The sequence below is a fragment of the Petromyzon marinus genome, chromosome 37 (genome assembly GCF_048934315.1).
Source record: "Petromyzon marinus isolate PM22_M1 ecotype Great Lakes invasive population chromosome 37, UKy_Petmar_22M1.pri1.0, whole genome shotgun sequence".
Classification (NCBI taxonomy): Eukaryota; Metazoa; Chordata; class Hyperoartia; order Petromyzontiformes; family Petromyzontidae; genus Petromyzon; species Petromyzon marinus.
Window position 1 is genome coordinate 18,556,741 of NC_133703.1, and position 72,089 is coordinate 18,628,829.

Sequence of the window (72,089 nt, forward strand, 5' to 3'; positions counted from 1 at the left end):
TTATATTCATACCGTTGGACATCTGTAAACAAACAAACAAACAAAAAAAGAGCTTTAAAGTTCAACGGATTCCTCAGTATAAATACTCAAGACGATCTCCAACTACAATCGCGTCGTTGTGTTTGACCACGGGAACTCCAACACCTCCCACCCTCCACGCCTCCCCCACGCCTCCCCCGCACTCACCTGGACCCCTCCCCCGTGCCACCTCACCTGCTATCCACCCGTCGCCGTCTGAGCCGCCGAGAGCGGAGAGTTCCAGATAGAATCTGCGATTGCGACGTCTCCCGCAGCAACGGGAAATATGGGGCCGCGACAGACTCGACTCGCGGTGCGTAATTCGCTCAAACAAAGGCAAAGCTGCTCCCCCCCCCCACCGCCCACCCTCGCGTAGCCTCTCGCCACCGATTGTTTGGGGGGGGGGCAAGGGCAGTCAGCGAGCGCCTATTAAGGCCGCAACGGACGGAGCAGGGACGGCACGGGTAGTGGCCAAGCGCGAGCGCTCTACGTGGGCAGCGGTGGCGCTGGTGGCTTTAGAGCCGCGCTGCGTTTCCAATCTCGGCGCGCTGGGATTTCGATTTTCCGCGGCGCGGGGAACATTCAGTGGCGAGGCGACGCCGACGTCAAGCGCGGTCCTAGGCCTCGCCTTAGGTCGACTCGGCCTTAAGTGAGTAGCAACGCTTGCTGCTCGGGGACGGTTGCCCTGGGTTGATGTTTGCCGTGGTGGGGTTTACAAAATGTCATGATGATGGTTGCTAGCGCAATCGTCGCTGGGATAATGTGATAACGTCAGCGCGGGGCGTATCTAAAGGGTGGGGGCATGGGACATGAGGGGGGGGTGGAGGAGGGGCGGGGCTGTGGGGGTCAGGTGCGTCTTGTGGAGTTATGCGGGCGTGGGGGGGGGGTAGAGGGGGAGGGGGGCTGAGCTGAGAGTGGGAGCGGAGGAGAGAAGCAGGTGTTTGGGTCACGTGAACATTCTTTGAGTGTGCGTGTGTGTATGTGTGTGTGTGTCTCTGTGTGTGTCTGTGTGTGCGCGTGTATCTGTGTGCGCGTGTGTCTGTGTGTGCGCGTGTGTCTGTGTGTGCGCGCGTGTGTTATGCCCTCCCTTCTCTGTACTTGCGAAACGTGGAGCCCTCTAAAGCGACATTTTGCTTCGCTGTGACACCTTCAGGCTGGCCTGCCTACGGTACATCCTGGGTTTAACCAGCAGGCTGGATTGTGTGAGGAGCTCACAGATCCTTCAAAGGTCTGGACACAGTCCCATCAGTGAGCTCCTCCGACAAGCGAAACTGTGTTTGCTGGGTCATGTAGCCCGCATGCCCAAACAGCTCGTGTTTGGCCGGATAGATTGTGCTAAACGGGCACGGCACGGACTATAGCAGAGATGGACTGATTTGGTGCAGAAGAATGTGGAGCTGATTGGACCTGCCAATGGCCGGTACCAGCGGTGCCAAGATCGGCTTCTGTGGAGGAGTCTCGTGAAAGGTTATGGTTCGAGCTCGGGTTGGTGTTAGGGTTAAGGGATGGGTTGATGTAAAGTTCAGAGCTATGCTATTACTTAACTTTTTTATTTTACCAGGTAAGAACTGCTGAGCTTTAGAACTCTTTTATCAGAAGCGACCTGGCCACAAATGATAGCTCAACGAAGTTGCTCATTATCACGTGGCAATTATAGCAGCCAAATAGTCTAAACCCATGTTGCTAAAACGTGGAGGGAAACAATCCGGAGGTCCAGGAGAAAAATCCACAAGGCCACGGGGAGATCATGCACACATTCCAAATATACAGCAGCAGGCGTCAGGGTCGGGATCGTACCTACGACCACCTGTACACCAGGCGAAGTAGTTAACGTCTCGCCACCGCGGGCCAGAGGTTACGGTTGATGTTCGGGTTGAGGTTGATGTTCGGGTTGAGGTTGATGTTCGGGTTGAGGTTGATGTTCGGGTTAAGGTTGATGTTAAGGTGAGGGTTGACGCAAGGTTTAGAGCGAGGTTTGATGCGAGCGCCAGGGATGGTGTTGCCATGAGCGGTGGGGTTGGAGTCCGGGATCGCGCGAGTGGCGCTGTGGGTAGGCTGGGCTTCTGTCTGGGGCTCCTCATGTTCATAATGTCGGGGTAGGAGACACCGCTTGTGCTGTTCTGCGCCACCATCTCCATTACGAAACCTCCTCCTCCGTGCCGCGTGACCCCCATCATTAGGGATAAGCCCCCCCACCACCCCTCCCTCCCCATCCCTTCTCTCTCCTCTCCCGCTCGCTCGCTCTGCCGCAGAAGAACAAATCTCTCGCAATTTGGCAAGGCCATTATGTGCTTGAGCTGTTCACTCCCCTTCCATACCCCCCCCCCCTTCCCGCTGTCTCAACGTCGCCACGACCCCATCCCCATTACCCCCCCCCCCCCCCACTCACACCCTCCCCCCCCTCCTTCCCTATCACCCCCTACCTATAATTATTTGCATCCATAACGGTAAGCCGCTTCCTCCCACTCTACCATACTTCACGCCCTCATCTGCTAGCGCCACGGTGGCTAGATGTTAACTACCTCGCCTGGTATACAGGAAGGCAGGAGTACGATCCTGACCCCTGCTGTATTTTTTAAGTTTGCGTGTCTCTCTCATCATCATCACGGTGGCTAGGAGATGTTAACTACCTCGCCTTGTATACAGGAAGTCGTGGGTTAGATCCTAACCCTGACGCCTGCTGCATAATTGGAGTTTGCGTCTCTCTCTCTCTCTCCGTGATCACAAATATAATAAATGGCGTTGTCTTTGAAACGGATTGGTCTACACAAGAGACAGCCTTTATTAGGGCCACAGTCTCACCACCAGTGTCAGGCCAGAGAATGCCAAAAGGCGAACAGTACAAGGACAGTGCACTATGAGGACATGGATAGCTCGGGGTGAGCAGCTCCAACATATGCTCTGATATTATCATTATTATCAGAGCATGTTTTGCTTGCATGTTCGCCACAAGTACAGCGCGTGGTTAATGCAGTAAACTTGATTCCTTGCTAAATGTTTCTATGCGGCGTTCGAACATCTTAACACCCCTCCCTGATTTATTGCCAGAAAGGGTACATTTTGATTTAAAGCTTTCGTGACTGCAGGGATTCATATTCTTGGTTCTTTCTGTAAAGTCACCACGTAGAAGGGAAACAATCAAATAATAAAAATATAAAACAATACAATTATCACGACGTTTCGACTGCAACACAAGCAATCATCATCAGGTGTGAAAACCACAACAATATATATATATTTTTTAAGTGGCGGTTAAATAAAAAGTGGCGGTCGAAACGTCGTGAGAATTTTATTGTTTTATATTTATATTATTTTATTGTTTCCCTTCTACGTGGTGACTTTACCGAAAGATCCAGGAATAATAAAGGGTAAACCCTATTCTCATTGTTTCATAATGTCAGTGCCGGATTATCCTCGTAACACAAGTAGCTACACATGTAGCTACGGGCCCCGCACTTTCAAGGGCTCCGCGCTAAATGCATTCAAGCTATCAATTCCGGTTCAGTGATTCTGCACTTGCTCTATTACTATAGTACTATACCGCCTTCAACTTTTATGAACGACTGGGTGTTTGAGGTTAGCGATTTGTCGTATCATCTGGTTGTATAGAAAATAAATAAAAAATACAATTACGTTACTGTGCAAGTTAAAAATGTGTGTTTTAATATTTACGGGGTGTTTTTTTTGTATTTAGGACCCCTTTATAACATCATGCTACAGGCCAAGGCTGTAGTCATGGAGTCAACATTGGGGGGGACCACATCTTCCAGGGGGTCTGGGCCCCCCCCCCCCAGAAATATATCTAAATTTGAAAACGAATTTCCCGCCTTTTCCTGCCTAAAATCTTTTTAAAAATCACTAACACATAGGATGGACTAAGTATTTTTTTTTTTACAATAATGTCTAATAGTGTATTGTATTACATTACTCTGTTTTTTTACCTTTTCCTGTCTCATTGTATGTAAGGGCAGAGATTAGTGATTTATAAAGTACAACCATAACCACAATCATATAAACATAAATTTATTTTATAGCAATATATTGGGGGGGGGGGGACATTCTGAGCATATTTGAATATTGTGGGGAGGGGGGGAGATGTGTCCCCCCCCCCCAATATATTATAATTAAGGCCTTACTACAGGCCCCGCTCTCGCTTCATCCGGCACCCAGAGGTGGTGGTGATTCATTGGGTGGCGTGCTCCGGCAATGTCCCCGTTCTGCAACAAACAACAAAACTCGCCGCTGTTTCCATGAAGAACCAACAACGAGGTCATTTTACATCCTTCCCCCGCAACCTACGCTTCGCAATGCTGGCTGCGTACGGAGCGAAAAAAAATTCAACACGCACGTACGCACGCACACGGGCTTGCGATCTTACGTATAGCGCATTGTTTTTTTTAAATGGAACGAGATAGTCGACGTCAATGCCGCTGTGCGTGGTATTAAGTGAAAACATAAAACGCGACTTTTCCGGCAACTGCGCCTTATTTCACAGCACGCCGGAGCAAAAACAGGCATTGTCAAAGAAAGTTGTTTAAAAACAAAAATTACATAACGCCCACCGGTGAAGCTACTGAAAACCACAAGAAATTAATGTGGCGTGCTATTCGTTCGCTATATTGATACGTTTTGATTTTCGGCAATGTATTTACAAAAACTGTTGCCGATGTTGAAGCTGCTTGTGCCTGCCGAATCAGACAACGTCGTACGCGCGGCTATACGTGAGCGATAATTCGAGGTTTTTGGGTTAGATCGCGTAGATATAAATGTGTCGTTAAACCCGCCACCACCCGACACACAGCCAATTCGTGAGGTTTGTCACGTAAACAAAAACAAAATGCCAATTCGTTACGAGTACAGCACCACCGGCGTGCTGAAGAGTAAACGCACTACGATATGTACAATTTTTACTCTCCAACACTCTCCAACACACCGGGTGTGTGCTGTACGAGTAACTCATTGGCACGTTTCGTCTACGTGCCAACCTTACTAAGGGGCCGTCCATAAATGACGTCACGCACCTAGGGGAGGGGGGGGGTCAGACATTTGTGACGATGTGTGACGAGGGGGGGGGGGGGTTTGAGAAATGTGACGTCACATAAAAATGCGCAATTTTAAATGAATATAGACAACACGTTCTACTTAATTAAATACTTTTTTTTATAAATGTTTTCTCCTACAACGTCAGAGTGCAGCGCCACATTAAATACGCACTACAATGACAATAGTTTAAAGCGATTTGAAGCATGTTTTATTTTTGGGGGGGAGGGGCAGAGCTTTGTGACGTCATATTTTTTGGGGGGGTATCTGACTTTTTGTGATGCCGAGTGACGAAGGGGAGGAGGGGGTCAAAAATCGTGTGACGTCATTTATGGACGGCCCCAAATTGGCTGTGTCGGGTGGTGGCGGGTTTAATATTTACCCGATCTAAACCAAAAAAAACAACCTACCTTTATTATGGATAATATCGGTTGCCAAGGCTCTACTACTACTACTGCAAGGTGTTAAATGGATGTGAGAGGTTGTCTCCAATCCGGCTGGTTGGATGGCGCGTGCGTGAGATCGATCGATCCATTGCTCCGGTCTGGTGAGCCCGGGACCACGTGCAGTTTACAAACCTCGCACCGCTATTGGTTGCCGTGTTCGATTCGTTAATACGTCACAACGTTTCATTGTCAGAAGGTAAATAAATAATGTACAGGTTGTTTTACAAACGTACTCAATCACGGAATATCTTCAATGATCGACACATTAAATGCGTAAATTGTGTATACGTTAGTCCGATACGATTGACGACATGCTGAGCACGTTTATGCAAACCTATCTTGTTGAAAATTAAACACCTGAATAAGACTATATTTATCAAATGTCATCGCACGATCCATCCATCGCCGGTAGAACTCGAGACTGCGGAGCTGGGCGCTAGACCGGGGGATGCCCGGCCCGGCACGGCACGGCACGGCTCAGCACGGCCCGGCACGGCATGGCATGGCTCGGTACGGCACGGCATGGCACGGCTCGGCACGGCACGGCATGGCATGGCACGGCTCGGCACGGCTCGGCACGGCTAGGCACGGCACGGCACGGCCCGGCATGGCGAGCCTCCGTGAGGACGCGGCAGCTGTAGTGAGGGAGGCAGCTGTAGTGAGGGAGGCAGCTGTAGTGAGGGAGGCAGCTGTAGTGAGGGAGGCAGCTGTAGTGAGGGAGGCAGCTGTTCAGCGGTTGAGTTTTGGCAATGCGATTGCAAATATTATAAATATATAAAGTGTGTGTTGTTTATATCCAGGGTAGCATAAACCGTACATCCGTCCAAGTTATTTTGAGCACATGCTAACATCAAGCACAATACTACCACGAACACTTGATCTACGCCTACCCCTAACAGTAACACCAACCCGAAATTGTCCCCTTCCTCCTCCTTAGTGTCTCTCTCTCTCCTCACCTCCACCCCACCCCCCGCCATGTCTCTCTCCTCCTCGCCTTCTCCCTACGTCTATCTCCTCCGCATGTCTCTCTCCTGCCCCCCTCCTTCTTCCCATGTCTCTCTCCTCCTCTCCCCATGTCTCTCTCCTCCTCTCCCCATGTCTCTCTCCTCCCCATGTCTCTCTCCTCATCCCCATGTCTCTCTCCTCCCCATGTCTCTCTCCTCCCCATGTCTCTCTCCTCCCCATGTCTCTCTCCTCATCCCCATGTCTCTCTCCTCCCCATGTCTCTCTCCTCCCCATGTCTCTCTCCTCATCCCCATGTCTCTCTCCTCCCCACGTCTCTCTCCTCCCCATGTCTCTCTCCTCCCCTCCCCATGTCTCTCTCCTCATCCCCATGTCTCTCTCCTCCCCACGTCTCTCTCCTCCCCATGTCTTTCTCCTCCCCTCCCCATGTCTCTCTCCTCCCCATGTCTCTCTCCTCCCCATGTCTCTCTCCTCCCCATGTCTCTCTCCTCCCCATGTCTCTCTCCTCCCCATGTCTCTCTCCTCCACATGTCTCTCTCCTCCCCATGTCTCTCTCCTCCCCATGTCTCTCTCCTCCACATGTCTCTCTCCTCCACATGTCTCTCTCCTCATCCCCATGTCTCTCTCCTCAACCCCATGTCTCTCTCCTCCCCATGTCTCTCTCCTCCCCATGTCTCTCTCCTCAACCCCATGTCTCTCTCCTCCCCATGTCTCTCTCCTCAACCCCATGTCTCTCTCCTCCCCATGTCTCTCTCCTCCCCATGTCTCTCTCCTCCCCATGTCTTTCTCCTCCCCTCCCCACGTTTCTCTCCTTCCCACGTCTCTCTCCTCCCCACGTCTCTCTCCTCAACCCCATGTCTTTCTCCTCCCCTCCCCATGTCTCTCTCCTCCCCATGTCTCTCTCCTCCCCATGTCTTTCTCCTCCCCTCCCCATGTCTCTCTCCTCCCCATGTCTCTCTCCTCCCCATGTCTCTCTCCTCCCCATGTCTCTCTCCTCCACATGTCTCTCTCCTCATCCCCATGTCTCTCTCCTCAACCCCATGTCTCTCTCCTCCCCATGTCTCTCTCCTCCCCATGTCTCTCTCCTCAACCCCATGTCTCTCTCCTCCCCATGTCTCTCTCCTCAACCCCATGTCTCTCTCCTCCCCATGTCTCTCTCCTCCCCATGTCTCTCTCCTCCCCATGTCTCTCTCCTCAACCCCATGTCTCTCTCCTCCCCATGTCTCTCTCCTCCCCATGTCTCTCTCCTCCCCATGTCTTTCTCCTCCCCTCCCCACGTTTCTCTCCTTCCCACGTCTCTCTCCTCCCCACGTCTCTCTCCTCCCCATGTCTTTCTCCTCCCCTCCCCATGTCTCTCTCCTCCCCATGTCTCTCTCCTCCCCATGTCTCTCTCTTCCCCATGTCTCTCTCCTCCCCATGTCTCTCTCCTCCACATGTCTCTCTCCTCATCCCCATGTCTCTCTCCTCCCCATGTCTCTCTCCTCAACCCCATGTCTCTCTCCTCCCCATGTCTCTCTCCTCCCCACGTTTCTCTCTCTCACCCCACCCTCCTCCTCCCTCCCCACGTCTCTCTCCTCCTCCCCGTGTCATCAATACCCCTGGGACTCTACCGCAGCCTTCACGCTAAATCTCACCTCTAAAGACTCGGGAGCCAGATAAATAATTAATAAATCGCCCTACAAACGCGCCGAGCCCAAAGCGTTCATTTCCTGCTCCCAAAAGCAAATAAACACGAGCGGGACGCAAATAAACGCCCGCGACAATACAGCGGCCCTCCTTTCTAGATCTTCTGGCACCCGCCATACGAACGTGGAATTGCCATCGACCCACTTCAGCGCCCCCCGTGTAAGTGAGCGCCGTTCCCCCCAATGCACCGCGTGAGCGGATGATGATAATGATGATGCAAAACTGATGATGATGATATCATGATGGTAATGAAATAGTGACACGACTGATAATGATGTTGCAGTCCTGATGATGATTGTGTTACACTGAGAAAGAAGATAATAGTGATCCTGCTGGTGATGATGATGATAATGCTGCTGCAATGTTGACGATGTTGATGTTGCTAATGCAATGATGATGATGCTACGGTACTGATGATGACGGTGCTGCTGATAATAACGTTGCTACTAATCATGAGAATGATGCTGATGACACTGATGATCGTAACGATCATGTTGCTACTCCTATTGATTATAACTATGCTGCTGCTGATGATGATATATGATAAAGCTGATGATTATGTTGTTACTGCTGATGATATTATTGATGATGATGACGATGGTGATGATGAAGATGGTGATGATGACGACGGTGATGATGAAGATGGTGATGATGACGATGGTGATGATGAAGATGGTGATGATGAAGATGCTGATGATGAAGATGCTGATGATGACGATGGTGATGATGAAGATGGTGATGATGACGATGGTGATGATGATGGTAATGATGACGATAGCTATTCCTCCACTCGTCTGTGCAACCCAACGCCACGCCCATCAATCAGTGCCCATTAACTACCAGCCGGTCAGAGCCAATTAGAGATGAACCACTCTCGCCTGAGTAAGTGACGCGGTCGCCGATAATTGGTTCGTTTCATACCGAGGGGGGAGGGGATTAATCCCCCCCTCCCTCCATCATCCCGCCCCCCTCCCTGGGCGCAATTATTGATTTAATTAGCGGGGACGGGAGAAGAGTCACGAGAACAGGGTCCGGAGAGAAACCAGTCACTCTCTACGTCCGGAGCTGCCGATGGGGCAATGGAGCGGTGAGCAGTGGATAGAGCAACGACTCACAAACTAACGCTGGAATCGAACTCGGTTCGCCGAATTTGTTCGGTTAAGCGTAGTGCGCTAACCGATGCCCCACCGCTCCCTCACCCCCCCACCCCTCTCCCTTCCGTTCCCCTCCCCTCTGGGCCCCCGCCCCTGGCGCCCTCGGACACTGGAGCAGGCCCCCCCCCACCCCCGCCCCCCCCCACCCCCGCGTCTTCGCCTCAGGCGCCACTAATTGCAGAGCTTCGCTCTGAGTGTGGCCGACGCCGCCGCTTCGACTGCCGAGATCCTGCGGCGACGACGCGGGATCATGGCCTGGGGCAGCGAGTGGGGGGGGGGGGGGTGAGGGATGAGGGGCGGGGGGGAGACGAATAGACAGGGGAATAAGCGTGGAGAGGGAGGAGAATGATGAGGAGAGATATGGAACGCGTCGTTTGGAGAGGGATGTGAGAGGGAGGGAGGAGGAGGCAGAAGATAAAAGAGAGGGAGGGAGGAGTGGGGAGCATGGACGGGTCGAGGGGTAGAAAAGGGATTGAAGGGGATGATCGTGGAGGGGGGCGGGTAGAGGGAGGGAAGGGGCAGGGACGAGGAATGGAGGGGATGGGAAAGAGAGGAAGGAGATGGGGATCGGATGGAGGAAGTGGAGAGGAACCCAAGGTGGCTGAGCGGGAATGAGGAGGGAGGCGGGGGTGGGATAGCGGTGGGCGGGAGGTCGGAGGGGCCCGAATGGAGGCGAATGTGAGCTCGAGTGGACGGGGGGGGAGGGGGTAGAGATGGGAGACGTGGGGACGGGGGGGGGGGGGGAGCTGGGGATGTAAAGGCAGCGAGGTGAGCTGAGAATGATTTCACTCCGTCCGCACGACGGGCTGGAGCTGCTCCTCTCTGTGCCAGGCGCCGCACGCGCTTGCCCTCTGGTGGATGCTTTGGCGGCTGATTTCTCTGGGCGTTTGTGTTTGTTGTTGCTTGTTTGTTGTTGTTTTGTTTGTTGTTGTTTTATTTGTTGTGTTTTTGTTTGTTGTTTCGTTGTTTTTTTGTTTGTTGTTGGTTTTTTTGTTTGTCAGTTCGCAGACCCAGGGTCACTCTTGCAGGTGACGAGGCTCCTCTTCTTCCGAGGAAACAAAACACGCTCGACTCGCGTGATAATACATCGCAATTCGCCCCCTTCATTTCGCCGCGGTGGCTATGAGATGTTAACTACCTCGCTTGGTATACAGGAGGTCGTGGGCTCGATCCCGACCACTGACGCCTGCTGCTGTATATTTGGAGTTTGCGTGTCTCTCTCTCTCTCCCAGTGGTCGCGTCCTCCGGTTTTCCCCCTCCACATTTAGAATGGACATCACGCGTTTAGAGTATTTGGCTGCTAAACATTTCCACGTGATAGGCCACTTCGTTGAGCTATCATTTGCGATAACCAGGTGGCTTCTGAAAAAGAGCTACATAGCTCAGTGGGCCTTACCTGGTGTAAAAAATATAAAAGTTTAGTTTCACGTGTACCGAGCCGGCCTTTCAAAAGATGCTCGCTATAACAGCACTTGCCACAACGGCCGGCTCAAGGCTATACGGGGATCATTTGTCATTGTCTTTGTCTTCGAGGGTCGCTGCTATACCCCCAGCTGCAGAAGAAACAGTATCGCTTTAAGAGCCGCGTTAGATTGCTTAACCACATTAAGGCGGCGCGCTGATGCGGGTATTGATGACAGAGATTTCCCGCAGACTGAACGAGGCTTAGAGGCGTATACGGCGCGTCTCGTGTGGCACAGAGACACGCAGAGATACCACTAGACGCCCTTGCATACCCCTGCGTGTGTGTGACACAGAGAGACACCCAGACTCGCATACCTCTCTCTGTGTGTGACACAAAGAGACGAACATACCTGTGTGTGTGTGTCATTGTGCTTGAGTACGTGGCACAGAGAGACACCGAGACTCGCAAACCTCCGTGTGTGTGTGACGCAGGGATACACACACACTCTGCGAGTTTGTGTCAAACGCACGCTCACATATACCTGGGTAGGTGTGTGTGAGATTGAACACATGCACATATGCCTATTTAGGTGTGTGTGAGATTGAATACATACACACATGCCTGTTTAGGTGTGTGTGGGATTGAACACATACACACATGCCTATTTAGGTGTGTGTGAGATTGAACACATACACACATGCCTATTTAAGTGTGTGTGAGATTGAACACATACACACATACCTATTTAGGTATGTGTGTGTGAGATTGAACACATACACACATGCCTGTTTAGGTGTGTGTGGGATTGAGCACATACACACATGCCTATTTAGGTGTGTGTGAGACAGCTCACAGGCATGTGAGTATAGGTATGTGTTTATATGTAGGGCGTACATGTGTGCGAATGTATGTACACGTGTGTGTGTAGACGTGTGTGTGTGTGTGTGGGGAGCGGTAGTGTACTGTTAGCGCTACGCTGCGCTATGAACCCGGCGATCCGGGTTCAATTCCCTTTCACGGCCAACACCGGTGACGATTATCTGAACCGGTCCTGGGCCTCCCCTAGGTCGACTCAGCCTCAAATGAGTACCTGGTGCGATGTGCAAACATCGCCACTGCGGAGACAAAGGCGGTTGAGCGTGGTGCTGGCCACCCACCCCCTCGTGTGCCGTGCCGGCCTTCATAGGTGCTCGCTAACAGCACTTGCCCCTCCAGTCTGTTAAGGCTATACGGGAGATTTTTGCCTTTGTGTAGGTGCGGTGGTGCAGCGGTTAGTGCGCTGCGCTATGAACGCTGCGACCAGAGTTCGATTCCCGCTCACGGTCACCAACACCCAGTGACGATTATCCGAACCAGTCCTGGCCCTCCCCTAGGTCGACTCAGCCTCAAATGAGTACCTGGTGCGACGTCTAAACATCGCCACTGGGGAGACACAAAGGCGGCCGGGCGTGGTGCTGACCACCCAGCACCTCGTGTGCCGTGCCGGCCTTCACAGGTTGCTCGCTAGCAGCACTTGCCCCAACAGTCTTTTAAGGCGAAGGTGGAGGGGCCTTTAGCTTTGTGTGTGAACCCAGCGAGCCGAGATCAATCCCCACTAAAGCCCCACGTCATTGGCGATATCTAGACCGGTCCTGGGCCTAGCCTAGGTCGACTCAGCCTTAACTTAGTGCCTGAGGACACCTGCAGAGAGCTCCACCAGAGGATGCTTGGCCTGCTCTTCCCACCTGCCGATCGACTCTTACATTTCAAAGTGCTAAGCAGAAGGGCCATTGCATGAAACGTCGCCATTGGTTTGTGTTATAGACCACACAATTGTTATTATTGGACGTCTGCGTTGACTTTAATTGTCGTCTAACCCATTCATGAAATAATTATACTCACTGCTGAGAGTTTTTATTTTACAGAGACGCGCGCCGTTCAACACGCAGGAGCCTTTCCCGATCAATATTATTCACAATAATAAAGGTTTTTGGGTTAGATCGAGTACGTATAAATGTTGTGTCGTAACCCTCCACCACCCGAAACAACCAAATTAGCAAGGGATTTGCCACGTAAAGAAAACGCCAATGAGTTTACTACTTCAGCCTACCGGTGTGCTGGAGAGTAAATCCACGACGTTTCCAAATTGAGTTGTACGACGTTTCGCTGGTAGTTTCATCAACCAGCGTCATCGGGCGATTTGCACAGAAATAGTGAAGGCATCCGCCCGACGTTTTTTCGCAACTTCTCCCTGCCGCGCCGGGAGATCGAGCAGAGATGTCGCTGGGCGTGTACAGTGGTCGATGTCGAACGAAAATATATCAATAATTATTGGTAAAGTATAAGTAATATAATTATTGGACGTTATTGATAAAATATCAATAATTACTGATATATTTTCGTGCGACACCGACCACTTTACATATCAGTAATAATTTTTTGACTTAAAGCTTTCGTGACTGCAGGAATTCATATTCTTGGTTCTTTTGGTAAAGTCACGTAGATAGAAAAAAAAATACAAAATCAATTAAATAAAAAATAATAAATTGAACATAGTAAAAGCAAAAACCCCCACGACGTTTCGATCGCAACACAAGCGGCCTTCATCAGGCGGAAGACCGCTTGTGTTGCGATCGAAACGTCGTGGGGTTTTTTTAACTTTATTTTCAATTTATTGTTTTAATTTTTTCATTTTAAAAAGTTTTTATCTACGCGACTTTACCGAAAGAACCAAGAATATCAATAACTATTTATATTTCAGTATCATCATACACCCTGGGCGTCTGCGCTAGCTGCTGGGACGAGCGCTAGCGATGGGGGGGGGGGGGGTGTTGTTTTTCCACCCCCCCCCCCCCCCGCGAGAATTGTAATTTATCCGCGAGCCACCTGCAGAGAGGAATTCGAGAAACTCAAACCCGGGACCGCCTGGGTGCCGTGGTGGATGCGGTGGAAATAAGCGGGGCCCCCAGAACAACCCCAGAGAAGTTCCAATTCCCCGCCGCACTTAACAATCGCACAGCTCACAAACAACGCCCGTGACGATCACTTGAACCGGTTCGGTCCTGGGCGCCCTCGCTCCCTCCCCCTCCCCCCTAGGATCGACGCAGCCTCAAATGAGTAACCGCGCACCTCCGATGAGCACGGTTGGCTTACTACGTACGGTGCGAAAGAAGCGCAGCGTGCGTGCAATGCAGCACGATGTGTAAACGTCGCCGCGAGGGATACAAAGGCGGCCGGGCGTGGTTCGGGCCGCACTACCCGCTCGTGCGCTGCACCGGCCTTAATAGGAGCTCGCTAACGACTTAATGTTCGCCCCTTTTTTTTGTCAGTCTCAGTCCACTGCTGGATGAACCCCCGACCCCGCCCCCACTTCTGCAGTGTCTATCGTGGGGGTGCTTTGAACTTACTTCATCACGATGCTCAGTGCTGCGGGTTGGTGAAATGGGGGGGGGGGGGGGGTGGGAGACCGCTTCAGATGCCACTCGCCACTCACGTTCTAAAACGCCGCGGTGGGGAATGGGGTGGCGCGGTGAGCTAACCACTGCGCCACCGCTCCCCGCGCTGTCTCTCTCCCGGACCGCGGGAGCCGCCTGGCGGTCTGGCGGAGAGGCCGCAACGTGAGCGGAGCGAGACGCGGGGGGACACGGCGCAAGACGGGGGGAGAGACGGGGGGGGGGGGGAGACGGGGAGACAGGGGGGTACACAGGGAGAGACAGGGGGAGACACGGGGAGGCAGAGGGTGACACAGGGAGAGACAGGGGGAGACACAGGGAGACACGGGGAGGCAGAGGGTGACACAGGGAGAGGCTCAGGGGGAAACACAGGGAGAGACAGGGAGACACAGGGAGACATGGGGAGACAGAGGGTCATACGGGTTAGAGACACAGGGAGATACAGGGAGAGACTGCGAGACATGGGAAAACACACAGGGAGATACGCGGGGAGACACAGGGAGACAGAAGGAGACAGGGACGCACAGGGAGAGACAGAGGGAGAGACTGGGGGAGACACAGGGAGAGACAGGGAAAGACGGGGAGAGACTTGGGGAGACACAGGGAGAGACAGAAGGAGACACGGGGAGACACTGGGGGACACACAGGGAGAGACAGAGGGAGAGACGGGAAGAGACTGGGGGAGACACAGGGACAGACAGGGAGAGACGGGAAGAGACTGGGGGAGACACAGGGACAGACAGGGAGAGACGGGGAGAGACAGAGGGAGAGACGGGGAGAGACTTGGGGAGACACAGGGAGAGACAGAAGGAGACACGGGGACACACAGGGAGAGACAGAGGGAGAGACGGGGAGAGACTTGGGGAGACACAGGGAGAGACAGAGGGAGAGACGGGGAGAGACTTGGGGAGACACAGGGAGAGACAGAGGGAGAGACGGGAAGAGACTGGGGGAGACACAGGGAGAGACAGAGGGAGAGACGGGAAGAGACTGGGGGAGACACAGGGAGAGACAGAGGGAGAGACGGGGAGAGACTTGGGGAGACACAGGGAGAGACAGAGGGAGAGACGGGAAGAGACTGGGGGAGACACAGGGACAGACAGGGAGAGACAGAGGGAGAGACGGGGAGAGACACGGGGAGACTGGACGGACACAAGGCGACAGGGGGGAGACATAGAGACACGTGAACTCGGGTAGACAAGGGGAGAGAGGAACCATCAGTGACGTCTCCATCGTCTCGCCCCGCCCCCTCTCTACCGCCCCCCCCCCCGGTCTCAATGAGCTAACGCGGCCTTCGCATCGACTCCGCTCCGAGCCACCCATCGATTCACTATACATCGATTTCGCCTCCAATCGATTCCAGGGAGAGAAAATTGTTCCAGCGCAGGGTGGCGTGTTTGATGATGATCACGATGATGATGGTGATGATGATGGTGGTAGTGATGGCGATAGTGGGGAACGGCAGTGTAGCGGTTAGCGCTACGCTGCGCTATAAACACGGCTACCCGAGTTCGATTCCTGCTCACGGCCAACACCGGTGACGTTTATTTGAACCGGTCCTGGGTCTCCCGTAGGTCGACTCAGCCTCAAATGAGTACCTGGTGCGGTGCGTAAACATCGCCACTGGGGAGACAAAGGCGGTCGGGCGTGGTGCTGGCCACCCACCCCCTCGTGTGCCGTTCCGGCCTTCATAGGTGCTCGCTAACAGCACTTGCCCCAACAGTCTGTAAAGGCTACACCGGGGGATCTTTATCTTTGATAGTGGGGGGCGGTGGTGTAGCGGTTAGCGCGCTGCGCTACGAACCCGGTGACCCCAGTTCGATTCCCGCTCACGGCCAACAACATCAAGCGACGATTATCTCAACCGCTCACGGGTCTCTCCTAGGTCGGCTCAGCCTCAAACGAGTACCTGGTGCGACGTCTAAACATCGCCACTGGGGAGACAAAGGCGGCCGGGCTTGGTGCTGGTCACCCACCCCTTGCAGGTGCTACTCGCTATCAGCACTTGCCCCGGCATTCTATCATGGCAATGGCACACCGTGTCAACCCACACCGAAATGTAATGTTCAGGTCCATACGGCGTACAGCCGTTTTACCCTTTGCAGGATGAACGTTGAAGATTTATAAGAGGGGCACGGGGTGACCGATAAGCTCTGAGTTGGACTCCAATACCAACAGCACCGATTGAGAATGTTCTGTTCTCTTATTGGGGGGCAGAGCACTCCAGAATCAGAACATTTATTCATTCTGGAGGAATGCGATGAGCTGTGAAGCTCTTTTTCACAGATGTCCAGTAGGGGCGGGTCAAAACGTTACAATAACAGTTTCAAAACACACCATAGGAGTGCAAAGTACAGGGAAGGTATTCATAAAAAAAAGTTTTTGGGTTATATCGCATAAGTATAAATGTGTCATAAGGGGCCGTCCATAAATGACGTCACGAGATTTTGGACTATTTTTGACCCCCCCCCCCCCTTTCGTCACACGACGTCACAAAAAGTCAGACCCCCCCTCAAATATGACGTCACAAAGCTCTGCCCACCCCCCCAAAATAAAACCTGCTTCAAATCGCTTTAAACTATTGTCACTGTAGTGCGTATTTAATGTGGCGCTGCACTCTGATGTTGTAGGAGAAAACATTTATTAAAAAGTCTATTTAATTAAGTAGAACGTGTTGTCTATGTTTATTTAACGTTGCGCGTTGTGATGTGACGTCACATTTCTCAACCCCCCCCCACCCCCCGGGTGCGTGACGTCATTTATGGACGGACCCTAACCCTCCACCACACGACACAGCAGGTAAGAGATTTGTCACGTGAACAAGGCGCCAATGAATTTATGACTTCAGCCTACCGGTGTGCTGGAGAGGAAATCCACGACGTTTCCAATTTGAGTTGTACGACGTTTCGCTGGTAGTTACATCAACCAGCATCATCGGGCGATTTGCCAGAATAGTGACGCAATCGACCAGCTTCCAGGTCTTATATAGAGCAGCAGCAGGACGACGTCATCACTGTGGACCAATCAGGTGTAGAGCTCAGAATGGGCGGAGGGGGGGGTTAATTGTATTTATGTAACACTAGATTATGATTAAGTTAATTAGCGTTTCCTTTATTAGGAATACAGTTATAAGGCGTATAATACGCTTCCAGGCCGCACTAAGCCTGTAGCTGTCAGAGCGGTTTAAATTATTTATATTTCTCTCAATTTCAATAGATTCTCCCAATTAGCCTTGGCCAGTAATAATCTAATTACTTTTACACAACACTTCAACGTTATTAAAATAAATTGAGTGTCCTTGTTGGCAAGCATGTTCTGCATCTACCCACAGTTGTGTTTGTGAGTTTTTCGTGTTTCTTTTGTGTTATTTTAATCTTACGGTAAAGTTACATCCCGTCTGTCCAATATGGGGCCGTCCATAAATGACGTCACGCGACTTTGGACGATTTTTGACGACCCCCTCGTCACACGGCGTCACAAATAGTCAGACCCCCCCCCTCAAATATGACGTCACAAAGCTCTGCCCCCCCTCCAAAATAAAACATGCTTCAAATCGCTTTAAACTATTGTCATTGTAGTGCGTATTTAATGTGGCGCTGCACTCTGATGTTGTAGGAGAAAACATTTATTAAAAAGTCTATTTAATTAAGTAGAACGTGTTGTCTATATTTTATTTAAAGTTGCTCATTGTGATGTGACGTCACATTTCTCAACCCCCCCCCCCTCATCACACATCGTCACAAATGTCTGACCCCCCCCCCAGGTGCGTGACGTCATTTATGGACGGCCCCTATAGCATTTGCCAAATAAAAAATCAATCCGATACACACCTGTTGATAACTTTGGCAATTAATCTTTAGAACAAGATACTAGTTTTTTTAATGTTGCTCCAAATATTACTCTGATTTTTTTTGTTTTTTTCCAAAACTCTAGCTATAGTTTATCATTTTTCGATTTAAAGCTTTCGTGACTGCAAGGCTTCATCTTCTTTGGTTCTTTCGCTAAAGTCACGTAGAATGAGAATAAAATAATAATTTAATCAAATAAAATAACACAATAAAATTCGGGACGACAGGTCCCGACAGGTCTGTTCCTTTCACCTGAAGGCCACTTGTGTTGTGGCCGAAACGTCGTGAGAATTTTATTGTTATTTTATTTTATTATTTTATTCTCATTCTACGTGATTTTACCGAAATAACCAAAGAAGATATAGTTTATCGGTTACTCCCGCAATATATATGGTATTGTAAATGTTGTGGATTTACTCTCCAACACACCGGTGGGCTGAAGTAGTATACGAATTGGCGCCTTGTTTACGTGGCAAATCCCTTGCTAATTCGCTGTGTCGGGTGGTGGAGGGTAACGACACAACATTCATACTTACGCCATCTAACCCAAAATAAAACTTTATGAATAATATTGGTCACGATCGCCTACGTGTTAAACTATAGCAGAAGGTAATCAAATAAAACCTATACAAATAAAACTAAACTATTATTTTTATCTTACCAGGTAAATCCCACTGAGCGAAGAGCTTATTTGTCAGAAGCGACCTGATCACGAATAATAGCTCCACAAAGTAGCTTACCATGTGAAAATACACAGCAGCAAGTTAACCTAAATAATCTCTCAACGATTTCGATTTAAAGCTTTCGTGACTGCAAGGATTCATCTTCTTTGGTTCTTTCGGTAAAGTCACGTAGAATGAGAATAAAATAATAAATTGATAAAATAAAATAACACTATAATATTCTCACGACGTTCCGGCCACAACACAAGCGGCCTTCATCAGGTGAAGGGACGAGACTGTCTGGAGGACAGCGCTGGAGTGAAAAAGCCACGCTCAGATCGCGACCTTTAAGCTGTGTGAGAAGAAACAAAGCGCCTTGACAAAGGAATTAGCATAGAATTTAGTATTGAAATGGCTGAGTTAGAGATGCTAAATTCTATGCTAATTCCCTTGTCAATGGGTGTCTCTGCGGATGTGTATGCTTTAACTTTATAGCCATTTCTGTGACCAGTCACAAGCTAATCACTCAGCCATTTCAATGCTAAATTCTATGCTAATTCCTTTGTCAAGGCGCTTTGTTTCTTCTCACACAGCTTAAAGGTCGCGATCTGAGCGTGGCTTTTTTCACTCCAGCGCTGTCCTCCAGACAGTCTCGTCCCTTCACCTGATGAAGGCCGCTTGTGTTGTGGCCGAAACGTCGTGAGAATATTATTGTGTTATTTTATTTTATCAATTATTCTCATTCTACGCGAATTTACCGAAAGAACCAAAGAAGATGAATCTCTCAACGCATGATTCTACACGTGGAGGGTAAATCCCGGAAGACCCGAAGATGAGAAAATCCACGCGTTCACGTTGCAGAGAAAGAGAAACGCAAACTCCAAATAAAACAGCAGGCGTCAGGGTCAGGATCGAACCGTCGAACCTCCTGCATACCGGGCGAGGAAGACAACATCACACGACTCAGCCCCCTCCAGCCCCGCGTCTCCCCCCTCCCCTCCCCCCTCTCCTCCCAGCTCGCTCCCCAGCAGCGCTCGTTTACCTGCAGTGCACGCGTTAATGAGCCAACGGCGCGGTTTAATTATTCCCTGTGACGTCCGCATGACGTTCGCGAATAGCTCCCCACCCCCCCACACCCCCTGCCCACTCACACCCCCTCCCCACTCACACCCCCCCCCCCCCACACACACCCCACCACCGTCAATGGCCCCCGTGCGAGAGTGTTGGGGGGAGCGGTGGCGCAGTGGTTAGCGCAGCAGTGAGCTGGGAACTCTGCAAATCGACGAGGTCGGCGCGAAAGAAGTGCGACATGCGGGAACATACAAACGTCCACCCGCATCAACCAGTGTGGTGAAGTATGGTCAAACGACTCACGAAGTCCATAAGATAGCGTGTTGGTGTTGATTGAGAAAAGGTTGAGTATTATTATTTGTATGTAAGCAGAACCCTTTAAATGTAAATAGTAGCGCGCGTTTCTTTTATGCTGATAATCTGCATCAATCTTATTGCCTGATAGCTGCTGATTATGTTCATATCAAGGTAGATGATGATGATGATGGTTCGTGGACGAGACGATGCTGATGCTGAACATAACCGTATGATCACGGTGATGGGAGCAATGATGATTTGTTGATGATTATAACTGTTATAATCAATTATCATATTGAACATACATGATGGCGATTATGCTTTTGTGATGACGATGACAATTTAAATGATGCTCATGATTATTATGATGGCGGTCTTCTACTAATCGTGGGGGGCAGTGTGTAATGCATTTATTTTTAGGGTGGGGGGGGGGGGTGGTCTGAATGCATTGGGTTTGCGTAATTGTTTGCGTCATGATGTCTCCCGACACAAGCACAGTGCGTGATGACGCCACAGGACAACGTATGACATCACTCCACGTTCCAGCGCTTGCACTGACAGTCCAATGCACACGCAAAGACAAAGGTCGCCCGTGAAGCCTCTTAACAAACTGGTGGGCCAAGTGCTGTTGCGAACAGCACCTATGCAGGCCGGTACGGCACACGAGGGGGTCGGTGGCCAGCGCCACGTTTTGACGCACGCACACACAGCCGTAGAGACACACGCGCGCCCATAGCGACGTATACCAAAACACAGACACACGCACACCCATAGCGACATACGTATAAGACACACGAGCAACACGCAGCGACACGCATGCACACACGCACACATTTTGACAGACACGCGGACACACACACACACACATAGACACGCGCGCTCCCGAGAAGACATACACGCGCACGCTCACACACAGAGAAGACACACACGCAGAGAAGACACACACACAGAGAAGACACACACACACAGCACAGAGAAAGGAATATTCATCCGCGCGCGCGCGCGCGCGCGCGCACACAGCAGTGAAGCGGTTCGAATCCAACGCGAAAGCCGAAGGAATTTGGAATGTAAATTGGAATATATTTTCTTGGCTGTTTTTATCATCATCATCATCATAGCAGATTGTACGTTTCGGTTTATTTAATAATTTATTCCGCTCGCTGCTGCGGGCGCTGACGGGGAGGGGAAAGAGGAGGAGGAGGGGGGGGGGAATTCGCGAGGAATTTATTGGTGCGTCTCCGAGCGGGGATATGGAGCTATCCGCGGTGGGGGAGCAGGTGTTTGCCGTGGAGCAAATTCAGAAGAAACGCGTCAGGAAGGTGAGCAGGAGGAATGGCGGTGGGTGGGTGGGTGGGGGTGGGCTTCCTAACATCGTGCCAGCAACTAGCGTGCGTCGTGTTGTCTTTGTGTGTGTGTGTTGTCGCTGTGTGTGAGAGAGAGGTGGCTGTAGCGGTGAGCTACACTGCGCCTGCGAACACCGGCTATGACCACAGAGTTCGATTCGCCCTCACGGCCAAACGGCAGAGACGATTATCTGAACCGGGTCCTGCGCCTCTCCTAGGTCGACTCAGCCTCAAATTATTTCTTCGGTGCGGCGTGTAAAGCATCGCCGCTGGGGAGACAAAGGCGGCCGGGCGTGGTGCTGGCCACCCACCCACCCACCACCTCGTGTGCCGTGTCGCGCCCTTCATAGGTGCTACTCGTTAACAGCGCCTGCCCCAACAGTCCGTTAAGGCTACACGGGGGATCTTTGTCTTTGTGCGCGTTATTTGCCTTTTGTGTGCGCGCGCGAATTTATTGTGTGGAGAGCGGTTCGTGTGCAGCGGTTAACGCGCCGCGCTAGGGACCCGGCGACCCTGGTGCCATTACCCACCCACCACCACCAACAACAACAACAGTGTCGGCGATTATTTGCACCGGTCCTGGCCCAGTTCCTAGGTCAACTAGGCCTCAAACGAGTACCCGGTGCGCTGGGATATATAAATATCAGCGTTGGGGAGACAAAAGCGGCCGGGCGTGGTGTTACCCGCCCTCGCGTGCCGTGCCGGCCTGAATAACGATCCTCGCTTGACAGCACTTGTCCCAACAGTCTGTGGAGGGCTATACGGGGGATCTTTGTCTCATTGTCTTTGTGTGCGTCTCAGTGTACTTGCTTGGGTGTTTTTTTTTGTATGTCGATGTGCATGTATGTACGGTATGTGTCCGTCTATTTGTATTGCGTGTGTGTGGGTAATCTGTATTGTGTCCATGTGTGTATGCATGTCAGCGTCTGTGTGTTAATGTTGGGGAGCGGTGGTGTAGCGGTTAGCACGCTGCGCTACGAACCCGGCCACCCGGGTTCGATTCGATACGAACCCGGCCACCCGGGTTCGATTCCCGCTCACGGCCAACACCGGTGACGATTATCTGAACCGGTCCTGGGCCTCCCCTAGGTCGACCCAGCTTCAAATGGACACGAGGGAGACAAAGGCGGCCCGGCGTGGTGCTGGCCACCCACCCCCTCGTGTGCCGTGCCAGCCTTCATAGGTGCTCGCTAACAGCATTTCCCCCAACAGTCTGTTACAGGCTATACGGGGGATCTTTGGCTATGTGTTAATGTGCGGCTGTAAATTGTTAAATTGTGCGTCTTATGACATGTATAATATTATGTGCGTCGGTGTGCCTGGCGGTATGCATGTATGTCTTCTTACGTATCTGTGTCTATTATGTTTGTTTGTGTGTGTGGGCCAACGTGTGTGTGTGTGTTAATGTGTCTGTCAACCAGCGTGTCTGTGTATGCCCGTGTCTCTTTGCGTGTGACTTATTATGTCTCTGCGTACATATCACTGTGTACGTCTTTACGTGTGTCCTTGTGCGTGTATTGTTTCATGTGTGTCGTCGTGTTTGTGTGTGTGTCTGGGAGGAGCAGTAGTGTAGTAGTTCGCACCCTTGGCCAAGAACCCCGGCCACGTAAGTTCGATTCCCGACCACACCAGCAGCGAATTATATCTGCACCGGTCTCATCATCACTTAGAGTGCGAATAAACATCACAACTGGGGAGACAAATGCTATCCACAACACCCCATGCACTCTATAGCACCGTGCCCGCGTTCGCAGGTGCTGCCATTACGGCACTTGTCCCAACGGTCTATGAAGGCTACCCGGGGGATCTTTGTTAATGTGTGTGTGTGTGCGTGGGTAAAAGTATAATTATCACACACACCATATAAAGATCCCCCGCGTAGCTTTAAATACTGGAAGGGAAAAGGGGGTTTGTTCCACGTCACGCACGCGCACGCGCGCATGCCATATCGTCTATACCAAGTACAATCATAACGGCTGAGTCGACCTCGGGGATTCCCAGGAAAAAAAAATATCGCAGGCGTTATTTTCCATTGAGGTTGTCTATCATGGACGGGAATACAACCTTCGGTGGCCCACCGTTCTGATATGATGGACGAGTTGGTCTAATGACCCACGATGATGATGATACATTAAATGGTCTTATGATGATGATTGAATGATTTTAACAAGAAAATGACATAGCAGTAGGACTCCATGCCGTGTCTCCACATTTAGTAAAACACTCAATCGGCCGATTGGCTTTGCCAAACCCGCAAATTATTCTCATCAGCATTTGGTTTGAGCAAGCAAAATCCCTAAACCGGCTTCGACCTTACTGTTCTCATCAGCAGTCGGGCTTTGTTCACCAAGCGAATTAGCGTCATGTAATTACCCGCCTTTTTATTTTAGTATCGGGATTCATGGTATTATGACAATTCAAGGTCACGGCCATTGCCAGAGTGATGGCACTTGACTGCATTGCTGATGATTCTGCAGATTGCTGATGACCGAATGGCCAATGTAAATTATTTACTTTTTTTCGATTTAAAGCTTCCGTGACTGCAGGGATTCATATTCTTGGTTCTTTCGGTAAAGTCACGTAGAAGGGAGAAAATAAATTAAACAATACAATTCTCACGACGTTTTGATTGCAACACAAGCAATCATCATCTGTGATTTTCACACCTGATGATGATTGCTCGTGTTGCAATCGAAACGTCGTGAGAATTTTATTGTTTAACTTGTAACAGGTCCCTGCAGGGTGCGCTGGTAGGAACATTGGAATTTTGCGCAATTTTATGACATTGTTACTTCCAAATGTTGGGTGCAATAAGACATATCAAGTCTTTGCGCTCTCTATTGCTGATTTTACACCCAACAGCACGAGATTTCACTTCGTTAAAGTATTGAAAGGGGACCGACGGACGGACACATTCATCTATTGCAGGCTGGTACACTCAGTTTACAACTTCGTTCCTACCAGTATTATTTTATTCATCCCCTTCTACGTGACTTTACCGAGAGAACTAAGAACATTTACTTTTCGCTCTTCGGTGATGGCGATTATTTCCGTATAATGTCAACAGGCATGCAAGTTCACCATTCTGAAAACGATTATATTGATACATTACGGTCCGATAAAGTTCGATTGATGATAATGGCAATTAAATGCAGTGGTGGTGATGAGTTGATGATGATGGTGTTACTAACAGCAGTGGTTATGATCGTAGTGTTAAGTGATGCTTATTGGTGTTAAGTGGTGATAATTGTTGTTAAACCCATGCATGTTGATTATTGCTTTTTAACTCATGACGATTGTTACAAAAGGGGATCACGTTGATGATCGTAGTGGTGGCACTACTGAACTAATTGACTATGATGATGGATGTATTAACCCTCTTTATCGATGACGATTATGGTGATTGTCAATTATTGATCATGATGCACAGGGTCGTGTGGAGTATCTGGTGAAGTGGCGAGGATGGGCTCCCAGGTGAATCGTGCATCGCCATCGCACGCATCGCCATCGCATCACCATATCACATCGATTTTTTGTAAAGATCTTTCAGTTCACCTGCGTTGAGGAATCTAACCACCACCAACACTGTAGGTGACAAGACTCACCTATTCACTCACCCGCCCACTCATTCATCACACGACACTACGGGCCGGGCCAAAAGAAGACACTCACTCGCCCTCTCATTCACTCACGTTCTCACACTCCCACCCACCGACTCACTCGCCCAGCCACTGACACTCGCCCGACACGCTCACCACACGGAACTTCTTTCGCACCGCACGTAGCCAAAGCGCGCTAATCGGAGGCGCGATGCTGGTTCGCACCGCTTGTTGTCTGCACAGGCACAACACGTGGGAACCCGAAGAGAACATCCTGGATCCCCGACTCGTGGTCGCCTTTGAAGAAAGGTCTCTCGATGTTTAAATACCGTATGCCCCACATTATAAGACGCTCTGGAAAGTAAGAAGCTCTGGAAAGTAAGACGCTCTGGAAAGTTAGACCCCCCCCCTCCCACCCCGCAAAACCTGTGCCCGGTGTTAATAACGAATAAAGTTACACAAATTTGGCCACACACACACATCGCGTCCGAATTATAAGACCATCCCCGACTCCCGCCACCCCGGACCTTTGCTTTAAAATTCAGGGAGAAAAGTGCATCTTATAGTCCAGGCAATGCGGTGATCATGTTAAGGCATTTTGTTTGATGTTGTTGCTGATGACACGATTTGATGATGGTGAGAACGATAACGATGAATTTCACGACTATGATGACGATGATGACTTTGTAAGGGGATGTTGGTGAATCTGCGATGACGAATACGGTGCATGATGCTGATTGTGAGGGATTTGAAGGATGATTTTGATGTCGACTTTGAATGGATGACGGCGGTGGTGGTGTGGCGAAGATGACATTGAATATCACGTGAAAAAAATTAATGAATGATCATGCAAAATGTGAGAACTGGGAAAATGATAAAATTTGAATATATTTTGAATGACGGTGATGGTGTCGTGAAGACAATGTTGAATGTATGACGATGACTCGAAAACAGTCGTTGACGATTGTGATTGTTGATGTTTCCGAACGGATGCCGACGAAGACTTTGAATGATGACAATGCTTCTGATGGTGGTTGTGATCAGTGTCATGTGGTTGATGACAACTTTGAATGATGACGATGCTTCTGGTGGTGGTTGTGATCAGTGTCACGTGGTTGATGACGACTTTGAATGACGATGCTTCTGGTGGTGGTTGTGATCAGTGTCACGTGGTTGACGACGACGTTGAATTATGACAATGCTTCTGGTGGTGATTGTGATCAGCGTCACGTGGTTGATGACGACTTTGGATGACAATGCTTCTGGTGGTGGTTGTGATCAGTGTCATGTGGTTGATGACGACTTTGAATGATGACGATGCTTCTGGTGGTGGTTGTGATCAGCGTCACGTGGTTGATGACGACTTTGAATGACGATGCTTCTGGTGATGGTTGTGATCAGTGTCACGTGGTTGACGACGACGTTGAATGATGACAATGCTTCTGGTGGTGGTTGTGATCAGTGTCACGTGGTTGACGACTTTGAATGGTGACGATGCTTCTGGTGGTGGTTGTGATCAGTGTCACGTGGTTGATGGCGACTTTGAATGATGACGATGCTTTTGGTGGTGGTTGTGATCAGTGTCACGTGGTTGACGACTTTGAATGATGACGATGCTTCTGGTGGTGGTTGTGATCAGTGTCACGTGGTTGATGGCGACTTTGAATGATGACAATGCTTCTGGTGGTGGTTGTGATCGGTGTCACGTGGTTGATGACGACTTTGAATGATGACGATGCTTCTGGTGGTGGTTGTGATCAGTGTCACGTGGTTGACGACAACTTTGAATGATGACAATGCTTCTGGTGGTGGTTGTGATCAGTGTCACGTGGTTGACGACTTTGAATGACGATGCTTCTGGTGGTGGTTGTAATCAGTGTCACGTGGTTGATGACGACTTTAAATGATGACGATGCTTCTGGTGGTGGTTGTGATCAGTGTCACGTGGTTGACGACGACATTGAATGATGACGATGCTTCTGGTGGTGGTTGTGATCAGCGTCACATGGTTGATGACGACATTGAATGATGACGAAGCTTTTGGTGGTGCTTGTGATCAGTGTCACGTGGTTGATGACGACTTTGAATGATGACGATGCTTCTGGTGGTGGTTGTGATCAGTGTCACGTGGTTGATTACGACTTTGAATGACGATGCTTATGGTGGTGGTTGTGATCAGCGACACGTGGTTGATGACTTTAAATGATGACGATGCTTCTGGTGGTGGTTGTGATCAGTGTCACGTGGTTGATGACGGCTTTGAATGATGACGATGCTTCTGGTGGTGGTTGTGATCAGTGTCACGTGGTTGATGAAGACTTTGAATGACGATGCTTCCGGTGGTGGTTGTGATCAGTGTCACGTGGTTGATGACGATGCTTCTGTGGTGGTTGTGATCAGTGTCACGTGATTGATGACTGAATATTGACTATGCTCCTGGTGGTGGTGGCTGTTGTGATCAGTGTCATGTGGTTGATGATGATGAATGCACTCTGAATGGATGCTGATTCTGCTGCCGATGATGCCAAACGCACAGGGAGCAGAGAGAGCGAGTATTTGGTTTACACAAGCGGGGTCCAAAGCCACGCCGCCTCCTGCTGCAGGTAACGAGAAACTACCGCTACAACAACCATCACTACAACAAAATCACCATCCCTACCACCACTACAAAGATTCCCCATATAGCATTTAAAGGAATGTTGGGGCAAATGCTAAAGCAAACACCTATTAAGGCCGGCGCGTACACATTTAAGGCAGAGACGACCTAAGGGGGAGGGGGGCACAGGGCCGGTTCAGATATTCGTCACCGATGTTGGCTGTGGGTCGTCGGGTTGTTAGAACGTTGCGTTAACCACTGCGTCACCAATACACCATCGACTACAGCAGGGGTGGGGAACGTCCGGCCCCGCGGGCCGTAGAGGGCCCGCGAAATCATTTGGTCTCTGGCCCTGCCAAGGGAACCGCAGGCGGGACTCGAAATTCAACAAATCTAGGAGCAAACCTGGAAAAGCAGTTGCGAGTAGCAGCAACATCATCAATAGCCGCTAACATCATCACACACCTCACCAAAGAGAAGCAGTTCCAGCCATCACATTAGGGGTGAGTTAATGAAATGTTTGACCAAATATAACAGGCAAATTTTAAAGTTGATAATTTTGTATGGCCCGCGAATGATGTTATAAATATCCAAATGGCCCTTGACAGAAAAAAGGTTCCCCACCCCTGGACGACAGCGACATTCTCATAGCGCGGCTGCTGCATCGAGAATTGTGCCATTGCTGTATCGCCAGACGGTGCCGGTTGTCACCATCACCGAAACGTCGTCCCCCAATTCTTAACATTTTGCGAGATCGCTCTCCACCACACCGGTGCGCTGCTGATGCCAGTAATGAACTCGGGCACGTTTGTTCATCACGTGACTTCATTCGTTGGCCGTGCCGGGTGGAAGAGGGTTATTACGACACGCAATTGTAGATACCAAAGTCAATTGCGCATCGTAATATTGCTCGTCAAAGCCTATGGATTAAACGCGTCTGGCCTTGGTCTGCGATAAAGACGATAACCGTATTCACACAGCCCGTTACCTGCACATCCCAGAATCAGTATTCATACCGGAGGAATCCGATGAGCTATAAAGCTTTTTTTCCCCCCACAGATGTCCAGTAGGTATTCTTAATGAACTCCGCTCCCACCCCCCACGACTCCCCATCCCTTTCACTGCCCCCCACCCCACCACTACCCGCTCCTCCCCTCCCCGGCAACCCCCTCGCACCCCCCCCCCCCGACCCCCTCGCCCCGCAGCCAGCACCGTCGCCTCTGGTTTCCCACGCACGCTACCCGCTGCTCGGATATCGCCGGTTCCCTGCATCGCCACCAGCCGTGCCACCGCGCTTCAAGCAGCAGAGTGTGGTGCCGGGCTCGGCTCCCGGTGTCGGCGTAACCACCGTGCGGCCCTCCACCCCGAATCGGCAACAGCAGCCGCAGCCGCAGCCGCAGCCGCCGCCGCAGCCGCCACTGCCGCTCGCTCCTTCCTCCGGACTCGAATTCGGCCGCGGTTCCGGCTACGGTTACGGATTCGGCCAAAACCGCGGCGTAGCAAAGGGCGGCGACGCGAGCCGGGATCGAACCCAGACGTCGCAGCTCGGCGGCGCGGAGGGCGGCCGACCGGAGACGCTGCCGGCGCGCGAGAAAGCGGCGACGGGGCGGTGCGAGCGCGAGGCCGGGGCGCTACGGCAACACGAGCGGCAGCAGCAACAGCAACACCACGAGCGGCATCAGCAGGAGCGGCATCAGCTGCAGTGGCAGCAGCAGGATGAGTGGCAGCAGCAGCAGCAGAAGCGGAAAAAAAAGCGACTCAGGGACAAACAGAAGCGACACCGACACAAGCTACAGCTGCAGCTGCACCGGCTGCAGCTACAGCTACAGCAGAAGCAGCAGGAGACGCAGCAGCAGATAGGACAGCAGGAGACGCAGAAACATGCCCAGGAGACACAGCAGCAGCATCAGGATAAGCATCATCATCAGAAGCAGCAGCATCAGAAGCAGCAGCAGCAGCATAATCAGAAGCAGCATAATCAGAAGCAGCATAAGCAGAAGCAGCATCAGGAGCAGCAGCAACATAAGGAGCAGCAGCAACAACAAGAGACGCAGCCAAAACAGGGCAGCCCTTGCACCGACTCCCATAATCAAGAGCAGCCCATAGACCTGAGCTGTCTCAGTGGAAATGGCTCCAACCAGCTCCCGGCAAGAGGGGTCTCTCCGAGTCAAGGGCATGGCCAAGTGCAAGGGGAGGAGCAGGACCACGAGTTGGATGGATGCGGGGCCTCGGTCGAGGACGGAGTGCCAACGTCCAGCTCCGATTGCGGATCGGAGCCAGGAGCGGACACGAAACACGAGGAAGGGTCCGGGATCGAACGGGGACCCCGGTTCCCGTGGCTTTGGGGCTTCGCCGAGGCGTCGGCGGCAACGGTGGGCGTCACGGACGTGACCGTCACGGACGTGACCGTCACGGACGTGACGACGAACCTGCTCACCGTCACGGTGCGCGAGTCTCTGTGCGAACGCGGGTTTTTCAGGAGCAGACCCATGTAGCCGGGGGGGGGGGGGGGGGGGAAGGGGGACTCACTGGTAGAGAGTGGTGGCACGTGACTGTTGAGAACGAGGCGTGCACGATTTCCCAGACCTGTGCGTCCCACTCCCCCGCACCCACACACTTGGCTGAGCCGAGTTCGACACGGTGGCGTGAAACTAATCGAGATGGCTCACGCTGGGGGCCCGACAACTGGCCGTTAGCATCATCCGTGCACGCCTCCCTCGGAGAGCTGAATTCTTCCGCGAGGTGCTGTGGCCGCCTAAGCTCGTCGCTGGATGCGAAGAGCATCTCTCGTCTGTCTCGCGTGTGGTGGCCGCCAGTCTGTGTGCGCTGGAGGGGAAGGGGACAGAAGTCCTGGTCGCTGGCAGAGAAACCCTCTCTTCTACCCTCATCTTGTGTACATGTGGAGGGGGCTGCCGCACACACAGGCAGCTACTTGGCAAGGCACAGGCGGGCTGCCGAGTTAGCAGAGCACCGGGGCAGGAGACCAAAGTCGGGTCGCATCGCAGGACGCACGTGTGGCCAAGCTGAAGACAAGACGTGCTACTAACCCACTGGCCGCTCCACACACTAGTATCCGCAGCCTAAGCGCCATCAAACGCCATGTGCCCAGTGAAGTCATCTCCCTGTGCAGCTTCAAACCGAATTAGATACGAATGAAACACTTCTGAGGACAAACGCATGCTGCAAAGCGTTACAAGTTAACCATGCGTATGCATGCTTTTTCTTCCTTTGTTTTCACATTAATGAACCGTGCACAACTCGTGCGAGACAGCCTGTGCGTGTTAACCACTGCGAAGCAGCTCCACGTAAATTTCGGGGTGTTTGTCTTGCTTAGATGCACTCATTATTTATAACAGTTGCTGCGCACGGCACAACATGCCATGTGGTCAGCGGCAAACAAATAGCACAACGTTGGAATAGACGAGAGGTCATACATTTCCTGAATTGAGAGGCGTTATAAGAATTTGGGGGGGGGGGGGGAAGAGACGGGAGTGACATCCACAGCTAGGCAGCGAGGGAAGAAGTTTTACAGTCAACCCTCGATTATCCAGAGTAACGAGGTGGAGAGAGGGATGGATGGATGTCTCGGATAACAATACAAAAACATGGATAATGCAAAACTCTGTAAATTAAGACTAAAACAACATATGTATTGCTTGACTATGTAGAACGGGAGTGAAGACGTAGAATGTCGTAATCTGGTTGTTGTTTTTTTTGCTTGTTAAAGTAATTCGTTTGCGGTCCGGTGGGCAATGAGTGACTGACCGGTGGAGAGTAAAAAGCAGCGAGTAATGGAACCAGTGCACATGCACGCGAAAAAGGTGCCGATTGAGCACGGTTAGTCCGCAACCTGGCTAACCTGCCCACGGATAATTAATTCAACTGCATTCGAATTAACGATGCGAATGGGGGTTTCCCCAAGCTCCCAGCAATGGGTGGTCTCTCAGAGTCTCTCCGACACCTGGATGATGTCCAAGAGCAGGAACATGGGAAGGGAGGGAGCGTGGCCAGAAGTGAAGGTGACAAGAGAGGCTCATTGGGACGACACTGGGACACCAACAGTGTTCACAAAAAGTAAAGCAAAAAAAAAGGGGGGCACCCTGAGCAAAGCGACAAGAGGTGCGGCTAGGGTTAGAGCCAGGATCGGGGCTCATTTTTCAGAATCGCAAGCTGACTTCAGCTGACCTCTGGGTGCTACTTCAATGTTTATCTAGGTAACCCACACTCTGTCGTACTGCCTGGAGAGAAATGCCTGTGGATTTATACGATTAAGTGAGCTAGTTTTTAGCTTAATTTGTGACACCAAGTGTCAATTTAGAACGCAGAGGATTGACTTTTTTAAAATAATTAATACGCTGCAAAAGCACATCGTGTAGTTATTGCGAAAAATGGCGAGAATAAGTTGATGCAATTTTATGAGATTAATGCTGTCATTGTGAATTGGGTTAACTTAATTTGAACTGAACGCAGCCGCAAATGTGAAGGTTATAGACCAGGGGTGGGGAACCTTTTCGTTACAGAGGGACCTTTAGCGGGCAACCACACATTAACACTCAACTCAGCCACTACCACCACTAACATAAACCCTTGCAGTCACAAGTGATTGAGCGCGCTAAATTTTCAACACACTGTTTGAGGCTTTGCCAGATCAAACATGTTTCCCTATAGTACCCAATTAGTGCAGCTAAGCTGCGTGCCGCGACCGAAAAACATCGTTTGCCGGCACGTTTCGGAAGTGGTTGGCTTTCCGGGTGCCCACGGGCCATATAAATAATGTCGAGGTGCCATGTGAAACAAAGTCATGCCAGTAGGCCTTGGGTTCCCTACCCCTGTTATAATAGAAGTATGGGCGTCAAACCTGAGCACTTTAGCACGCTTGTGCCCTGTTGTTGGTTTTTTGTAATTAAAATAAAAATGCCATTTATACAGGAAAGCCTCGTCGAGTTTAAAAGACTTTTTCAGAATGAAAGACTGCTTTTGGGATGTTTGGCCATACCCTTTCGTGATTGGCATGTGCAATGAAAGCAGAGTACTCGGATAAAAATCCACCATGCACACAAGGGGATGGGGGGAGGGGTGGAACATTGGTTCATCATGTGCTACCTTTAGAACCTAGTGAGACCCGAGTTCACTCGCCAGGCACAGCTAACATTAGTGGCAAGTGGTATCTAAACCGGTCCTGGCGTCTCCTTCACCAACCTACGTTGACTGGAATGGTGAAGTATGGCCAAACAACTCCAAGTGTCAGAAAATGTGAGGAAACATTCACCCAACAGTGAATTTATATCAATTATATATAAAAAATGCATTATGTATATTATGCTTTAATAGGGTTTTCCCATTTTTTTCTGGCAACAAAACTGAAACCTTTTAACAAGGAATCATGTCTGCATTAACCACAATACTTGTGGTCAGAATGCAAAAAAAGTGTTTTATTGCCAGAAAAAAAGGGGAAACCCCTATTCTTATATTTTGGTACTGGCAAAGGAGGTCCCATGACATATTATGGTTGTTGTATAGACATATTGGTGTCGTTTGCCAGCGTAACTACTTAGGTTAGCAGTGGCTGTCACAAGTATATACTGGTCCCCATAACAGGAACGTGGAATGCCCAACACGGCTCGAACCCGTAAAATTAAATGAGCGTCACCCAACGCTTGTTTGCTTCCACACATTCACACGTGCAGCTTATCACTGTTTTTTCACAGGTCTTTCATAAAACGTGTCACACTCAAAAATATTTCACTTAGAAGCAAAATTAACGAGGTCAATGCTGAGGATTGAGCAATTCGAAGACCCATGACGATTCCCCCTTTGACAAGTGGCCAGTCTTTCCAAAGGTCATTCCGCATTACAATGGCTGAGGCCAGTCTATTGCAATTACACCCAGAAGAAAACAAAGCATCTATAAAGCAGCAACACACAAGGCACGCATTGGGCATGTTTATATGCGGCCTACGTGCTAATAGCTTCAAGCTCCACTATTAGCGACACCTGAACCCCATTATGGGCCAATTTATTACGAGCAACGCGTAATTGCGAGTGGCCGCTCGATTGGTGATGCACATCAAATCAATAAATTAAAAGCCCAATTCGAGAAATATTGCTCATGATTGAATGTGCATAGCAGGAAATTAAGCATTCACTCACTCACTGCATCAATGCGTGCTGTTAACGCTACACCGACAGCTCCGCGTCCTATGTTAAAACGCTTGGTGAGCATAACGTGGTAACTCAGATTGCACTCTTAAACATGTAAGGTTTTCAGTCAATATTATAATTTGCGTAATTGAATTTTTTTGGGGTGAAGTCACGCAATGATCTGGCCAAATTGTTGCTGCACAACCCTCCACGCCAACCCGACAGCTAAACAAATGCAACGGTCACTCGTGCACAAGCGTTTTAACGCGCAAATCATTGTTGCTTCAGTTTTTACCGGCAAGTTTAAGAGAACAATTCGCACAAACCAAATTGTCCAATTATATACGTTTCTCTTGAAACTGCAGCAAGAATCCTCAGGTTATAAAACCTAGGAAGTCAAACTAACCGGCTGTACACGGTTGAAAAATTGCGGCAGCATTTCCTTGCCGCTTCAATCAACTTCTAAAATGACAGCCAAAAGACGAGAGGGAACAGTTTGGCTTAAATAACGGACGCACGGTGGCGTTTTATTCGCAGAGCGTGGGGGGCGGGCGGGGAGGAGGGGGGGGAGGGAGCTTCCACCAAACGCCCAACGCCCAGGGGGTTACGAGTCACGAGTCGTCCCGCGTGCATCCATCCTCACCTGGGCGTCACAGGCGTGCAAAATGACACAGGATCCTGCACCAATACTCGGGCGCGCGCAAGCCCGGGCACACATGTACACAAAACAAAAATACCCACGGAAAAGACAAACCCCCTGCCCGCCTCCCCACCCATGTGGCCTTTAACAGACTGCTGGGGCAAGTGCTGTTAGCTCGCACCGAGGAAGGTTGGCGCGGCCGCCTTTTGTCGCCCCAATGGTGATTTTATCGCACTGCAACCAGCTACTCATTTGAGGCCGAGTCAACGTCACGTGCACGCTTTACACACACACACGCAAACACACACACACGCGTCCTGTCAAAAGCTGGGGTTCACTAAAGTAACGGCACCTTCTTCAACAAAGCCCTCAAACGAGAAACAAACTTCGCCGCCTTTTTTTTTTACAAAGTACATACAGTGCTGTTTATATATATGCTGTATACTGGCGCAAAGGTGAAGGTGCAGCGCTGCCATTATTTACAGGGCTGCTCTCGAGCCCCCTCGAATGAGTATTTCGTCTCATCTTCCGCGTTGGCTAGACATTTCGAAAGAGATCCCAGGATAAAGTTTTAGTTATCCCCCCCACCCCCCACCGACGTTCGCCCAGCGATACGAGTACACCGCAGTCGATCGATTGGCAAGTCGTGTGTAGTGGGGCAAAGTGTGGGTACTCCCGTGACAATCTGGCGAGCGTGGAAGAGTATGACAAATACCCTCTCTAAAGCTCCCACTGAGCAGAGGCCCTTCTTGCCAGCAATTGGCGAAGACAGTTTCACGGCTGCACTTTTACCAACACTGGCGCAAGGTAAAGGTCTAATAGCTTAATAAAGTACAAATATGAGCAGGAGGAACACTGCAGGACAACAACTGGCCAAAGCCTAAACAACGTGGTCTCACAGAGGGTACCATTTCTACACCTCAGGGAGCAGGCACGGGGGACTCTCTTCTCCCTGCCACTCCGGGGGATTGGTATCTTCACCGCGGCCCTTACTTCAACAGCTATCAAATAAACCTCATGTCGGTATCACTAAACCCATTTGATTAAGACTGCACCGAATTGATGAGTTGATGGAAGGACAAATCTGCCAATGTTTTGAGTGGTTCGGCATGTCATACATTTCGCTCCACACTGCCTGAAGATTATTCATATTTCCGGGTTCACTCCAGAAAACTCACAACATCGTGCCGAATAAACGCAGTCTAACACCAAAACCAAATTGGACAGCTACACAGCCCAACTGCATGAACCCACACAAGTAGTAACACTGTCAAATGTCTGTTTTTTTCCACTATTTGTGAAGTTATTCAAAGAAAATCAGTTCTAGTCAATAAATTAATCACTCCTGGGTTAAGTAAATCTCAGAAACATCCTGCTCCCAGTAGTGAAATGGAAACCACCTTCCTGACCACTTAATTTCCCTCTTTCTAATCACGTCAAAGGAACAATCTTTACATCCTTAAGTAAAATAACTATGAATAATATAATTCCACACCGAGATCGTGCATGTGTAAATAGGTGAAGACAACTTCTACAGCCGTGCCTATGGATTTAACAATTTTTTTTTAAGAGTTTTCTCAGAAACTAAACGGATCCTTACCGGCGATATTCGCTATAAAATACCGCCACTGCTAAAACGGACATGGACTTGGCCATGTCCACAGATGCACTCGCACTCCACATTCTACGTGATGAAAATAGATATGCCACGCATCTATCCAGAAAATTATTCCCGATTCTTCAAGAACTTCTCAGGAGCAAACTGCATTGGGATGTTTGGCTAATTCCATTTTAAGGAGCGTTTTGCTTGTGGGAGGAAACCAGAGCACCTGCAGCCCACCGGGCTTACAAAAGAATGGGTTGGAGCCAGGGGCGGAGACAGGGGGGGTGACAGGGTAGACAATTGTCACCCCCGAAAAAAAAATCGAAAATCTGAAACATTCTGCGTATAAGTGTACGACACTTGGTCTGGCGGACTCCGGTGTCGCCAACCGATGGCGTGGGGTCATAGCCGATTTCTCAATCATTCTTGAAATTAAAATTTGTTGAATGTCGCCCCGGGCTGAAAATCCTGGCTCCGCCCCTCGTTGGAGCGGTGGGAGAGTGACTAGCAGACTGCGCGATGCACCCGCCACCTCCAATTCAATTCCCGGCAACAGCTAACATCAGTGGCAAATGACATCAGAAGCGGTCCTACCCTCCCACTTCACCAACCAGCATGGTGAAGTATGGACAAAAACACCTATCACTGACAACGGTTGGGAGTGAATGCAGTGCATAACACTAAAAAGTCTGCACAGAGAGGATTATGGTCGGATCCATTTCATGTACTGCCATCGCCCAAGCCATCTCAAAGCCAGGTGGGATTGAGAGTTTCCAAAAATCTATCCTTGACCAACCCTTGCGTCCCAACCAATGGGCTGGATTAAAAATGTGTACACCCATGATCAGATACTGAATGTAGATATCAGAGATATAACCAGAAATAGATTCAATAGTAGTATGATCTTTAGGAGATTAGAATGCATGGTGCTGATCCCGCCCATTATTATAATTAAGGTGCAGTCAGACCAAGAGAATAACAACACTGGAGATTGTTTAGCTAAGTATTGAGAAGGGACATATAATATTAAATTAGGACAATGAAAATGCCATCATTGCAGGGCAGAAGCATAGAGATCAGAAATTAGATGTAAGGATGTGGTGGAATGAGATATAGATGTGACTAGAGAAGAGATACGGAATAGACAGATGAATCTTATGGCGGTTGATTGGTCCCCCCAGTCGCAGAGTTTATGACACCCCTGGAAAAAATTGTGTCCCAGAAATAAAATAGTTAATTGCCTCAGCAATTTTGGATTATTTGGTACCCCGGGTTACCGCCATAAGGATCAGATGAAGAAATAAAATCCTAACATCTGGCCCAATGCAATAATGGAGCTTCTGGCCTAGATGGTCAGAGGGAGTCTTAGACCCCTCATACTAAATCTGGTTAAAATACGAATAAGTTATACATATTTCAAATATGTAGGGAAGCTCTTCTTTCGTAATAATATGAATAAAAATCAGCCATCAAACACTTCTGGACACAATTATTTGCAATGGCGCATTATCCAGAGCCCAGTTATCCAAGCGTTGTTCGTTTCACCCGTGTGAGCAAAGAAGGCATCGGTGCGGTAAAGGCACGAATAGGGATGGAGGCAAGGTTAGGTACGGCCTCAGCATTAAAACGCCGTCACACTATCAAGACCCTGGAAATTGGCGGCAATCGCAATTACTGTTTACGCCGCATAAGCGTTTCCCAACCAATGGAAACTTGGGGCGGGAGACGTTACCATTACTGGGCGTCTCAGCGAGCAGCCCGTAGCGCTTTGGAACGTTACGTTTGTCGGATCGGCCATCGGGGAACACTCCACTCGGTCAAGAGCGATGACAAGAACCCGATACCACAGCGCATTATCCATGATCGTATCGTGAATGCTAAAAACTTAGAAAATTCAAGCAGGGGAATTAAAAATAAACCATCAGGGTGCACAGGATCGGCATCAAAACGATGCTCCCTTTACCCGTTTTTTTTAAGTCTTTGCCCTGTTAATGGTTATATATCAAAACTATCGGTAAAGGTCTATGACCAGAAGCATAGTGAAAATGTTTCTTAAATGACACTGATATAAATAAGCGAAGATAATTTTGTGCTTAAGTTGTTGTATACGAGTGAATCCTGGGGTTCGAATCAGGACAAATTACAGTACAAGGGTCAGCAAAGCAAAGCGTCAGCAAAGGAATGTGATGCAAAAATATTTGCATCATACTGTGCAGTAGCTGCAGGAAACTGGCAGAGGGTAGAAAGCGTTGGCATGGTATCATAGCATCAACAGCTTTGGAAGTGAAGACATCTTGATTGAGATCTTGATAGAGGGGAAATCTCATTCAACTTTAAGACACGTGTGGGAGGCGGACAGACAAGACGCAACAAAACGCGGCTGGCTGCCTGCCGTCTCCTCACGGAAATAGGGCCCCCCTTGACCCCCACCCCCCTCCAAACCGCGCCCCCATCCCCCGTCTCGCTCAAGTCTCCCTGCCGATGGAGAAGAAGCCGACGCTGGTGGGGCTCTCTTTGACGGTGACGGTGACCAGATGCGCCGTCACGTCCGTCACGAACACGTGCTGCAGCAGCGCCTGCACAGGCGCCCACCGTAGCCCGGCCTCCTGCGAGGGCACGACGTCCTTGGTGCCGATGGGCACATCCCTCCGGTCGCGCTCACGTTCACCGACCGCGCCGCCGGGCGTCTCGGCGGGGCCGTCCATCATGCGCATTATCGGCAGGCAGTCCGAGGCCGCCGCCGCTAGACGGTCCAGGGCGGTGACGGGGACGAAAGGTGTGGCGGGCCCCACGGCGGGATTAACCGGGGTGCTGGGGTTTGCCCGTACGGCGGCATCGGCTGTGCCGCTCTCAAATTTTCCACAGCTGCCCGCCGAGACTGTGTTGGCATTCTTCAGGGCCGCTGGCGGAGGAAAGGCGGCGGTCATGCTCCCATTCGCCGCGACCAGCCGGCGCGGTTTTCCTCGGCTCCGCTCCTCTTCGTCCGAGTCCGAGTCCAGGTCCGACTGCAGCGCTTCGGAAACGCGAGCGATGATGGCCGCCATCTCGCGTGCGGCCACGCCAGCGCGAGCCTGCGCCAAGCCGGGCGACACTGCCCCCCTTGGCCGATCCAGCAAGGTTGCAACGGTGGCCTTGGTTGTTGCCGTTATATTTCCGTTCTTTATGTCCTCTTTGGCTGCATTGATTTTCTGCTGCTTCGCCTTCTGGTTCTCGGCGGCTACTCTGTCACGATTCTTCGCGAGCATGAGAGACAACATACTCTGGGCTGGTGCCTTCTTCCCTTCCTCCTCCTCCTCCGCCGCCATCCCCGCATCACTATTTCTCCTGTTGCTCTTTTCAGTGTCACCACAGGCCTCGGGCTCCAACTTTCGTCTCTTTTTCTTGGCCTTTTTCTTGTGCCGCCTGTCGCCACCGTTCTCCGCGAGGCTGCCCTGGCTTCTTCCGAGCGCCGGCTTTGGCCTGCGCCTTTTGGCAGAGTTATTGGCGGCCGTCTTGGCGTGGTCGCGTCGCGAGACGCACCCCGATGCCGCCGCGCCGCCCTGGGCAGGGTTGGCCTCATCCTTGCGAGCGGTCTTGGAGCAGCCCCCACCGGATGCTTTCTCCGCCGGCGTTCTCGCCTGCAGTAAAAAAAGTATCCCACGATTCCTCTGTTAAACGCGCACTGCAGAGATCTCCGGGTAAGCCATCTTCGGAAAACGATGAAATTATTGCGTGGGTTTAAAGTTTTGACAGTTTCGCCAGTACAAGACACCTCTTGATAGAAGTGTTTTAATCGACATGGCAGTTGAAAAAAAAGACCAAGATTCTCAAATCCCCCCCTTACCACAGCTGTCCACCCAGCAGCATAAACGGGTACAACCACAGTGAGTTCATCAGGTCATGTATGGTAGGTTAAATGAGGATACTCCCAACTCTTCATAAGACATCTAGCCAGCGTGGAAGAATAAGTCAAAGAATTAGTCACATAACCTCCTAGTGGAGGTTCCGTAACAAGCAGCACGAGCCAGAAACTGGAACTGCACCTTTATAAAATGTATAAAAAGCAACGTTGAAGTCTTACATGCTCCGTAAAACACAGTAATGCTCAATAGAATCAAGCATTTAATGTATTATATAGCTATACATGGCCAGGGAGCAGTGGTTGGAACACATTGCTGACAAATGAACAACTGCTCCCACAAATCCTGGTCAGGGGTCTAATCAGCCCTCTGTCCCATTAAAGACAGATTAAATAAGAACCACTTTGTGGGAAAACAAGTGGTTGTCTTATGGATAAACTTGCCCCTGCCAAACAAATATGTAATTTCCAACGGTGGCTAAGGGCTGTAAACAATCAATGCTCAACATTTGTGCAAATGGGAAATCAACTTTCTGATGTGCTACAACTGGTAGAAATAAGAATGAGCTCCCCCCCTCCCCCAACTCCCCGATTCACAAGTATAGTCAATAGCTTTACAAGGGTAACAATAATGAAAATTCGTTAACCCACCGCTGGATGAAGGCCTCCCCATGCCATGTTCGACACGGAGGCTGTTTGACCATATTTTGCCACGCTGATCAGCGAGGGTTTGTGCAGGTGGGGAACATAGCATGGAACCCAGGTACGACAACGTATTTGGTGGTGCTACCCTCTGCTGCCCATACTGTCGCACTGCCCCGCAGAATGACACCATGGAGTGCATGGTGGTCGGAAATCCAAACAATACCTTGGTAAGTTTCCGAGGCCTAACAAATGCGGTGCACATTCCTGATGATTTGATCATAGGCCTTATTATTGATATTGAGTTTTAAATCAAAGTTCTTTTTAAAAAATCGGTTTTGTTACATAATTTGGTTTTATCACTTGGGGTGGCAACATCATGCAGCGAGAACATTTGTGCCCCACAACGAGGACCTGGGTTCGATTCCCGACTTGGGCGCCTGTATGTCGTTTGCATGTTCTCCCCCTGTTCTGCATGGGTTTTCTCCAGGTTCTCCGGTAACCTCACAAAGCTAAAAACAAAAGTGGGTGTCGGCCAAACATCAGTGTGGCTTTTCCTGGGTAAATAAATAACTATCATTAAGCGGTTGCTGAGACACCGAGGTTGGACCATCATGGCAATGAGGCTATCAACAGACCACGGCTCAGAGCCTCACCGGCTCACCTGGCTACGCGGCCTCCCAACTGGCTTCTTCCCTCGCCGCCGAGACCCCACTTCCCTCTGTTGTCTGTTGGGAGGGCACAGTCGAGGTGGGGGGGGGGGGATAACAAAGGGCGTGTGGCATAACACAGGAAGTACAACACAGGCCAAACATACACAGGACGCACACCTTGATGGACATACACATTCTACACAGACACACACAGGACGTGTGTAAACAGGTTATACGCAGAATTCACACACAGGACATACAGAGAACAGATATAAACAGAACACAGACAAGACACACATATATGATATACACACACACACATGAAACAATATGCACAGGAGACAAACACAGCACACATGATGTATAAGTGGACTTTTTTTCATCTATATATCTCCATCTCACGTGACAAAGACCACCCTGTAAAGGTTTCCAGTGAGATACATTTCATAAAAAAAATTCTGGGTCAATTTAAGCTATAATGAATAAACATTGTTATTTTTAATATTTCTGCCTGTGTAATTGCAATTGCAGTGGATAGAACAGTGCACTATGAATCTGGTGACTTAAGTTGGATTCCCAGTCACGGCTAAGATCAGTGGAGTGGTACCTGAACTGTTAGTGGCCACAATATTCCAAACCTGCACTAACCAACGTGTTCAAGCCTAGGCAGAAATAACCCCCATTACTGACACGGCATTTCTAAGTCCTGTTTTAGAAGAAATAATTTGGAACATTTTTTTTTAAATAGCAAAAATAACAATATATTGACTTACATTAAGTGGCCAAAAATAATGAAACATCCTCTAGGGTAAGGTGGGTGGGGGGTAAATGTTCAATATCTTGCCAACACAACAGCCTGTTAACAGATGTGGTCTTCAGAAAGCCCAGATTCTGAGGCACAGCTTTCCAAGCGCAGCAATCAACAGACGCTAGCAAAGCTTGTTAGACAATTTACAAATGAATGGGGGGGGGGGGTACTTTCGCTGGCACAGAAATCTAGGATACTTGTCGGCCCGGCTACAAAGCTCAGACTTAAAAACTATGGGCTTCGGGAATAACGACGTTGCACAAACTTTTCAAATCCCCACTTGACGACAACATCAATGAAGGGAAGTGACCTCAACAATGACCTTTTACAACCTAGACATCGCTCGGCAACAATGTCCTTGGAACAACTCAACTACATACATACGCCCATCCTCCCTCCCTCACTCCCTCCCACCTTCCCTCCCTCCCTGCCTCTCCACTTCTCCCTCCTCCCGCTCCAAGCAGCTGAACCTCATTCAGCAGGGCACCGCGCCTGGCAGATGGCAAGCGGCGTGGCATGGATGGCGCTACCTCTTTTCGAAAGCGGCCAGAAGGCGGGGATCCAGGATGTTCTCCTCGGGCTCCCAGCTGCTGTGTCTGCGACGGACGGAGACGCATTGAAGTCAACAGTTGCCACGCACCACGCACCCCCCACCCCCCGCATTTACCGCCACCACCATCATAACCGCCACCACCACCACGTGAGCACATGCTGCTGTCGCGACTTGTGCGATTACATCAAGACGTCAAGCGAATTAGCCCCCCTGGCGATGAATATCATGTACCGTAAAGAAAACACTGCTGCGGCAGCTGCAAGGACGGCATATGCCCTGGCATTGCTGGGTAAAGAATAATCGGCAAGTGGGCTGAAAATATAGTTTCTGGGTCCATGTCGGGGGAATTGATTTCTGCTTTAAAATGTGGTTCACGGCGACGACAAAATAGGCAGGTCAAAGGCAATGAAGGCAACCGAGAGATGAGACACAAAATTAACCCTTGAGTAGAGATGCCAAGAGAAAGCAAAATAATCTGAAGACGGTGAAAGAGATGGCGAGTCGAAATCAAAGCGTTCAGACGCCATTATTGCACAGAAGCAACGACCGAAGATAAATAAATGGGGAGGTATTTTTCCATCAGTAAAAAGTCACAGAGTTAAAGCAAGGGAAAAGCAATATATATTTGTACAAGGTACATCAAATTGCCAGTTCACTTAAAAATATATGCTAAATCCTATTTATTGTTGCACAGACATCCACTTTCATGATGCCTGCTGCTAAATCCAAGTGGTTGAGAAACTAGGAGAGTGTTTAATGGGTAGTGGCAGTGGTGGGGAGGAGGGATGTTTCTTAAGGGTTGGGGTGCCAGATGGCCAATTACGGTCTCTTTTTCCATTAGTGCGGAGAAACAACGGCACTGCATTTCAATTGAGATCACTTCTGCACAGCAGGTGCACATTTCTATTCACGCTGCTGATTAGGCTACAGTTAAACGTTCAAATTCAAAGTCAAGTGTCAGCAAAGAAAGGCAGCGCGGTGATGGCGTGGGGGCCTGAGTGAGGGGTTTAGAAGGCAGCTGGGGGTGAGCGATATAAGCGTTAGGGGATCAGTGACCGCTTGCACAAAACACTTTAAGTGACATATTCCCATAGGTTGTCATTTAAAGCAGGGGTGGTTCAGTGGTTTGTGCACCGCACTATGAACTCAAAAACCCGAGTTTGAGGCCTGACCATGGCTAATATCAGAGGCAAGTAATTTCCAAATCGGTTTTGGAAGCGCCCCCCCCCCCCCAAACCCCACGCCTTCTTCACCAACGTGCACTGACCAGCAGGGTGAAGTATGACTGACAACACGAGAAAGTAATAATTAAGTTGGAGATTGACAAGGGACTGTAAACATTTTTTTTATTATTATTACTGTTCAAACACCGGCATTAAAATAACTTCGGAAGTGTTTTTGCAACTGGTCAGTGGACAGCAAGTATAGAATGTGTTTTTAGAGCATGTGGGTGCTATGTGCACACAGAAGCCAAACGTACAGTATTTAAGGCATGTGCAACCGCAATGAGTATCTTTATTTTTAAACATGACACAGCAGGCACTTGCATGAATTCATGTATTCCACAATCAAAAGAACGCGTGTCTCTCCATGGACAAATGAGTGTAGATTCAACAATCATCCACGGGCAGTCCTGCAAATTCCATAATTCACTGCCGACTTCCAAAAAGGCGGTACTTATTATCTCGACCCCGCAGGGCTGATGTTGGGCTCAATTGAATTTTAACTTGCACAACCTTCTGAGGAGTTAACCACAGAGCCACACCGGCTTCTGTGACTGACATGCGATAGATAATCCTTCGGCATACGCCAAGAGTACTGTCCCACAGATGTAGAGCAAGTCTGAGGTACTATCGTCCCTAACCCCAGGCAATAGCCCCAAATGCCAACCCCACCCCCTAAAACCTAACCATTCTCAATCGCCAATTCCTAGTCCCAAACCATGGCATTAAACCCTAACTCCTAAAAACTCTCACCATCAATCGCTAACCCAAAATTTACCCTCTCAGCACTAACCCCAAACCTAAACCATAACTCTGTAATACCAAACTCTAATCCCCAACCACAAACCCCGAACTCTAAGCTAACCCTAAATCCTAACCTCATATGAAAACTATGCGAGTGGCGTCCCTACATAATTCGTGAACTGAAAGCTTAAAAAAGGAAGCGATAATTGAAAGGACTGCTCACGGGCAAGCACAGCTAAAGGTCTGATTGTATGAAAAATTGGGTCTGTGTTTGGAATGAACTCACCGAGTCGACCAGCCCCTCCACTTGACCAGGTACTCAGGTTTACCCTGCGTGTCACGGGAAAAAAGGTTGATGTTGCACAGACACACACACAGGCACGAATGTGCGTGTGGGGCAAAACATCAGGGTGTGTGGTGTGCGTAGATCGGGGACGGCGTTGCGGTGAAACCAACGGTGAGCAGGGGGGGTGTGAGAGGGTACCTAGTTTGGGAATTACTTAAGGTAAAGTAAAGCCCAAGTTATAGAATATCACCGATACTATTGCCTAAATGTGTGGTTGATTGTTTATAGCTCTCCAATGTGTTTTGGGTTGCACGACGTGTTGTTCGGCACGATGTTCGACGTTTCGCTCTACGTAATAGGAGCCTCTTTTCGGTTCAGTTCTTCAAAAAGGGCCTGCAGACGCTCCCCCCGCAGGTGGAGCGAAACGTCGGATATCACTCTGAACAACACCTGGTAACGCAACCTGAAATCCCATCGGCATGAAGTCCGACGTTTCACTCCACGTGCTGGGAGCTTTTGCGGCAAACTTCTTCAGGAACTGAACCAAAAAGCAGCCCCTAGCACGTGGAGCGAACAACGTCGGTTGGCGTCATCGTGACGAGCACGAGAGCACGTGGCTTGTGGCAGGCACTGTTTTTTTTGCGAGCGCCTATTAAGGGCAGTGAGAGCATGTTCGATGTTCACAAATCCGCCCTTGTCACATACTCGCCTAGATCTAGCGCCACCCCCAGTGGGACGGGTACAAACTCATTATTATATCAACCATCATGATCGTCGTTGTGGTCAAATATTCATCAACATCATCACTCCGACATCTGCCACGATCACAACACCGGTACATTAACAACGACAGTGAATACTGCGATGTTGTGTACCATACAGAATGTAAATAATGTACACTTCACACGCCCAGCACAACAACGAGACTATTTATAACACCACGCACATTAACATTACACAATATATACCGACACCATAACTAACAACACGCGGGTCGGTGCGTGTTGGTGGAGGCCGGGCGCATAGACGTGGAAGGTTGTAAGTACAGTACAACAATGGCTTGTTTTACCACCCACACACATAGAACACTCTCGTGCAACAAAAAAACCGTGGGACGATTGATACAATTGCACAAATACATAACTATTACATAACCACAAACAATTCACACCTAAACACTGCGCAGTGTAGACTACATACAAACTATATGGTCTATCTGTAAACACAATACGCAATGCACACTTTACAAATAATATCCACACGACACCTCAACAGAAAAATATGTAAACAACTACAAGGTAAATACTGTACACAATGCAAACGCTGCATATAAACACACACTGGACACTACACAAACACGATATTCTATAAATAAACACTATACAATACACATAAAACAAAATACATAAACACTTAAATACTATAAACAATACACGAATCACTACACATTAAACATACGTAACAGTAGATACACTACAGTAACTATATATAAACTAACTCAATACCGTATATAAACATACATGCTACAAACATTATACATGCAAAACACCACACGAAACATCGTATAAACACGAGACACTATACATTAGACTTTAAACACAAACACACCAATATATATACATGTGACAAACAAGACAACATACTGTACAGTCGACTACAAGGTAAACACACAGCATTAAACGTATCAAGTAAAAGATACACACCTTACACATTATTAACCCTACACGTAAACTAGTAAAACGATACACTATCAACACAAACAACATAAACACAAACGCAACGCGCGCTGTAAACTTCCTCAAGCATCTCAAACCAACATCGTCACTCGAATACAACTTCAAACCTCGCGACTCCGTTGGGGGGGTTTTTGTTGTTAAACTTCGTTAGCATTCCTTCGTCAATCGTCTGTATAACGCTTATTATGAAACGCATTTAAATTTAAAAAAAATGATTATAAACGGGGCGTGCGTCTTATAATCCGGCACAACGCGAGACCAGCTTTGTATAACTTTATTGACACCGGATACAAGTTAGCGGGGGGGCGGGGGCGTGTTACAAAATGCGGAGAAGAGACAATTTTACAAAGTCGTTTCGCTTTAGCATTACAGTAGTTAGTCGGTGGCAGTCGTTAATTGTGTTACGCGCGGAGATTTTGAAACCTTGCGATGCCTTCGCTTGATGATGAACTCGGCGGCGAAGACTCCCGGGTTGTCGGTCGCAGCCTCCATTGTGTTTTCCCGCGCACTCAAAGCCGCGTCCCCCCCCCACCACCACCACCACCCGCCCACCCCTCACACCACCACCACCGCCGCCAACCAACAACAACCACAACCCACCACCAACAACAACAACAACCACCACCGTTTCCCTCTGCTACGATCAACTTTTGCCCCGATCTCCCGACTGGATTCGTGAGGGGAAACCCGGCTGGAAAGTGAGGCGGATTTCGCGCGAGAAGGAACGAGGCAGAACGCGCGCGCCTGGGACGGCGAAGGCGACGGTGGTGGGGGGGGGGGTGTGAGGGGAGGAGGGAGGGAGGGGAGGTGGGGGAGGGAGAGAAAAGCGCGCGGTTGTTTACGGTGGCGCGAGACGGGGGCCGCGCGAGCAACGGCGACGTCACGATCCCCCCCGCCCACCCTCCACTTGCTCACCCCACAGACTCCGCCCCGAAGCAGTCCACAGTCCCCGCCCAGTCTCACCCCGAACAGCCCCCCCCGCCCCTTCCCAGCCCCCGCCCCTTCCCAGCCCCCGCCCAGTTTCACCCCAACAGCCCCCCCCGCCCCTTCCCAGTCCCCGCCCCTTCTCAGCCCCCGCCCAGTTTCACCCCAACAGCCCCCACCCAGCCTCACCCCGACAGCCCCCACCCAGTCTCACCCCGACAGCCCCCACCCAGTCTCACCCCCACAGCCCCACCCAGCCTCACCCCGACAGCCCCCACCCAGTCTCACCCCCACAGCCCCACCCAGTCTCACCACTACAGCCCCACCCAGCCTCACCCCAACAGCCCCCACCCAGTCTCACCGCTACAGCCCCACCCACTCTCACCCCGACCGACAGCCCCGACCCAGCCTCACCCCCACAGCCCCACCCAGTCTCACCCCGACAGCCCCCACCCAGTCTCACCCCGACCGACAGCCCCACCCAGTCTCACCCCTACAGCCCCCGCCCAGTCTCACCCCGACCGACAGCCCCACCCAGTCTCACCCCTACAGCCCCCGCCCAGTCTCACCCCCACAGCCCCGCCCAGCCTCACCCCGACAGCCCCCACCCAGTCTCACCCCCACAGCCCCACCCAGTCTCACCCCCACAGCCCCGCCCCTACTCACCCCACAGCCCCGCCCCTACTCACCCCACAGCCCCGCCCTAGATATGTATTTCGCATAAACAAATTTCTCGAGATAATCCAATGAGTGACATGGAGCAAAGGGTGCTCGTCCAGAGAGGGGTCGTGACATTAATAACAAACACCGAATGGCACGCAAGATTATTTCTTCTTCAGTTTTAACACGTAGGATAATGTATTATGGATAATGGGTTTTTTTGGTATTCTGATTTGCACACAATTTAAACAAACACAAAATGTGTAAGCACGATTTAAAATCTACAACATGCAAGGTATGCGTTTAGACATGTGCCATTTTACGCATCCCATCAGCCGCACGAACCAATTTTTCTTCCACAGCCCATCCTAGAAAAAAACATTGGTTGCATTAAAAAAATAAATTGTCCATGTGGAGAGGACACCTAGTAAGCATGCCAACGTTGCACTAACGTTGGTTCAGCGGTTCCAAGCTCATGCCAACGTTGCGCCAACGTTGGTTCAGCGGTTCCAAGCTCATGACAACGTTGCACCAACGTTGGTTCAGCGGTTCCAAGCTCATGCCAACGTTGACATGCGGTTGCAACCGTTAAATGGTCCGTTTATCCGGGGTTGTCTTCGCGTCTACGGTATTTTATTTGTTTTCTGTATAACGACGCCGATTATATTATTATTTCCAACGATGGTGAAATTTCTTCATGATGCTGCCCGCTGCTGCGTTGGCAGTGGCGCAAGAGCAGAAAATAGAGAAACACACAGACCCAAATACGTCCCGCGTCCATTGCGAAACTGATATTTTAGCCTTGATTTGAAGTTTTCGTGACCGCAGGAATCCATACTCTTTGGTTCTTTCGGTGAAGTCACGGAGTTAGAAATAAAATAAAATCACGAAGTTTCGATCGCAACACAACAAGCGGTCGTTTCGATCGCAACACAACAAGCGGTCGTTTCGATCGCAGCACGATCATTTTGCCTGATGACTACAGCTTGCGATCGAAACGTCGTGATTTCTTTTATTTTATTTTATAACTACGTGATATTTTAGTGCTGTTCAACAAGCATACACGCCGCCACAAACGTTGTGGTCTCACCGCTAAAATATCTACGTAAAATCACAACCGCTTAAATGTGCTATATGTAGAAATGTCATCAAGTGAAGTACTGTAAATCCAGAATTCATTGAGTTGACCTCAACAAAATGTATGATGTCGATTGCAAACCGAGAAGGTTGGTCAGCGTTTGTTTTACATTCCCGTACACGGTGGATAAAAGTTCCACATTTAGTTTTGGGGTCTTTTAAGTCCTTAGAATCAAAATTATCCGTCAAATACAGAGTCTCGTGACTGCTTCACTCGTACGTACGTATGTTGAACTTCTTTCGCACCGTACGTAGCCAACCGCGCCAATCAGAGGTGGAAGGACGCGAAGCAACAAAAAGCCGTTCTAAACAAATGAGCTTTCAATCTGTATTTACTTACAATTATATAAATGTGCTGTATTGAATCAGTATTCTTCATTTCAAGGCCCCGCTGGCCACTGGCGGGCTCCCTGGTGGCCTTTACTGCGGCCCCTGGCGTGCAACCTCCTGACAATACTGTACTGCTTTTAAATTGGGTCCATATTTTTTAAACATCCTGTACACAAATGTGAAAACACCTCCCCCATCATCACCGTGCTGTCAAACCCCCCCAATGGTTTAAAATGTGTGGCGGTTTCTCAGACTGATGACGTCTCACCGACGAAAGTGGGCCCCCTCTGAAAATGAGTGACGAACACTGCATTTCATCAACTAATGATGCATTTTCTGGCCGAGGCACCATTTTAATCTTAATATACAAAGAGCAACTAAGTGATATACTTCATTTGTTGCCATTGATGTTGGCCATTTGTTGATTTCAGTGTCCTTCTGGGATACTAGGCACAATTCTTAGTGAAAAAATAGCTTTGTAGCTCCTCTGATTTCTCCAGAATAATACATATTCTGAATTCAGGACTCCTCGCCTAAATTCGAAAATAAAAACCTGAGAGACCCACATGCAAAATGTGGTACTTTTATCCATCCGGTAGTGGTAATTCTGCTAAGCCACTTGACTGTAGGATAAAGTTATTCACGATGAATTAAACTTTTTTTTCGTTAGAAATACAGTAAAGTGCTGTACATCGTTAACAAATTTATATCCGTCGCGCACCACAGGAAGGGAACGTAAAAAAGATCAGTAATGGGTAAATGAGCAGAAGACAATGGAAACGAGACACAGAAACGAAAAGCAAAGGGTGAGGAGAGCTGAGAATGGAAAGATAGAAGCCGCATCAGGGCCTCGATGCTGCCGAGTGGAGCAGCGTCTGTGTTTGACCGCACACACATACAGTGAGGGAAAAAAAGTATTTGATCCCCTGCTGATTTTGTACGTTTGCCCACTGACAAAGAAATGATCAGTCTATAATTTTAATGGTAGGTTTATTTGGACAGTGAGAGACAGAATAACAACAACAAAATCCAGAAAACGCATGTCAAAAATGTTATAAATTGATTTGCATTTTAATGAGAGAAATAAGTATTTGACCCCTCTCAACCAGAAATATTTCTGGCTCCCAGGTATATTTTATACAGGTAACGAGCTGAGATTAGGAGCACACTCTTAAAGGGAGTACTCCTAATCTCAGCTTGTTGCCAGTATAAAAGACACCTGTCCACAGAAGCAATCAATCAATCAGATTCCAAACTCTCCACCATGGCCAAGACCAAAGCGCTCTCTAAGGATGTCATGGACAAGATTGTAGACCTACACAATGCTGGAAAGGGCTACAAGACCATTGCCAAGCAGCTTGGTGAGAAGGTGACAACAGTTGCTGCGATTTTTCGCAAATGGAAGAAACACAAAAGAACTGTCAATCTCCCTCGGCCTGGGACTCCATGCAAGATCTCACCAAGTGGAGTTGCAATGATCATGAGAACGGTGAGGAATCAGCTCAGAACTACACGGGAGGATCTTGTCAATGATCTCAAGGCAGCTGGAACCATAGTTACCAAGAAAACAATTGGTAACACACTACGCAGTGAAGGACTGAAATCCTGCAGCGCCCGCAAGGTCCCCCTGCTCAAGAAAGCACATATACATGCCCGTCTGAAGGTTGCCAATGAACATCTGAATGATTCATAGGACAACTGGGTGAAAGTGTTGTGGTCAGATGAGACCAAAATGGAGCTCTTTGGCATCAACTCAACTCGCCGTGTTTGGAGGAGGAGAAATGCTGCCTATGACCCCAAGAACACCATCCCCACCGTCAAACATGGAGGTGAAAACATTATGCTTTGGGAGTGTTTTTCTGCTAAGGGGACAGGACAACTTCACCGCATCAAAGGGACGATGGACGGGGCCATGTACCGTCAAATCTTGGGTGGGAACCTCCTTCCCTCAGCCAGGGCATTGAAAATGGGTCGTGGATGGGTATTCCAGCATGACAATGACCCAAAACACACGGCCAAGGCAACAAAGGAGTGGCTCAAGAAGAAGCACATTAAGGTCCTGGAGTGGCCTAGCCAGTCTCCAGACCTTAATTCCATAGAAAATCTGTGGAGGAAGCTGAAGGTTCGAGTTTCCAAACGTCAGCCTCGAAATCTTAATGACTTGGAGAAGATCTGCAAAGAGGAGTGGGACAAAATCCCTCCTGAGATGTGTGCAAACCTGGTGGCCAACTACAAGAAACGTCTGACCTCTGTGATTGCCAATAAGGGTTTTGCCACCAAGTGCTAAGTCATGTTTTGCAGAGGGGTCAAATACTTATTTCCCTCATTAAAATGCAAATTAATTTATAACATTTTTGACATGCGTTTTTCTGGATTTTTGTTGTTATTCTGTCTCTCACTGTTCAAGTAAACCTACCATTAAAATTATAGACTGATCATTTCTTTGTCAGTGGGCAAACGTACAAAATCAGCAGGGGATCAAATACTTTTTTCCCTCACTGTACGCCACGTGAACTACAGGAGGCTCAAACTGTTTCAGATAACAGAAGGAAGCGTGTTTATGACCACAAGCGTACACATTTTTGCCTCTCTCTGTGTCAGCACTGCAGAAATATGTTAACTTCCCGCATCTCAAAACACTTCCCCTTAACTCCCTGCCTTTCTTCATTACCAAGAGAAACTTTGCCGAGTAATACGTTTATATATAATTTTAAGTGTGTCTGGTTTCAGATTTGCATGAGATATATGCATCATGAGCAGCACTAGAAAATCATTTGTGCGACTCCCACCTCACCACGCGACCCCATCGACGTCGATATTCTCGGATTTCCCTGTCAGCACGATGCCGGGTACGTTCATGGTCATACACAGACCGACGTGTGTATTCTTGGTTCTTTCGGTAAAGTCACGTAGATAGAAAAAAATAAGAGTAAATAAAAATAACTAGGACGTTTCGATCACATCGCAAGCGATCGATTTTTCTCCTGACGATGATCGCTTGTGTTGCGATCGAAACGTCATAGTTTTTATTTTATTAACTTTTATTTTTTTCTATCTACGTTACTTTACCGAAAGAACCAAGAATATGAATTCCTGCAGTCACGAAAGTTTTAAGTCAAAACCAACGTGTCTCTTTCCTCATTTCCAATGTTGCCCTAATATTAAAATATATATATATACAATAGGTGACGTTTCCAGCAATGGCCACTATTCATAGCACGTCTGCTTAATAGCAAATGTGCTATGAATTATGGCCATTCTTTATGGCACGTGTGCTATTATGAAAAAGGGCCATTGCCCGAAACGTTACCTACGATATATATTTAAGGCCACGCGTGTTATTGACGAACGTGTTGAATTTTTGTTGTTGCTGCTAATTGTGCTCATGTCGCACTGCTAATGCTGCAGCATCATCACTGTGGAACAAAGACGGTCGTCACTGGATCGCGTGGCGCTTTCAGATGCGCTTTTGCGGCCGTCTGGAACGTTCGTCCTTCCGACGTTAGGAAATAATCGAGATTGAAAACGAATTTCTTGGGAACTGCTTTTTGTGTGTGTTGGTGTGTTGTCCTTCCCACCCGATTGGCACGGTTGGCTACGTATGGTGCGAAAGAAGTTCAACAACGTACGAAAGTAAAATAAGTCATTCAGAATAATATTCGCCAGCTTTGTCGCGATATGATTGCACTTCGCCAAGGTGAACTCAACGGACTGTGATTTACTTCGCATTATAATATTGTTATCAGTTATGATTAAATGTCGTTATGGTTTGTGGCACAATTAACTTAATTATGTATTTCATAATATTTTTTTTTGAGAAATAGGCCGCAAAATTTATCCGGCCAAATGTTGTTGTTGTTGTGTAACCCTCCACCAGCCGACATAGCCAAATAAATCCAATTGTCACTCGTGCAAGCGTTTAACTATGCACCAGTCATTATCGTTTCAGCTCAACTCACCCGTAAAGTTAGTGAACAAAGTCTCACAACTCAACTTAGCAGCAATCACGTACGTCGCGGCGAATGGCTTGTAACCGCGTCAAACATCTTCAGAGCAAGATCCAGAAAGTCGGAATAAGTACAATTGTACTTGGCATGTTTATTTGCATTTTATTTTGTGCTTTTCATTGCGACGAATATAAGCAGGAACCGCCGATCACATCAGGCTGTCACGTATCTTTCTCATCATTGCATCGTATCACGAAAGTATGTGATCACAATATTTTTCTAGACTGGAGGAATCCGATGATCTATAAAGCTCTTTTTCACATGTCCAGTAGGGGGGAGGGTCAGCAAGTTACAACGGCAAATTAAAAAACGATAGGAGTGCCACACTGAGCCGTCCCTATGGTATGGCGAATCTGGGGGGACTGCCCCGAGCCCCGTGCTTTGGGGGGGCGTGGTACGCTTCTACGTCACAATTTCAGATGTAATACTTCCAATTTAGTTTGAAGGCGTCGGAGGTGGGGGGGGGCACACGGTGGGGTTTGACCCGGGCCCCACACCCACCTCAGGACAGCCCTGGGAGTGCAACATAGAGAAAAGGTAAGTCACTACAAATACATCTAAATAAAGTACTGTATATAAGTACAAATTGCATACATATCTGAGCTATTCTACAGTATGTGGAATGTGTGCGTGTGTGTGTGTGTTTTTTTTTTCCCACAGGCAATGAGCAACAGCAGCAGGTGCAGCAGCAGCTTCCAGGCGCGGCGAGTTCATCGCAAAATCGACTCTGCTCCAATCTGGCCACCGTGGCTCTGTTTGCCATGAACATCACCATCGCCGTGATCTTGATGACCAGCGTCCTCTACAGTAGGTGTCCATCGGACAGCTAGGTGCAGGACTAGATTGCCTGCAGTGGACAAATTGTGTTGGTGATGCTGCTACAGCTGTTTCTGCGTTCGTTGCACAAGCACGCATCATCAACAGACAAACTGAATGTATTCGTAATAGAGGCTGTTTGGGGTTAGCTCGAGAGAATATAAAGTGTGTCGTTAAACCCGCCACCACCCGACACAGCTAATTAGTAATGTTTGTCACGTAAACGAAACGTGTCAATTCGTTACGAGCGCAGCGCACCGGTGTGTTGGAGAGCAAACCCAGAATATTTACAATTCGAGTTCACGACGTTTTTCCAGTAATTATAACTGGCATCATGAGGCGACAGACAGATTTGTGGACAGATCCTCCTGTTTCGCTCTTAAATAAGTGTGATGTCGTCACTTGTGAGCCAATCAGGAGCGAAGGCCGGGAGTGGGGGTGAATGTTTGCACATAAATTACAATGGATATCCGCTACCAGTTGGGTTATTCATAGGGTAATCATAATGAACTATCTTTATGTAGTATTTGATACGCTTTAAGTGACTTAATTATGGATACTATTGGTCGTGAAAGCCTGTTGAATTTAGCTCAACATAAGCTCGCCATGGAAACTGCAATCACGAATTCAAATAATGCTGCATGCTGTCGGTTACGATAATAAATAAAGACTTACAATCACTCTAAACTATACCACGTATTATTCCAGATGTCTCTTTCTCTTCAAATTGCGAATTGAATAAATGATATATGTTTTACTTATTTATCTTAGCATAATCCGAAACTGCTTATTTATTTACACTGGAGGAATCTGATAAGCTATGAAGCTCTTTCTCACAGATGTTCAGTAGGGGCGGGTCAGCGAGTGGCTTATGCTAAACCATCATTAAAAAAAATATATTCTGTAAGCGATCAAAAAATATCGATGAAAATAAAATTAGCCACCGTATTAATGACGTACCATATCTCAACATATTTCAACATATTGATCACGAGCTTTACTACCCGGTTTCGCCCGGGACTTGGATTCTTGTCTTGGATTATTACACGGCCTAGGCGGAGGGTGGGGGGAGGGGGGATGCGTGACGTCACCAGGCACACTGCGTGACGCTGCCGCATGCGGGTGACATCACAGATGTGACGTCACCGCTCACTTGCCGTGCAAAATATATCCATTATTGCGACCGCCCCCTCCCCCCAAAATACAGTCTGGAAGCTACCCACATGCCAAATTTCAACTTATTGGTTCTTTCGGTAAAGTCACGTAGAAGGGAAATAATAAAATAATAAAAATGAAACGTATTAAAATTATCACGACGTTTCGGCCACAACACAGCGTTCCCGACAGTTCTGTTTCTTCACCTGAAGACGGCTGCTTGTGTTGTGGCCGAAACGTCGTGATAATTTTATTTCATTATGTTTTATTTTAATTATTTTATTATTTCCCTTCTACGTGACTTTACCGAAAGAACCAAGAAGATGAACCCATGCAGTCACGAAAGCTTTAAAGCCAAATTTAAAGTTTCTTGCATGTCGGGAAGTATGCTAAACATTTCGAACAGACACACGTATTCACAAATTTCCCTTATATATAAATAAGATTCTAAAGGATCTTCTATTGTACTTGGTGTCGGCACTGTGGTGTCGCACTCACGCCTCGCAGCAAGAAGTTCCAGAGTTCGATTCCCGACTGGGGCACAATTTCTGCGTGGTTCTACCCCTGCGTTGGGTTCCCTCTGAGTCCTACGGTTTCACCCCCATGACTAAACACACACAACCAATAACATGTAATTGGCATTGACCAACAACATTCAAATGCTACGAAAAATTACCTTCAAATTGACTCGATTGGGATGACGCATAGCAGCAAAATCGCACACCCCCCCCCCCCCCCCCCATTATGAAAACCTGGCAACACCCTCCTGAAATTAAGGCTTGAGACTCAGCAATGCTTTCCTGTGTAAACAATGGCATCAATCATAGCTACACAGAATTGACATGTATATGTATTTTGGGGAGCGGTAGTGTAGCAGTTAGCGCGCTGTGCTACAAACCCGGCGGCCCGAGTTCGATTCCCCCTCACGGCGAACACCGGTGACGATTATCTGAACCGGTCCTGGGCCTCCCCTAAGTCGTTTCAGCCTCAAATGAGTACCTGGTGCGGTGTGTAAACATCACCAATTGGGAGACAAAGGCGGTAGGGCGTGGTGCTGGCCACCTAACCCCTCGTATGCCGTGCTAGCCTTCATAGGTGCTGGCTAACAGCATTTGCCCCACCAGTCTTTAAAATCTAAACGGGGGATCTTTGCCTTTGTATTTTGAACCTCTTTCGCACCGTACATAGCCAACCGTGCGAATGGGAGGTGCGGCGGAAAGACAACCGGTGTCAACACAAAAAGCAGTTCTAAAGAAATTAATTTTAAATTCAGACGTGCTGTGAGCCACTCAGACCAAATCTCTTTTTTCCCCTACTTATTCAAAACCGATTGTTAAAATCGTGGCACAGTACGGATATTATAATACAGTAAGAATATATTTTTCTTTCAGATTTCCACGCAATTCAATACAGCGCCACCGTTTTCACGGAAGAAGACATGTTGATCGTGGATCATCTGGATCTTTTAAATGAAGATTTGGTAAAAATGGGTAAGTCCACATATTACCCAAGTGTGCATGATGTCATTCTCATGCATCGGAGAAAGAGATGTGGTTTGCAAGGCAGTTCCTGCACGTAAACAAAAACCTCACTCATACTTGACGTTTAGTTCTGCAGTTCATTTGGCTCAATTCCACCTCTGAGTATTAAAACTATCACTTTGATTGCCGTGTGAAAAACATGTCTCTCTCTCCGATAAGCAATAGTATGAATAAATATAATTTATTAGAAACAAATAACGTAATAAATCATTTCTATTTATAGATGCATTGTATTTATTACTAAATAAATAAATCTATAATACCCATAAGTTTGTTATTATAAATAAATATAAGCATAAGCAAATATTTTGATTTTAAATAGACCTTATAGGGAAAATGACCATTGTCATAGTACTAAAAGATGCTGAGTCGCTCCCCGTTTCCTGTGTCTGTGTATGCTCTTTATTTTTCAATTTCACCTCAACACAAAATTCTCGTCTCCATTAGAATAATTTTCCTGCGCACAGCGGCACTCCCAACCCAACACTCACCCCTGACACTGAACTACCAACCCGACTCTCTCACCACTGACATTGAACTACCAGCCCAACTCTCACCACTGACACTGAACTACCAACCCGACTCTCTCACCACTGACATTGAACTACCAGCCCAACACTCACCACTGACATTGAACTACCAGCCCAACACTCACCACTGACACTGAACTCCCAACCCGACACTCACCACTGACATTGAACTACCAACCCCACTCTCACCACTGACACTGAACTCCCAACCCGACGCTCTCACCACTGACATTGAACTACCAGCCCAACACTCACCCCTGACACTGAACTACCAGCCCAACACTCACCACTGACACTGAACTCCCGGCCCGACTCTCACCACTGACACTGAACTCCCGGCCCGACTCTCACCACTGACACTGAACTCCCGGCCCGACTCTCACCACTGACACTGAACTACCAGCCCGACTCTCACCACTGACACTGAACTCCCAACCCGACTCTCACCACTGACACTGAACTCCCGGCCCGACTCTCACCACTGACACTGAACTCCCAGCCCGACTCTCACCACTGACACTGAACTCCCAACCCGACTCTCACCACTGACACTGAACTCCCAACCCGACTCTCACCCCTGACACTGAACTACCAACCCCACTCTCACCACTGACACTGAACTCCCAGCCCGACTCTCACCACTGACACTGAACTCCCAACCCGACTCTCACCACTGACACTGAACTCCCAACCCGACTCTCACCCCTGACACTGAACTACCAACCCCACTCTCACCACTGACACTGAACTCCCAGCCCGACTCTCACCACTGACACTGAACTACCAGCCCAACACTCACCACTGACACTGAACTCCCGGCCCAACTCTCACCACTGACACTGCACTCCCAACCCGACTCTCACCACTGACACTGAACTCCCAACCCGACTCTCTCACCACTGACACTGAACTACCAGCCCGACTCTCACCACTGACACTGAACTCCCAACCCGACTCTCACCACTGACACTGAACTACCAGCCCAACTCTCACCACTGACACTGAACTCCCAACCCGACTCTCACCACTGACACTGAACTACCAGCCCAACACTCACCACTGACACTGAACTCCCAACCCGACTCTCACCCCTGACACTGAACTACCAACCCCACTCTCACCACTGACACTGAACTCCCAGCCCGACTCTCACCACTGACACTGAACTCCCAACCCGACTCTCACCACTGACACTGAACTCCCAACCCGACTCTCACCCCTGACACTGAACTACCAACCCCACTCTCACCACTGACACTGAACTCCCAGCCCGACTCTCACCACTGACACTGAACTCCCAGCCCGACTCTCACCACTGACACTGAACTCCCAGCCCGACTCTCACCACTGACACTGAACTCCCGGCCCAACTCTCACCACTGACACTGAACTCCCAACCCGACGCTCACCCCTGACACTGAACTCCCGGCCCAACACTCACCCCTGACACTGAACTCCCAGCCCAACACTCACCACTGACACTGAACTCCCAGCCCAACACTCACCACTGACACTGAACTCCCAACCCAACACTCACCACTGACACGGAACTCCCAACCCGACGCTCACCCCTGACACTGAACTCCCAACCCAACACTCACCACTGACACTGAACTCCCAACCCGACTCTCTCACCACTGACATTGAACTACCAGCCCAACACTCACCCCTGACACTGAACTACCAGCCCAACACTCACCACTGACACTGAACTCCCGGCCCGACTCTCACCACTGACACTGAACTCCCGGCCCGACTCTCACCACTGACACTGAACTACCAGCCCGACTCTCACCACTGACACTGAACTACCAGCCCGACTCTCACCACTGACACTGAACTCCCAACCCGACTCTCACCACTGACACTGAACTCCCAGCCCGACTCTCACCACTGACACTGAACTCCCAGCCCGACTCTCACCACTGACACTGAACTCCCAACCCGACTCTCACCACTGACACTGAACTCCCAACCCGACTCTCTCACCACTGACACTGAACTACCAACCCGACTCTCACCCCTGACACTGAACTCCCAGCCCGACTCTCACCACTGACACTGAACTACCAGCCCAACTCTCACCACTGACACTGAACTCCCAACACTCACCACTGACACTGAACTCCCGGCCCAACCCTCACCACTGACACTGAACTCCCGGCCCAACCCTCACCACTGACACTGAACTACCAGCCCGACACTCACCACTGACACTGAACTCCCAACCCGACTCTCACCCCTGACACTGAACTACCAACCCCACTCTCACCACTGACACTGAACTCCCGGCCCGGCTCTCACCACTGACACTGAACTCCCAGCCCGACTCTCACCACTGACACTGAACTCCCGGCCCAACTCTCACCACTGACACTGCACTCCCAACCCGACTCTCACCACTGACACTGAACTCCCGGCCCGACTCTCACCACTGACACTGAACTCCCAGCCCGACTCTCACCACTGACACTGAACTCCCGGCCCAACTCTTACCACTGACACTGAACTCCCAACCCGACGCTCACCCCTGACACTGAACTCCCGGCCCAACACTCACCCCTGACACTGAACTCCCAGCCCAACACTCACCACTGACACTGAACTCCCAGCCCAACACTCACCACTGACACTGAACTCCCAACCCAACACTCACCACTGACACTGAACTCCCGGCCCAACACTCACCACTGACACTGAACTCCCGGCCCAACACTCACCACTGACACTGAACTCCCAACCCGACTCTCACCACTGACACTGAACTCCCAACACTCACCACTGACACTGAACTCCCGGCCAGACTCTCACCACTGACACTGAACTCCCAACCCGACTCTCACCACTGACACTGAACTCCTGGCCCGACTCTCACCACTGGCACTGAACTCCCAACCCGACTCTCACCCCTGACACTGAACTCCCAACCCGACTCTCACCACTGACACTGAACTCCCAACTCGACTCTCACCACTGACACTGAACTCCCAACCCGACTCTCACCACTGACACTGAACTCCCAACCCGACTCTCACCACTGACACTGAACTCCTGGCCCGACTCTCACCACTGACACTGAACTCCCAACCCGACTCTCACCCCTGACACTGAACTCCCAGCCCGACTCTCACCACTGACACTCAACTCCCAACCCGACCCTCACCACTGACACTGAACTCCCAACCCGACTCTCACCCCTGACACTGAATTCCCGGCCCAACACTCACCACTGACACTGAACTCCCGGCCCGACTCTCACCACTGACACTGAACTCCCGGCCCAACACTCACCACTGACACTGAACTCCCAACCCGACTCTCACCACTGACACTGAACTCCCAACCCGACGCTCACCACTGACACTGAACTCCCAACCCGACTCTCACCCCTGACACTGAACTCCCGGCCCAACACTCACCACTGACACTGAACTCCCGGCCCGACTCTCACCACTGACACTGAACTCCTGGCCCGACTCTCACCACTGACACTGAACTCCCAACCCGACTCTCACCCCTGACACTGAACTCCCGGCCCGACTGTCACCACTGACACTGAACTCCCGGCCCAACACTCACCCCTGACACTGAACTCCCAACCCGACTCTCACCCCTGACACTGAACTCCTGGCCCGACTCTCACCACTGACACTGAACTCCCAACCCGACTCTCACCACTGACACTGAACTCCCAGCCCGACCCTCACCACTGACACTGAACTCCCAACCCGATTCTCACCACTGACACTGAACTCCCAACCCGTCTCTCACCGCTGACACTGAACTCCCGGCCCAACACTCACCACTGACACTGAACTCCCGGCCCGACTCTCACCACTGACACTGAACTCCCAACCCGACTCTCACCACTGACACTGAACTCCCAACCCGACTTTCACCACTGACACTGAACTACCAGCCCGACTCTCAACCCTGACACTGAACTCCCAACATCGGACGTCGTGCCGAGCGGCGAGCGGCGAGCACAATAAGCAAGCCCAGAACACAGGTCGATGAGCGGGGGTCGTTGAGAACCACGTGTTTCAGGAAGATGTTTCTCTGCCGAAGTTCGTTATCCTTGCCCTCCGCACCTCCGATTAGCGGCGTTGGTTACGTACGGTGCGAAATAAGTTCAACATGCAGTGCATGCGGTACGTACATCCCGCCACTGGTTGAGATGCGCCTGTGTTTTACATCGCTCTGTCGAAATAACGATATCTTTCTCTCTCTCTTTTATTACAAATCCTAGGTAATAGCCTGGACAAAAAGATCGATTCGACAATATCTGTCGTGAAGCAGGAGATGAAAGAAGATGTGCTCCAATTGTCGAAAAGGATCGGTGAGAAAGCGTAATTCTTATACGTCACCAATAAAAAGAGACATTTACGTAATAAATGCTTGCACTTAACAAGTCATTACTAATATACTGACCATGCACCTCTTTCAATGAACATAGCCATTATTAGTAGGATTCGGAATAAATGTTTGGGCTAGGCCACCGAATGAGCTGACCAAATCACGTGTCCACCACCCGACACAACCAAAAAAAATGACTAAAAAAATTGGTCACGTGGTGCAAAAGCCTTTGATGATCGGCCAGTTATATTCTTGGTTCTTTCGGTAAAGTCACGTAGAAGGGAAACAATAAAATAATACGTGACTTTACCGAAAGAACCAAGAATATGAATCCCTGCAGTCACGAAAGCTTTAAATCAAAATTTGATCGGCCAGTTATTGTTTCAGCTCACTCATCCGGTGGGGTTTCACAGCAAATCTTCACAACCAAATGCATCAGCAATGAGATATGAGTCATTGATACCGTACGGCAGAAGGTTCTCCTCCTGAGGCTTTGCGACAGCTCTGCCATGCCGCCCGACGATCAAACTCGTCACGGACATGCTGAGCGGCTGATGATTCGCCGTCCACGTTGGTGGAGTTGCCAGCAGGCCACGAACATTGCTCCAGTGCTGTTCATTCTGTACACCGGTGGTGTCTGAGTGCCACCTAACTGGCAAGCTTCGTGCCTTTGTGAGAGAAAACAAATCCCCCCATAACAGACTGTTGCGGCGAATGCTATTCGGGAGGGCCTTTGAAAGCCAACACGGCACACGAGGGAGTGGTTTGGCAGGCAGCACGCCCGCCTTTATCTCAACAGTGCCGATGTTTACACACCACATCAGGTACTCGTTTAAGGCTGAGTGGACCTAGAGGATGACCAGGATGATAGACATGACCGGGAATCCAAATTGGGTCTCTGGGTTTGCAGCGTGTTCAGAGTGCAGTGCGTAACCACTGCATCACTTTTACACAGTCACGCACACACGCACACACAATACCAAACCCTTATATGTTTTTTTTTCTAATAAGTAACAAGATATTTTATTTAACTGCATCGCTGCCACTCCTCAGCAAACATGGAACGTCGGGACCAATGTTGAGCCAACCCAGGGTCCAAAGGTTCTAGCCACATGCCGTTGGGCATGCCCTAAGAAATGCAACAAGTAACATCTTCCTCCACCTAACACCAGAACCATGCTTCTTCCCTGGGCAGAATATGTCCTGAACATTTTCTATTGGCCGGTGTATGAGAAGAAGACTTTTGAGAATGCACGCGCTCATTGCAAAACGTATGGCGGGGACATAGCAATGCCAACGTCCAGCATCCTGAACAAACAATTGCACAACTACTTTTGGAAGGACCCGATGTTTATTGGGATTAATTACATTAAAAAGGAAAATACATTCCGGTATGTAAATGGAACTCCACTGGGTGACTACACACACTGGAATCGTGGTGAACCTAACGCAGTCAGAAATGAGGAAGACTGTGTTGAAATGCTACGTCATGGATATTGGAATGATATACCATGTTCTGAGAAGTTACAATTCCTCTGTCAGAAGTTAAAAAAATAGCTGCACTTGGATTACAATTTAGGATGGTTGTTTACCCGATGGGTTACTATACTAGTGGAGCTGAGAAACCCGCGGTGTCGGGCCGGGGGAGTATGTATTGTATAATGTTTACTGTCGTGTATTTTTATTTGTTGAAGCCGTTTTACAAGAATGATACAGCAGTGGAATTTTTTAAAGCATATCTGAAGATTTGCACCGGTGGTGTCTGAGTGCCACCTAACTGGCAAGCTTCATACCTTTGTGAGAGAAAACAAATCCCCCCCCCCCATAACAGACTATTGAGGCGAATGCTATTCGGGAAGACCTTTGGAAGCCAACACGGCACACGAGGGAGTGGTTTGGCAAGCAACACGCCCGCCTTTATCTCCCCAGTGCTGATGTTTACACACCACATCAGGTACTCGTCTAAGGCTGAGTGGACCTAGAGGGTGACCAGGATGATAGACATGGCCGGGAATCGAACTTGGGGCTCTGGGTTTGCAGCGTGTTCAGAGTGCAGTGCCTAACCACTACATCACTTTTACACGGTCAAGCACACACGCACACACAATACCAAACCCTTATATGTTTTTTTTTCTAATAAGTAACAAGATATTTTATTGAACTTCATCCCTGCCACTCCTCAGCAAACATGGAACGTCGGGGCCAATTTTGAGCCAAACCAGGGTCCAAAGGTTCTAGCTACATGCCGTTGGGCATGCCCTAAGAAATGCAACAAGTAACATCTTCCTCCACCTAACACCAGAACCATGCTTCTTCCCTGGACAGAATATGTTCTGCAAATTGTCTATTGGCCGGTGTATGAGAAGAAGATTTTTGACAATGCAAGCGCTCATTGTAAAAAGTATGGCGGGGACTTAGCCATGCCAACGTCCAGCATCCTGAACAAACGATTGCACAACTACATTTGGAATGAAACGATGTTTATTGGGATTAATAACATTACAAATGAAAAAACATTCCGGTATGTAAATGGGACTCCACTGGGTGACTACACACACTGGAAATCGGGTGAACCTAACGCATACAATGGTAAGGAAGAATGTGTTGAAATGCTAACTGACGGATTTTGGAATGATATATCATGTACAAAGCCATTATATTTCCTCTGTCAGAAGTTAAAAAAATAGCTGCACTTGGATTACAATTTAGGATGGTTGTTTACCCGATGGGTTACTATATTGGTGGAGCTCAGAAACTTGCGGTGTAGGGGTGGGGAGGACGTGTTGTATCATTTTTACTGTCGTGTTTTTTTATTTGTTGAAGTCGTTTTACAAGAATGATACAGCAGTGGAGTTTTTTTAAAGCATATCTGAAGATTTGCAGGCTTTTTTTATTGAAGTTACGTAAATGTAACTCTTTTTTTTCCTTTAACCAGGTAAGGCCCACTTAGCTATGTAGCATTTTTTTCCAGAATCGACCTGACCACGAATGATAAGCTCAACGAAAGTGGCTTATGACGTTGAAATGTATAGCAGCAACCAAATAATCTTAACGCATTTGATCTAAAATATACACGTCAGGGGGTGTGCCCTGTGGGATAGGCTTTCCTCCTTGAACAGGAGCTAAACAAGATTCGCGACAGTTCAATTTCTAATCCAGGCATGGGATGGGGTCTGGGGGAGACTGGAGTGGGGGGGAGGAGGCAAAAGTTGGAAGGGAGCCATTACGAAGGCAAAACGAAAGGAAATAGAGGTATTTAAAGTTATCCTTATCCGCCCATCTTCCCGCTAGGATCGATCGACCATTTTACAGGGTGCGCTAAGGATAGAGTAAACTCTAGAACCTGTCCCCTACCTTCACACCACTCCGCTGTTTTTTGTGTTTTAGATTTACCCTGTGGTGTTCTCCAGTGTCCAATGCTCGATGGGGTAAATTGAGGTCTGATCACCGATCAGATCTCAAGCCGCCATCAGCCCATATATATGGTATATGGTTTGTAAAATAGGCGTGGCATTGCCCTCATGGAAGTGTTTTTGCCCTCATGGAAGTATGGTGCTGTGGAACGTGAATCCAGGTATATTATAACGAATCAGTTAGGGTAGTCAATCGGTGTATACTCGAGTAAAGTATGTCTGCTTATGCTCCAGAGGAGATGACATGGGATTGAGTGTTCACACGAAACAATGGCAATCTGATGGAGTAATCCCATTGTTGCGGTACGGTATTGTGCCACGCGCAACGTGAGTATCTGCCTACCTGTCGTGATCGGCTTACGATTTCGCACGATCGGTGATTTCCTCACAAATTTTCAGGGGCGGGCGGTGGGGCGCTCAGTGGCACTTTCGCCGACAAGACATCATCAGTGCGAGGAACCGCTACACATTTGAAACTACTGGGGGTTTTGTTTAACGCGTAGGTTTTCACAACCAATATCGTCCATGATACAGGGGTTTTTTTTTGGGGGGGGGGGGTTATTTCGCGTAAATATACGTGTCGTTATAACCGCCACCACCCGACAGCCAATTTGTAAGGGTTGTCACGTAAACAGAACATGCCAATTCGTTACTAGTACAGTAAAACCTTCCATTGCGAGCATAATTCGCATACTTCGTTCCGAGCGTCACCTGATCAGTTGTGATCAGCTGACGCTCGGCAGACAAAGCGTATATGTACTACTCGTATTGCAAGACCTCGCTCGTTTATCAAATTAATATTTATTGAAAATGTTTGCTCGTCTTGCAAAACATTCGCAATCCAAGGTTTTACTGTACAGCACTAGTGTATAGTGTAGTGTATAGTGTAGTGTATAGTGTAGTGTACTAGTACAGCACACCGGTGTGCTGGAGAGCCAAGCCACAACATTTACAATCTGAGTACGACGTTTCGCCAGTAATTATAACTAGCATCATCAGGCAACAGCCAGATTTGTGGGGTTTGACAGCATGGTGATGATTGAGGGTGGGGGGGGGTGTTTTCAATGTTTGTGTATTCTCGGGGGGGGGGGGTGTGGGATCGAATGCCAGGGGCCGCACTAAAGGCCACCCAGGAAGTCCGCCAAGTGGCCCACGGGGGACCCTGCAATAAAGAAGAGCACTCCTCTAACTCGGGATACCAGACGGGGCGTAACGGTCCAGTCATCAATAAGTACCACAGCCACTTGGGGGCTTTCGTAACAAGTCCTTATAACATTTGAGTCGTGCGTGGACATTTAATGCTGTTGATATTGGATTGTTTTAAGTTGTTTTTGTTTTGTGCGTACAGAGCGTTGTCTGATACCAATACTGTACCTTCGTAACATCACCTGTATTATAAAGTTGTATCGAACGCCGGTTGCATATTAATGACCGGTATTCTGGCCTTGGAATAAAGAAAATGCTTGCTTGCGCAAAAGTCCTGTGTCCCGTTGTGCGTGGTTTTTCCACTGTGTTCAAACCATTCCGTTGCATCCAATTTCATTGGGTTACTGTCAATTAATTATGCCCTAGATTCCTAGAACAACGAAACACCCGAATCCATTGACGGATACAAATTGGAACGACAAGAGTCATTTCCCGAAACGTCGCCTATTAGATACGTATTTGTTTTCGTTCAAGGCCACACGGCGTTGATATCAACGAACGTGACGCGTTTTCAAGCGTTAAGCATGATAAAGAGATGCAGGATCCTCAATGGAAACCCTGGAATCATGTCGCTGGACAATGTTCAAGGTAGTTGACACGATGCTGCTGCATATGGAAAGTGCGACAGTGGCTAGATGTTAACTACCTCGCCTGGTATACAGGAGGTCGTGGGTTAGATCCCGACCTTGACGCCTGCTGTATATTTGGAGTTTGCATGTCTCTCTCATCATCATCATGGTGGCTAGATGTTAACTACCTCGCCAGGTATACAGGAGGTCGTGGGTTAGATCCCGACCCTGACGCCTGCTTTATATTTGGAGTTTGCGTCTCTCTCATCATCATCATCATCACAATGGCTAGATGTTGACTACCTCGCCTGGTATACAGGAGGTCGTGGCTTAGATCCCGACCCTGACGCCTGCTTTATATTTGGAGTTCGCATCTCGCTCTGTCTCTCCCCGTGGTGATTTTTTTCTCCCGGTCCTCCGGTTCTTCCCTCCACATTTAGAAACATGCGTTTCTTGAGTATTTCGGAATCAGAATATTTCATTTATACTGGAGGAATCCTACGAGCTATACATATATTTTTCACAGATGTCCAACAGGGGCGGGTAAGAACGTTACAATTGGCTGCGACTATAAATGTTCACGCGATAAGCCACTTCGTTGAGCTATCATTTGTGGCCAGGTCGCGCCTGAAAAAAAGAGTTCTAAAGCTCAGTGGGCCTTGCCTGGTAAAATAAAAACACATTCCTGCGAAGGGGGCTGGTAGGAACGTTGGGTTGCTCGGTCAATGGCCAGGGTCAACGGCGGCGTGGTGTATTCAGCACAATATGCCCGACTGTGAGGGCGGGCACAAGCCGGCGTGAGTAGGTTAAACGTTGAGTTTTACAAGGGCACCACGGGGTGACCAGCCCCTCCCCACCCAGCCCCACCCCACCCAGCTCCACCCCTCCCATTTTTGGACGCACGACGGACGGACACAATAATCCCCTGTGGGCTGGTGGTGTAACCAGGAGGTTCCTACCAGTAAAAAAATATATCGTTTAGACGACAGCTTTTGACTTGATTGGCACAGTTCAGTGCAGTCAGCGTTTTATCATCCTCCTTCAAGTGGCACTGATTCAACAACGACTATATTCTTGGTTCTTTCGGTAAAGTCGCGTAGAAGGGAAACAATACAATAATAAAAAAATATATATATAAAACAATTAAATTCTCACGACGTTTCGACTGTAACACAAGCAATCATCATCAGGTGTGAAAACCACAACAAGAAAATTTGAAAAAGTTATTTTTAACGTTAGCACCACGGAGAGCGATTTGACAGTTTGTTCAGATGGACGAGTCCATCTATGTTCGGAAAAGAAGAGGGGGGGAGAGACGAAAAATAATGGACGAACAAATTGTCAAATCTCTCTCCGTGGTGCTAACGTTAAAAACAACCGCCACTTTATTCAAATTTTCTTGTTGTGGTTTTCACACCTGATGATGATTGCTTGTGTTGCAGTCGAAACGTCGTAAGATAATTTTATTGTTTTATATTTTATTGTTTCCCTTCTACGTGACTTTACCGAAAGAACCAAGAATATGAATCCCTGCAGTCACGAAAGCTTTAAATCTAAACGACTACGACTATTTCACACGCTAACTCTTCCTCGCTTAGTCTCCGAAATCTAGCGACAAACTCACAGCGCCGGCAGATGGTCCGCAAAATAAATTGAAAACTAATTTTCATTCTCAACTGAAAAAAACTCATTTCTTTACAACTGCTCCTTGTGTGTTGAAGTTTGTTGTCGTTCCCATCCCCACCCACCTCCGATTTTCTCACGGTTGGCGGCCACTAACGTACGGCGCCAAAGAAGTTCAACATAAATAATGTACAATAAGCGCCTATACCACAGGGGGGCAGTACAATACCAGACTTCTTCTTCCTTGCCACTCACGCATAAACCACCCCCCCCCCACTTCTCCACACATCACTTAGCACTTTTCCCACCCTGGTGTTTGTTACCTCGTGAATTGCTGATAATAGTTGTGGTTGCCTCGGTGCGTAACTCGTTGTGGGGGGGGGTAGGTGGCCGGCGTCCTACATATCCATGAAGTGTGCCGGCTTTAACTCTGAAGCGAATACATTGAGGTCTCCTCGCAAGACTTGACGAAGCGGTCCACTTATTCGCGTCACGACAGAGGCAGACGGGGGGGGGGGGCGTTAATTGGCATTATTTAGTTACATTTCACCTCAGAAATTGCATCGGTTTGTGTTTCGGACGGTTTTTTTTATTACTTTGCTGTTGAGAGAAACGCGCGCGCGTGTGGGTGGCGGTGGCGGCGGTGGCGGCCGAGCGAACGAGGAAGAGAGGCGAGCGGCCATGGGACCCGAAGCGCGAACGACCGTGGGCATTTGGGGCCAGACGAAGGCCCTCCTCTACAGGAACGGCCTCATCAAAGTGCGCAACAAGCAGCAGACCCTGCAGGCGAGTCCGAGCCTGGCCCATCGCGTTGCCTCCCCTCTGTCTCTCTCTCTCTTCTCTCTTCTTCTCCATGATCGCCGCTACCGCGCCGTGCATTCCGCGTACAGTGCGCGGCGCCAGCGCTCGCGTTTGCCGAGAGGAGGACGGCACAGCGAGGGGGGGCCGAGCGACCCGGGGGCTCCTTGCGCGACGCGAATCGAGAAACCAACAGCGCTTGTTTGGACGTAAATTAGAGAGAGAGAGAGGATAAAACAACAACAATAATAATAACACACGGAACGCACGGCGCTGGTTTTGCCTGTCACACACACATCACCCACCACCCCCCCGCCGCCGCTGCTGATGTGGCCTCGTGTAAGGGGTTTGTCGTGACCATACTTCACCCCGCCGGTTTGGCGGTAGGAAGGGGGGGGGGGCAGGCATGGACGTTGTTGTTGTTGTTGTTCTAGCATAGAAAGAGTTACTGTGATTATTGTACGATGGATTTTTGCTTGCACTAACTCAGCCCTCTGTTGGCCGGCCGCGGCCTGTCACACCGACTGCTGCGCTCCTCCATAGGGACCCGTCTGGCGAGGCGCGCAGATTTGTTCACAGGCGATTGAGTCTTTTTTTTTTTAAGAATGTATATTAACAAACACCTCATGAACGACCGTCATCAAAGCTTTTGGTGCAAACACCCCCACCCCCCATAATTGTTGGGTGCCACGGTGCCCGAGATGTTGACTACCTCGCCCGGTATACAGGAGGAGGTCGTCGGTTTTGACCCCGACCCTGACCCCCCGCTGTATATCGGCGTCGTGTTTGTCAAAACATTCGTACTGAACAGAAGAAGAAAAAAAAACAACACATTAACCGTGCTGTTATTTCATTTGTGGCCAGGCCACTTCAGACAAATGAGTGAATACCTCAGTGGGCTTTGCCTGGTAGGACGGCGATGGTTTAGTTTTACTGTATTTGAATGTGTTTGGGTGATTTTTTTTTAAACCTTTCTTGTACGTGGCCCCTACCATCGTGTTGTAACGTTCTTCCCCGCCCCTACTGGACATCCGCGTAAAAGAGCTTTATAGCTCATCGGATTCGTCCAGTACAAATAAATACCCTCATTTTTTTTCTTTTCGGGGAAAAGCCCCGCGCCATAACCCGACGTCTCCGCTCCCCCCCCCCCCCGTATGCGTTTTGAGTCCGCGGTGCAGGAGCTGCTGATCCCCCTCTGCTTCGTGCTGTTGCTCGTGCTCATCAGCGAGATGAACAGGCAGGTGGAGCTCTCCGAGTCGCCCCCGCCACCCGCCTTCCCCTTGCCCCTCGAGTTCGACCACGACGTCGGCTACGTGGCGGACTCGGACCACGCGCGCCGGGTCATGTACCTGGTGGCCGCTCAGCTCGGTACGGCGTGTCCTCCAAATAACCGCGTGCCAGGGACTCCGGCCCTCCCCCTCACGCTATTAACACCGGCGAGCCGAGATTTTTCTCTTATCCCTGCGCTCCTCTTTCTGTGAGCCAATGCAATTCGGGCGCACACATCTCCGCGCTTCTTGATGCGCAAGCTCTGAGCTGCCGATTCCACACCCGCGTTAATGTTCACGTTTCTGAACCGTTTGTCGCAGCGCGTAGCATGCTTTCGTTCCAACAGCAGCAACAACAATACTCTTCTGGAGATGAACTCATGTTGGAGGGGTGTTTGCATAATCCATTCTGCGCGTGATTTCTTCCCAATCCCTGAAGCCAAGCCGGTGCAAGAGTTCCCCACCGAGAGCGCGTTGAGGGAAGATGTCGCCACCTTGCACTCGTGCGGCGTGGTGTTCAACGGCAGCATGGAGTACCGCCTGCTCTTCCCGTACAACACCGTGCCGAGCACCGACGTGTCGTACGACCAGCTGGAGAGTGAGCCTCGCGCGACGCAACAATAACTCGGAAAACGAGGCTTTGAGTGTACGAGTGTAAAAGGATGTGTCGATGGAAAAGGTGGCACGAAACTTGGAGTCACAAACCAGCGCTAAAGGGGCCTGCCCTCGCCATCATGGTCCTGGCTGCCGCTGAGTGCCCTCCCCTGGCAGAGCCGCTATGCGACCCCCGTGGTCTCATCCGTGCCCTAGATTGAAAACTCATTTTAGATTGAAAAATCATTTCTTTAAAACTGATTTTTGTGTTTAGTTTGTTGCCCTTCCCCCGTACCTCTGATTAGCACGGTTGGCTACGTACGGTGCCAAAAGAAGTTCAACATACATACGAACGTACTGCTTCTTGAGTACCTGGCACGACAGCAGAATTCCTGCATGTGCATGGTTTTTCTTGTTTTTGCTCTGCGCGTGACATCCTGCGTAATGAGCTAATGGTCTTGATGGTAGCCCTTAATCCACCTCCAATTATTATGCTGATTGAACGGCTAGTGAGTGGGGGGGTTCTGCAGGGTGGAGTAAGGAGACCTGTGGTTGTGATTGATGTGATTTGTTGCCGTGGCAGCTGCAGATGTTGGTAGTGACTCGCGTGGCTTTGCGGTCACGATTCACGCGATTTGTGGTTGCAGTCATTTGGCGGCAGTGACTCGTGCGTGATTTGTAGTTGTCTGTATGTTGAACTTCTTGTGCACCTTACGTAGCCAACCTTGCTAATCGG

At 49.3% G+C, this 72,089-nt stretch overlaps 3 protein-coding genes across 3 annotated transcripts in view; 2 read left to right on the forward strand and 1 right to left on the reverse strand.

Annotated features, from left to right (window-relative positions):
* Positions 1-21,228: 21,228 nt before the first annotated feature.
* Positions 21,229-32,492, forward strand: LOC116949530 (uncharacterized). The gene is made up of 5 exons (XM_032966941.2): positions 21,229-21,340; positions 24,795-24,838; positions 25,207-25,272; positions 27,500-27,566; positions 28,765-32,492. Exons 1-5 carry the CDS (start codon positions 21,272-21,274, stop codon positions 30,052-30,054), a joined length of 1,536 nt encoding a protein of 511 aa, XP_032822832.2. The 5' UTR covers positions 21,229-21,271; the 3' UTR covers positions 30,055-32,492.
* A 1,709-nt stretch (positions 32,493-34,201) lies between these two features.
* LOC116949538 (uncharacterized) lies at positions 34,202-46,975 on the reverse strand. The gene is made up of 5 exons (XM_032966953.2): positions 46,850-46,975; positions 44,691-44,734; positions 42,415-42,480; positions 41,088-41,151; positions 34,202-39,560 (listed from the first exon to the last, which is right to left on the reverse strand). The coding sequence occupies exons 1-5, from the start codon at positions 46,916-46,918 to the stop codon at positions 38,409-38,411; spliced, it is 1,395 nt and encodes a 464-aa protein (XP_032822844.2). The 5' UTR covers positions 46,919-46,975; the 3' UTR covers positions 34,202-38,408.
* A 21,961-nt stretch (positions 46,976-68,936) lies between these two features.
* Positions 68,937-72,089, forward strand: part of LOC116949516 (cholesterol transporter ABCA5) — a 49,007-nt gene continuing 45,854 nt past the window's right edge. The window contains exons 1-3 of the mRNA XM_032966899.2: positions 68,937-69,479; positions 70,670-70,859; positions 71,199-71,357. Of these exons, the coding sequence (XP_032822790.1) occupies positions 69,375-69,479; positions 70,670-70,859; positions 71,199-71,357 (454 nt within the window). The 5' untranslated portion in view covers positions 68,937-69,374. The remainder of the gene's footprint in view (positions 69,480-70,669; positions 70,860-71,198; positions 71,358-72,089) is intronic.

Excerpts from the sequence above, each read along its gene's own strand:
- LOC116949530 (XM_032966941.2), top strand. The coding sequence starts at position 21,272 with ATGGAGCTATCCGCGGTGGGGGAGCAGGTGTTTGCCGTGGAGCAAATT. Across the intron at positions 24,839-25,206 it reads TGGCGAGGATGGGCTCCCAG|GCACAACACGTGGGAACCCG; the intron begins GTGAATCGTGCA and ends TTGTCTGCACAG. Across the intron at positions 27,567-28,764 it reads CACGCCGCCTCCTGCTGCAG|CCAGCACCGTCGCCTCTGGT; the intron begins GTAACGAGAAAC and ends CTCGCCCCGCAG.
- LOC116949538 (XM_032966953.2), bottom strand. The coding sequence starts at position 46,918 with ATGGAGGCTGCGACCGACAACCCGGGAGTCTTCGCCGCCGAGTTCATC. Across the intron at positions 44,735-46,849 it reads TCAAGCGAAGGCATCGCAAG|GGTAAACCTGAGTACCTGGT; the intron begins GTTTCAAAATCT and ends CGTGACACGCAG. Across the intron at positions 42,481-44,690 it reads TGGAGGGGCTGGTCGACTCG|ACACAGCAGCTGGGAGCCCG; the intron begins GTGAGTTCATTC and ends CGTCCGTCGCAG.